Here is a 72,089-nt window from a genome sequence, read left to right on the forward strand (position 1 = left end):
GGCTGACATCAACCATCAAGGGAGCATGAGAAGCCTGGCATCCTTAACCAGATGCCTACTGGGCACTTAAACTTAAGCTTTCAGTGCTCTTACACTTTGACAATTACTCATTACTAGTCATGCAACACTTTACCCATATAAATATTTTTTCTTTATCGTACATCATGGGACACAGAGCCTAAGTAATAACTTAATGGGTTATGGGCCACCTTCAGGTGTTGACACTGGTATACCCAATACAAGAAGTTTACTCCCCTAAATAACCCCTCCTCCTTCCAGGAGTACCTCAGTTTTTTTTGACAGTGTCTAAGGTGTTGGTCACGAGTGAAGATGTGCTCTGAGGATCTACGGGAGGGATCCATGCTGGATTTAAATAACCTCCACAGCCGGATCCATCCAAGCCACTGAGGCCACAGGATGGTACCCGGGCCTCTCGTAGAAGAGCGAGTTTTTGCCTGTAACACCTCTCTTTGAGGGCTGGACCCTAGAAACCAGGACTCTTTTTGGTCTTGCTACATTACCCAAAGTTGTTCTGAGGGGTGCTATACAGGTCCAAAGGAGTGGAACCCCTATTAAGGGACCCGGTCTTTGAAGGTTCACTAACGCTGCCCGCCGTGATAGGCGAAGTTTGGATCTGTCTGTTTTCAACAGTATCCTGCAGCGAGGAAAAGGTAAGAGAAAAGCTTAGGAACTGCAAAGTCTACCTATGCCCTTTCTTCCATATGAAACCTTGCAATGCCTTAATTTCTCCCCTAGAGGGAGTAAAGATACACATACCTTTTTCAGCAGATCTGTGTCCAACTACAGCAGCGTGGTGTGTCCCAGTAACAGGAGGGGGATCATTATTATTCCTCTCCTCCAAGTGGGGAAACTAAGGGGCTGTGGGGGTACATTATGTACAGTGCTATAAGGTACAATACATCCTATCTAAGTAGACACAAAATTCAGTTTGAGCAGTGTTACAGGACTATTCAATGTGTGACAGCACTAAGGCTGAATCATACTTATATGTAAACCAACTGCTAAGAAAATCCCCCCCCCCCCCTCCCCCGGAGGGGTGCGAGGCGGCTGGCTTATATAACATTTTTATGTTTACCTGCCTTATAGCATTGTTCCTAATGCAAGGAAGCCAGCTTCTCTCATGTTACGAGAAGAAATCCCTCAGTTTCTGCTAAGAAACGCCAGATGGCGGCTGCAGTCTCCTCTCCTTCAGGTCTGTATCTCAGACCTGAATGCTGTGCTGTCCGCGCGCGGGCTGAGGTTTACTTTTGAAAAGAGGAGGAGGGCGGGGTCAATGGAAGGGGCTTGGCCTAAGGCAGTCGGCACCATGTGCGTGACTCGGCGTCCACGTGGAGCACACGGTGCACAGGCAATTAGGCTTACACCTGAGAAGTCTTAAAAAGCAGAGCTCTTATGACAAAATGTCTATCAGAGCAGCTGAAGTGAAGAGTCTGTCACACAGGGGAGCTGGGGCACGTGAGGTACAGGAAAATACATTGTTGTTTAGCATCAGAATAATCTTTATGCTGCCGTTGTTATTTCTATACTATTGCTCAGCAAATAGTAAATTTTTATTAGAGTGCCTCTGCTTTTGTGCTTGGCACTATAGCTTTCAAGGTTACCACAAAGGCACCAAAAGTTCCACCCCCAGGCGTTGGGAACTCCAGTCATGCCTCCACACTGTCATCCTCTCCGGAAATACCAGATATGGCAAGCCAGGATGAGTCTTTGGAACCGATTTGGTGGTGCAACTGCTTCTCACACTTCAGCCCCTGTATACATGACTGAAGATGCATTTTCCTCTGCCCTGCAGGGCTTAGAAGGAAGATTAGCGGCTTTAATCGCATCCTCTATCCAAATGGATAGGAAGCGTGCTAGACCCCCCACCCCCACTTCAGACCCTTTACCAAGGGAACAATGGGATCAGGATGAGGTATTACCCTCAGGCGATTGAGAGGAAAAACAAGCTGATTATTCCTCTGCGGAGGAAACAGTTGATGATTCAGCTTTGCAATCTGAGGTACAAATCCTTATGGAAATTTTTCGTTCCACTTTCATGCTACCCCTAACAGAGTCAGCTGAAAGTCTGGTTTCTTCCTTGGGTTCTTTAAAACCTTTACAGCCTTTACATGTGTTTCCGGTCCATGCATTACTAGAAAAGCTTATTTATGCTGAATGGGATCATCCGGATAAGCATTTTCTCCCTCCAAATAGTTTCTCGGTTCTCTATCTCATGGAGGAGAAATTCACCAAAAAGTGGAAGGTTCCAGCAGTCGACGGTGCGATTTCCAGTGTGAATAAAAGTTTAACTTGTTCAGCAGACAATGCACAAATGCTTAAAGATCCAACAGATAAAAAGTTGGAATTTCTGTTAAAATCCTCCTTTTTTTTTTTTTTTTTCTTGGCAGGGACCGTTACTCAGCCTGCAGTCGCAGCAATAGGCATCTGTCAGTCCCTAAAGGACCAGTTCACAGAGGCTCTTAAAGAGCTTCCTGCACAACAGGCCCGTGAGTTGGCCGAACTACCAAAGGCCCTATGTTTTTCCATAGACGCCATGAAAGACTCTATTCACCAGGCATCCCGCCTTGCTCTTGTGCTAATACACATGCGTAGGACCCTGTGGTTAAAAAGTTGGTCAGCCGAAGCACCTTGCAAAAAGCTTCTAACTAGTTTCCCTTTTCGTGGGGAGTGACTATTTGGCGATGATTTGGATAAATACATCCAAACGATTTCTAGTGGGAAAAGTACTCTTTTGCCGGTTAAAAGAAAGTATAAACTAGAATTTCAGGAGTTTCCACAGTGTCGTTTTCTGGGATCAAACGTTCCCAAAGATCCAGGGAAAAGGCAATCCCTGTTTCAAGCATTAGACCAATTAATGGCTCAGGGGGTGATCATGCAGATCCCCACAGAAGAGCAAGGTTTGGGGTTTTATTCAAAGCTGTTTAGGGTACCAAAACCAAATGGTTATGTCAGACCCATTCTAGATCTAAGGAATCTAAATCTATTCCTGAAAATTCGCTCCTTTCGCATGGAGTCAATCAGTTCAGTAGTTTCTATCCTACAGGGAAGAGAACTTCTGGCATCCATTGACAACAGGGATGCATATCTGCACATCCCTATATTTCCCGCTCACCAAAGGTTTCTGCGATTGGAAGTAGAACAGCAGCATTTTCAGTATGTAGCCTTGCCCTTCGGGCTAGCTACAGCACCCTGGGTGTTTACAAATTACTGGCCCCACCTCTAGCCAGGTTAAGGGCACAGGGCATAACAGTCTTAGCGTACCTAGACGATCTATTGTTAATAGACCAGTCAGTGACCCGCTTGGAGCAAAGTGTACGTAATTACAACCAGTTACCTGGAAAGTCTGGGTTGGAATCTCAACCTAGTGAAGTCTTCCTTAAAACCGCTAAGAAAGCTGGAGAATTTGGGCCTGATCATGGACACAGCCCAGAAAAAGATGTTCTTGCCTCCAGCAAAGATCAGCTCCATATGAGAGCTGGTGCGGTTGGTCAGGTCGAAAAGAAATCCCTCAATTCGCCTTTACATGAGGTTGTTAGGAAAGATGGTGGCTTCATTCGAAGCAGTACCCTATGCCCAGTTCCATTCGAGACTGTTGCAAAACAGTATCTTGTCTGCTTGAAACAAAACGATCCAAGCTTTGGAATTGCCAAAGCGGCTGTCCCCAAGAGTGTCCCAAAACCTCAGTTGGTTACTAACCCAGAATCTGCTGAAAGGAAAATCCTTCAGACCAATTATCTGGAAAGTAGTAACGACAGATGCCAGCCTTTCAGGCTGGGGAGCGGTACTAGAGAAAAACTGTCCAGAGCCAGTGGTCAAAAACCATAACAGCCTTGCCCATCAACATCCTAGAGATTCGGGCAGTGCGTCTGGCTCTGAAAGCCTGGACTTTCAGGTTAAGGGATTGTCCAGTCAGGATCCAATCCAACAATGCCACGGCTGTGGCCTATATCAATCTCCAAGGGGGCACCAAGAGTCTCTCAGCACAGAGAGGTGAACTGTATTCTAACTTGGGCAGAAAGGAATGTTCCGTGCCTATCAGCAGTCTTCGTTCCGGGAGTAGAGAATTGGCAAGCGGATTACTTAATTCGCCAGCAGTTATTCCAGGGGGAATGGTCTTTTCACCCCAACATTTTTTGGGCCATTTGCCAAAGATGGGGGACACCGGATGTAGATCTTCTAGCGTCCAGGTTCAACATGAAGTTAGTCAACTTTGTGTCCAGGACAAGGGATCCACACGCATGCGGACAAGATACGTTGGTGACCCTGTGGAATCAGTTACCACTGATCTATGCATTCCCTCCTATTCAGTTGCTGCCTCGACTTCTTTGCAGGATCAAGCTGGAAAGAAGGCTGGTAATTCTGGTAGCGCCAGCATGGCCCAGAAGGCCATGGTATGCAGAAATCGTACAGATGGCAGTGGAGGATCCATGGTCCCTTCCATTAAGGCCAGACCTGCTCTCACAGGGGCCGATATTCCATCCTACTTTACGAATGCTAAATTTAACGGCCTGGCTTTTTAAACCCACGTTCTGAAGAAAGGTAGGCTTTCCTGGTCAGTTATGTCTACTTTGATTAATGCAAGGAAGCCAGCGTCCAGAGCTATATATTATAGAGTCTGGAAGGCTTACGTTTCCTTGTGTGAATCCAAGGGTTGGTACCCTCGGAGATATATCATAGGCAGAATTCTTGCCTTTCTACAATTAGGCGTAGAGATGAAGTTGGCCTTGAGTACTATTAAGGGCCAAGTCTCAGCCTTATCTATTTTATTTCAAAGACCACTTGCTACGCATTCTTTAGTCCGGGGTTTTATGCAAGGGGTGATGCAGATTAATTTGCCAGTTAAATCACCTTTAAGCCCTTGGGACTTGAACTTAGTTTTGTCAGTGGACTTTATAGGCACATAAAAAGGAATGTTAGGGAGAGTATGTATGATAAACAACAATTTATTAATTACAAAAATTTTCCTCAAGTAGACATCAAACAAATGACATGAATAAAAACAGGGAATGCAGTTCCATAGATATAGAGCTCGTGATACCAATACACTTGCACCCGACGCGTTTCGGAGTTGCTTTTGCCTCCTTCTTCAGGGGTGATTATAAGTTTCAAATAGAAATTTATTGGTATCTATATGTATTGGTTACGCATTCCCAAGAGGTTTAAAAGAAAACAGACGTACTGACACATACTGCCCATCAGACGCGTCCCCTGATCATGGTGTGTAGAGCTTTAGTAGAGTGTATCCCAGGTATTCATGTAGCCTCAATCGAGGTAAAAATAGATGGGCTAGGAATATGTAGGGTAATTTTACTTCCTTTCAGTAGGAAGAGAAGCCCATTGATCAAGGGCATATAAATGTTTGGATCTGAAATCCCACTGAGGCCAAGTGCGGGTCCTGGTCAGCCTACAGTATAAGGATCGAACGCTGATAGTGGATGTAAATCGGGTGAGGCCCAAATAGAATGTAATAGCAGCTCACACCAACAGCGTCCTGTCAAAGCAGTCATCTGCCCATCTATTTTTACCTCGATTGAGGCTACATGAATACCTGGGATACACTCTACTAAAGCTCTACACACCATGATCAGGGGACGCGTCTGATGGGCAGTATGTGTCAGTACGTCTGTTTTCTTTTAAACCTCTTGGGAATGCGTAACCAATACATATAGATACCAATAAATTTCTATTTGAAACTTATAATCACCCCTGAAGAAGGAGGCAAAAGCAACTCCGAAACGCGTCGGGTGCAAGTGTATTGGTATCACTAGCTCTATATCTATGGAACTGCATTCCCTGTTTTTATTCATGTCATTTGTTTGATGTCTACTTGAGGAAAATTTTTGTAATTAATAAATTGTTGTTTATCATACATACTCTCCCTAACATTCCTTTTTATGTGCCTATAAAGTCCACCAGGGGATTTTTTCTGTTCTTGAATCTGAATTTAGGATGTGGCACAATCTTTAGATAATTAGCCGATCAAACCCTTGTTCTTAGTTTTGTCAGTGTTACAAAAACAGCCATTTGAACTGATGCAGCATATTCCCTTAGTCCTTCTGACAAGGAAACTGGTATTTTTGGTTGCTATATCCTCAGCAAGGAGGGTTTCGGAATTGGCTGCTCTTTCCTGTAAAGGGCCATATTTGATTATTCATGAAGACGGAATGGTGTTACGCCCTCGTCCAGGTTGTTTTTTTTTTTTTAAAAGTAGTCTCATTTTTCCACCTGAACCAAGATATTGTCCTGCTATTGTTTTTTCCAAAACCATGTTCCAGGGAAGAAAAGTCACTACATTGTCTTGATGTGGTGAGAGCAGTGAAAATCTATTTAAAAGGCAACTGCTCAGATTTGTAAGACTGATGTCTTATTTATTCTGCCAGAGGGTCCTAAGAAAGGACAGGCAGCGTTGAAATCCACTCCCGCTAAGTGGATTCAACAAGTGATAATTCAAACTTATGATTTAAGGGGTAAGATTCCCCGTTTCAAGTTAAGGCGCACTCTATCAGGTTGGTTAGTGCTTTTTTGGCAGTGCGTCACCAGGCCTCCATGGCTCAGATCTGCAAGGCTGCAACTTGGTCTTCAGTACATACATTCACAAAATTTTATCGGGTGGATGTAAGAAGGTATGAGGATATCACCTTCGGACGCAGTGTGCTGCAGGCAGCAGTATAAGTCCTCGGGTCTGGGGGTGCATTATGGGTTGTCTCTCCCTCCCCTCAAATAGCATTGCTATGGGACGTCCCATTAAGTTATTACTTAGGCTCTGTGTCCCATGATGTAAGATAAAGAAAATAGGATTTTTATAACAACTTACCTTTTAAAATCCTTTTCTTGGAGTACATCATGGGACACAGAGGTCCCTCCCCTCTTTTATGGGGTTTAAGTATATTGCTTTGCTACAAAAACTGAGGTACTCCTGGAAGGAGAAAGGGTTCTATAGGGGAGTGAATTTCCTGTATTGGGTATACCAGCGACAACACCTAAAGGTCGCCCATATCCCATTAAGTTATTACACTGGTAAGCTGTTATAAAAATCCTATTTTTTTTTTCCTTTCTTCATACAAATAGAGCTTCTTTCTTTAATCACCACTGGGGTTTTTTATTTTTTTGCGCTATAAATGAAAAAAGACATGAAAATTTTCGGTTATAAAATTTTGCAAATTTAGTAGTTTTTCTTCATTAGTTTTGGGCAAAATTTATACCGCTACATTTCTTTGGTAAAAAATAACCCAAACAAGTGTATATTTGGTCTGTATGAAAGTTAGGCTCGGTTCACACTGGGGCGACTTGTCAGGCGACCTAGTCGCCTGACAAGTCGCCTCCCGTTCTGTGCTATGGAACCGTTCTAATCGGAGCGACGCAAGTCGCTCCGACTTAGAAAAAGGTTCCTGTATTACTTTGGGGGCGACTTGCATAGACTTCTATGCAGAAGTCGTCTCGCAAGTCGCCCCGGCAGTCGTTTGCAGGTCGCCTCGCTGAGGCGACCTGCAAGTCGTGCCGCCCATGTGTGAACCGAGCCTTAGTCTGCAAGCTATGCTGCTAATCATTGAAAATTGATCACACCTGATGTACTGACGGCCTATCATTTCTTGAGACACTAACATGCCAGGAAATTACAAATACCCCCCAAATGACCCCTTTTTGGAAAGTGGCCATTCCAAGGTATTTAGCAAGGGGCATGGTGTTTTTGAAGTTGTCATTGTTTCCCACAATTCTTTGCAAAATTATTTTTTTTTTTATATATAGATTATTTTTTCACAACATTTTTATATTAACAGGTCATTTCTGTCACCTGGCATCTGCATACTTGCAACTACACCCCAAAACACATTCTGCTACTACTCCTGAGTATGCTGATGCCACATTGAGAGAGGCCCAACATGCAGTTAGTTAGAAGTTCTAGCAGCATAAATTACTACCTATTACACTTTTGAAGGCCCTGGAGCACCAGGACAATGAAAATGTCCACAAAATGGCCCTATTGGGAAAGCAAACACCCCAATGTATGTTCTATGAGGCATAATGAGTCTTTTGAAAATGTCTTTTTTTTTTTCACACGTTTTTGAAAAATATGGAAACTTTTTTTTTTTAAATACACAGTTGTCCATTTTATATGATTTTTCCAACACATAGCAAAAATGACACCCCAAAATACATTCTGCCACTCTTCCTGAGTATGGCAATACCACATGTGAGACTTTAACACAGCCTGGCCACATACAGAGGCCCAACATGCCACGAGCACTGTCAGGTGTTCTAGGGACACACAGCATGCACCAAAATGCACTCTGCTGAACAAAGGGCAAACAAGACTACCTGTTTTTGGTATTGTAGTTTTCCACAGGAGGAGAGCACTGATCCAGGCAGCAGGCAGGGACGTGGTCAGCGAATGGAGTTGTCCAGGTGTCACGTACCAGATGCGAGGCCGTGGGCGCTCCCCTTGAAGCTAAGTGCAGTGCACACCTGGAAGTGGTACAGGGAGTTTATTGCCCAAAGAAGCACGGTTTGCCAGTTGCTGTGGTTTGATGTGCTGATCACCAGAAGGTTGCTGGAACAAGCAAGATGCACTGTAGGGCAGGTGTACTTGCGGAGTACCAGGCAGATGGACAAGAGCCAGGTCGGGGGGGTCATGTACGGTAAATCAATGTAAGATTCAGGTAGCAGAACTGGAACAAGTCTGGGTCATACACGGTGAGACAGGTTGCAGCAGAGTCGGTGAGCCAAGCCGAGATTAAACACAGTGGTGCAGACAAGAGCCGGGTCAGTAGTACAAGCCAGAGGTCAAACCAGGAGATCAGGATAACAGGTTAAGCAAGTCGGGTCGTAACGGGAGGTCAAAGATCAGGAAACATGGGAACACAGGGGAGCTGACGATAATCCAGGAGGAACCACTGTGTATCTGCGTACGCCCCTTAGCGCGGTCGGATCTGCTTATGCCAATACGCACAGGAGGGCGCCTGATGTGGCCATGATGGTTGTTTAGATTGCCAGTTCTTTGGCCATTTCCCTGACAACAGGCAGGAATACTGCCCATATACAGCCCAGTGTCAGTGCAGGTAGAGCTTTTAGAAATGCCAAACAATTGCTCCTGGTAGTAGGTAGGAACATGGTCCATAGCACAGGTAGCAGGCAGAGGTGTGGTCAGTTCATGAGGCAGGCAAAGGCATGATGGCAGTAGGTCTTACAGGCAGAAGTAGGGGTTTGGTCAGGACAGAACGGAAACAGTAGAGGCTTCTCCCACCCAAATCTCTTTGAGGTCTCCAAACCCTAATACAGGAATGAGGAAACCCAAAAAAATTAGTTTTCTTCATCCAGAAAAACAATTCTGGAGCCCCTCACATATGTGAGACCCCTGTGTTATGAATCTCACTACTCCAGTAGCAGGGTACAAGAGGCAGGCAAAAAATGTGGTCAAACAGTCCAGGGTCAGTTCCAGAGCAGGCAGAGGTATGTACAGAAACTGTAGGCAGAAGCTTGATCGAATTACAGGCCAGGGTCAGTTACGGAGCAGGCAGTGGCTGAGGATTATATTTACCATACTTCACTAATAATGTAGAGCAGTATGGTAATGGCGGAAACGGTCACCTATGGCCTGGTTGGGAAGGACACTGGGGACAATAATGAGGTGTCTCTTCTAACTCCTCTGGTACACACTCCTACATTTTTTTATTTTTTTATTTTTTTTACGTTTTTGGTCTGGGAGAGATTTTATCAGGAAAGTGGCGTTCGGAGAGTCTGCTTATCACATCTGAATGTTTTTTTGGTTTCCCATTCGGGAATATAAGGGCAGTGATAATTTCCTCCTGGCAGCCAAGGAAGGGCTGGGGTCTTTCAGTGGAGTTGCGGTAGATTATATAGGAATTGTATATGGCCAAGTTAAAAAGATAAATTAAGACTTTCTTTATAACAATGGTATGTTTGTCTTGTGGCAAAGTAGCGTTTGTGCATTTGCTCATTGAAGTCGACTCCCCCCATAAACAAATTGTATTCGTGGACACATGTTGGCTTTTGGATTAGGCCATCCCTTCTGGGGATTTCCATGTAGGTGTTGTGGATTGAAGACAGCATGTAGACCTCCCTTCTGTCCCTCCACTTCACTGCCAGAGTTTCTTCATTCCACAGACTCGCTGACTCCCGTCTTCTTGGCTTCATATTAAGCCTTTGAGGGAAGCCCTTCCTGTTTGTTCTTATGGTGCCACATTCTTCCTGTGAAGGTTGCGGAAAAGGGGCAAACTGGCATAGAAGCTATCTACATAAAGGTGATAATCATTTTCCATGAGTGGGTATGAGGTCCCAAAAGACCGTCCTGCTTGGTCCTATGTAGTCTGGGCATTCAGGGGGATGCAGCTGGGTGTCCTTCTCTTTGTACACCATGAAGGCATAGGTGTACCCCATGGCTCAGTCGCATAATTTATAAACTTTCACCCCATAGCGGGCTCTTTTGCTGGGGATAAATTGCTTGAAGCCCAGCCTGCCGGTAAATTTGACAAGTAAGAAATCCACACATCTATGTTGGTACGGGGTAAATAAATGGAGGGATTTTTCTGAAAAATAATTTTAGAAGTGACCAAATTTTATAAAGCTTGTCATATGTTGGATCATTTCGGGATGGGCACTGGGTGTTGTAATAATGTAGGATCCTCATTATCATTAAATATCTGGTTCTGGGCATTACTGCTGAGTAGATCGGCATGGGGTGGGTTGACCAATATGAACGTAACTCATTTTTTTGGTGAGTCCCATACTGAATGTGAGGTCCAAGAAAAAAAAAAAAAAAATCTTAAACTTCTCCACTCATAGGGATAAGAATACAGGTTGCACTGGGCCATAATTGATAACAGGTCCTCTGTAAAAAAATTAAGCAAAAGAAATCTATTGGGGCAAAATTCTATGTCCACCTGGACTTCTGCGTGTCAGTTAAAGGGAGGATGTTGGCTTCTCCTGAGTTAGTAGGAAGCCACAGTGGGTTCTGAAGGGCATAGGGAAGGCTGGCATGGGTCCTAACCCCTTGGGGCTGAGATGACACTCAACTAGTACTTGGCCTTTCTTGCCGAGATACTGCGGTGCTGGTGGATGGCATTGCCTCCTCACCAGAACACCTTCGTTTGGCGGGCAGACTATCTTCCTCCTCTGAGTCTGTCAGTGTCTCACTGCTTAGGACTGGCTCGTAATTGACATCAGAGTCCAAAGAGGAATCTGATACAGAGACCTCCTCTTGTCGGCAGCACTAAGAATATTGTACCCCTCCTGAGCTAAAACTAATTTTTTAAACATGGTGGTGAGCCTGCACAGATGTGTGCTGATAAGCCGGCACAGTTGTGCACTGATAAACAGCACTAATTAGCTACACTGGTGGATGCTGATGAGGTTCCACTGATATGCAACAATGTGACAGATGGCACTTGTGGAACTGTGGCACTGGCAGCACTGATATGCAGCACTGTGTGACACCGATGATACTATGGGCTATGACACAGTGACAATGAGGACACAGATTGGCACTGTAACAAATACTAACAATGTTACAGGATCACTCACAAATCGTTCTCCCTCCTCCCACGCAGTCTGTGAGAAGGGAGAGCTGTCAGTGATATGATCTCATATGTTTACATTTGAGATCTCTCATTGGATGAGGCGATCACATGGTAAATGGCCTCTGTGATTGGCCATTTACCACAATCTGATTTTGGCTGTGTCCAAGGCACACGTCCCTTACAGGACAGGGACGTTAACAGGACATACATGGACGCCCTCCTGGCAATTAAGGCCCACGCTATAGCTGTCTTTCGGCTATAGCACGGGCGCAAGGTGGTTAAAGGGGTTCTAAAGGCTCAAGTTTTTTTTACCTTTAAAGCAGACCTTCAGTCCTTCTTTTTTTTTTTTTTTTTTTTTTTTTTTTTTTTATCTTTCCATCCATTAACTCTTATGCCCTTGTTTTAACTTTGGATAGTAAAACATTTTTCTTTTTCTGCCAGTAAATACCTTATACAGCCCACTTCCTGTTTCTTGTTTAGTCATTAGTCTAGGCTTATGACATCATGCACAGCTCTCTCTTGTGGGCGTTTGCCAGGAAGGTAGGGGGGGATGAGTCATAAGAGGGCCAATGAAAGCTGCAGAGCTGGAGGTGTGCCTCTGTGTCTGTGTAAATCCAGGAAATGAACAGGCAGCAGCTTCCATCTGCCCTTAGTTAAAATGACTGCAGCTGGACTTGGTGGAAGGAGATTTCTGCAGCATATTTGGCAAGTATAGAATCACAGTATATATAAAATATAATATGCAAAGTGGTTGGGGGGGAGCTTCAGAATTGCAAAGATGTTTTTATTACAAATTATGTGAGCAGCCTGCAGTTCCTCTTTAATTCATTCTCTGTGTTAAGGTAAGAAAATCACCTGTGCCTCAGGTTTCCTCTTTATATTCATCTGAGCCCTATCTCGCTCCAGCGCTGTGCCGCATAGCAATGGCTGTCTCTGCTTTCCCTTCTCAAAAGGGACATTGGCTGTTCCTCCTATCAATCAAATCTTGTGATGGGGGGGGGGGGGGGGCAGGGCTGAGCCATGCTGTCTGTTTATAGACACAGGCAGTGTAGCTTGGGGATTGAGATTGCACTAGTGCCGCCATAGGAAGCTGCATCATATGGGTACACCCGCTGAAGAGGAGGAGCCAGGAGCTTCGGTGGGGGATCCCAGAAGAGGAGTCTTGGGGCTTTTCTTTACAAAATCATTGCACAGAGCGGGTAATTATAAAATGTTTGTTTTTGTTTTTTTTAAATGTAGGTTAGGACTGATGCGTCTATTGGCACAGCTGATCGTCGTAAAGGGCCAATTACAGCGGCCCTTTACCGTGTGATCAGCTATGTCCAATCACAGCTGATCTCCTGTAAACAGACTTGCCGGTTGTCAGCAGTCCTTTTCTCACACTGTAGCTGTGTGAGGAAAGGATTGACGTTAACCGGCAAGCCTCTCAGCACATTATTTACACTGATAATTAGTGCACCCTCAGCAGCGCACATCGTAAAGGAGAAAACAATATTATTTGCAACATTTTATAACAGCAACTAAGGAGGAGGTTTTTGGGGGGGGTGTTTTTTTTTTTTTTTGTTTTTTTTTGTTTTTTTTTTCAAAATTTTTGGTCTTTTTTGGTCTTTTTTGGTCTTTTTTGTTTTTTTTGTTTTTTTTAGCAAAAAATTAAAAAAAAACCCAATGGTAATTAACCACTTCCCTACCCAGCCATAGACATACGACGTCCACAGATGGGATCTCCCATTCTGGGTGGACGTCATATGACGGCCTGGGATTCCCGGCCGTCTAGGGGGCGCGCGCGCCCGCTGCGTTGCTCGGGACCCGGTGCGTGTGCCTGGCGGCCGTGATGTCCGCCGGCATCCGCGATTGCCCGTTAACCGGGCCGCACCGTGGATCTGTGTGTGTAAACACACAGATCCACGTCCTGTCAGGTGTGAGGAGAGCGATCTGTGTTCCTAGTACAGCGGAACACTGATTGGTCCCCGCCCCTTACAGTTAGAAACACTCCCTTAGGAAACATATTAACCCCTTGTGTCCCCCTAGTGGTTAACCCCTTCACTGCCTGTCACATTTACACAGTAATCAATGCAATTTTATAGCATTGATCGCTGTATAAATGTGAATGGTCCTAAAAATGTGTCAAAAGTGTCCGATGTGTCCGCCATAATGTCGCAGTCACAAGAAAAATCGCGATCGCCGCTAAAAAAAATAAATAAATAATTTTTTTAAAAATGCCATAAATCTATCCCGTATTTTGTAGACGCTATAACTTTTGAGCAAACCAATCAATATACGCTTATTGCGATTTTTTTTTTTTTTTTTTTTTTTACCAAAAATATGTAGAAGAATACGTATCGTCTGAAACTGAGGAAAAAATTTGTTTTAAAAAAAAAAAAATTGGGATATTTATTATAGCAAAAAGTAAAAAATATTGTGTTTTTTTCAAAATTGTCGCTCTTCTTTTGTTTATAGCGCAAAAAATAAAAACCGCAGAGGTGATCAAATAGAAAAGCAAATAGAAAAGAAAGCTCTATTTGTGGGGGAAAAAGGACGTCAATTTTTTTTGGGTACAACGTCGCACGACCGCGCAATTGTCGTTTAAAGTGTGACAGCGCTGAAAACTAAAAATTGGCCTGGGAAGGAAGGGGGTGAAAATGCCCTGTATTGAACCGGTTAAATACTACCAAAGGAAAGCGCTGTCTCAAATGCTATAAAGTTCATATGGGTACAGTGTTGCAATTGTCATTCAAAGTGTGACCATGCTGAAAATTGGCCTGGGCAGCAATGGGGTGAAAGTGCCCAGTATTGAAGTGGTTAAAGGAAGCCAACCAGAATCTATTATTGACAAACTTGCTTTCTGGCAATTCCTGGGATCCACATCCTAGGAGTTGACAATTGGCAGGCACATCCTCTCAACCGACACCACTTGGACCAAGGGGAATGGTCTCTTCCTCCAGATGTGTTCAATCTGATATGCCAAAGATTGGGTATTCTAGACATGGACATTTTAGCCTCCAAATTCAACAAGCTACTTCTGTTTGTTGCTAAAACCAGGGATCCTCTAGCCCTGACCTCAGATGTCCTAATACCCTGGTCTCAGTTCAGGTAAATTTATGCTTTTCCTCCAGTGCACATTCTGCCTCACAAAATAAAGCAAGAGCGAAAATATGTGTGTTATTGCACCAAGTGGGCCCAGAAGAGCCTGCTACATAGACATACGGGGTTCATTTACTACACCTGAAGAGTGCAAAATCTGGTGCAGCTGTGCATGGTAGCCAACCTGCTTGGTTAATTAAAATTTGATTAAGAAAAAAAAAACAGAAGCCGATTGGTTTCTATGCAAAGCTGTACCAGATTTTGCACTTTCCAGTTTTGGTAAATCACTCTCTGTCTTCTAGCAGACAGCCCCCATCCACTTATCGACAGGCCAGATCTGCTGTCTTAAGATCTTCTATTGGATCCTGCTTCTCAGTCTCTGGCTTTATGGCATGGCTGAAATCCTAGGTCTTAAAAGATAGGTTTTTTTTTTTTTTTTTTTTGAGTCTGCGATGCCTACCTTGCTGAAAGCAAGGACAGCCTTTTCTAGGAAGATTTATTATTGCAGCTAGAAATAATATTTTGCTTGCTGGTGAAAGGAGGTTCTTGCTGGCAACATAGCCTTTTTGATAGCTGTTTAGTCCATCAGACATGTTTCTCAACTAGCAGCCCTTTCATGTATGTATGTATGTATATATATTTTTAAAAAAAGCCTTTCCTTTATAATCCACAAAGACAAGGTTGTTTTATGCCCAGGACCATCCTTCCACCAGTGGTTTCAGCATTCCACCCCACTGAGGACATTGTACCACCATCCTCATGCCCTGCTCCAAAGCATACAAAGTAAATCTCTACATTGCCTGGATGTAGTCAGAGCCATTAGGGATTCTGATGGAAGCAGCAGGTTTCAGGTATTCATTGTTTCTCTGCTCTGGACCTTGCAAGGAGTGCTCCTTCAAAGTAATCCATTGCACAGGAGATAAGGAACTTGGCTGCAAGAGCTTATGCCTTAAAACCAAAACCTCCTCTTGCACTGGTAGGTGCCTATTCCACCACATTAGTGGGAGTTTTTCTGGGTATTTTGGCATCAAGCGTAGCCCAAATGTGTAAAGTTGTCACCTAGTCTTCTGTTCATACATTCTCAACGGTTTACCAAGTGGATGTCCATTCTTCAGTGCATGCAGCTTTTGGCCATGAGGTTCTCGCAGTGGCACTGTCAGTAGGGCTGTCTTAATAGTATCATGGGCCCCTTGGCAAGGTAATGCTCTGGGGCCCCTACAATGGAGATAGCGCATGTAAACAGACATCAAGTAGGTAGGAGGCAGACAAGTGGAGCTTCCCCCTGTGGGTGGAGATCCGCATTAACTACATGAACAATCATTCTGTACAGCAAAGAAACAGTGTGAAAATACTACATACATAAAGTAACAAAGCTGTCCTGTGCATATAATATATCTGCTAGATTGATGCCTTCCCAGCACTATGGCCCTTCTACACCCTAGATATCTCCCCAGCACTCTGACCCCTCTACACCCTAGATAGCCCCCCCAGCACTGTTACCATATGATACCCCTTGTATTGTGGCCCCACTACATCCCTGATACCCCCTACACTGTGGCCTCTCTACATCCCTGATACCTCTAGCACTATTTCCACCCAAGCATTGCTACCCCCATACACTCAAGATCCCCCCTCAGCATTGGTTTTCCCCCCATACACCCTTGATATCCCCCAGCACCATCATTCCATTCATGTAGTACCCCGTTTTCCAGTGGAGATACACTACAGGTAAACTTGGCTATGTGCCCACCTCCAGCACTGGACTCACTTATACCAATCAAGCAGGGAGAAGGAGTGGCAGAGGAGGGAGCACCCCTCAGGGCATTCCAAGCCCTTCAGTGAAAACAGTGCTGGACAGCTGGGCTCACCATGACACCATCCACAATGTTACTTCCGCAGGTGGGCTCTCAGTGCCGCCGACTCAGCAGCTCCCACTCCAGCTCCTACCCCACGACCTCTGAGTCCCGAGCATTCAAGCTGCATTGGGTGGGGTCAGAGCATCACTGGCGCTCCGGCCCTGCCCCTCCCTGGCAGAAATAAATAGTGAAATAATAGGTATCACTCTGCACAGCGCACCGCTGCCAGCCTGCCTCCCCTGTGTATCCATCACTCTCAGTGCCATCATGGGGCCCCCAATTTCGTTGCAGAGTGGGCTGAAGCACCAGCTGCTTTGAAGAAAGTTCATGCAGGTGGGGCCCCCTCATTAAGACAGTCCTGACTGTCAGGTCACCCAAGGCCAGATGACAGATGCAAACCGTTGAGGGTCAGGAGCGCACCACTAAGGTAGTGGACCCTTTGGCTGACTGCTGCGGATGGAGCTCTTGGTGGTTCAGGAAAGAAGGTCCACTGGAGCACTGACACGGTTCGTACTGGGAGCTAGAGCATGATATTCCCTATGGCCTGGAGTCTAAGAGCCAGCAGGTTTTCACCAGGGCCTTTAATGGTGAGGATGGACTTCGCTGCAGCTGACTCCAGGTCGCGGCCCCCAGGGTCTCCCAGCTCACCGTTGGCTACTGGTGGATAGAGGAAACAGCAGTCCAGGACAACAAGGGGTAGTCAGGTCAAGCCCAGGGTTGGGGCAACAAACAGACAGGGATAGACAGGAGAACAAGGGGACAGGGATAGTCAAGAGAACAAGCCAAAGGTCGGGGTAACAAGCGGACAGGGATAGTCAAGAGAACAAGCCAAGGTTGGTATATGGAAACAGAAGTAGAGCACACAGCAAGAACCACACAGGAAGCCTAACACCACTGCTGTTAGAGGCTGGGGTGGAGCCCTGCTGAGGGAAGATTACTTCAGCACACAGGTGAGAAGCATACGATCTCTAAACTGAACACAGAGAGGTAAGCAGACAGACAGGGCATGAAACATTACTGCAGATTCATGACAGTACCCCCCCCTCTTATGATGCCCCCCTCCCCCTCTTGGGCCCAGGCTTGGAGGGGAAGCTCAAATGAAACCTCAAAAGATGAGACGCAAAGACATCAGATGCTGGGATCCAAGACCTCTCCTCAGGACCAAACCCTTTCCAATGCACAAGGTACTGAATAATGCCTTTACAGAGCCCGGAATCACCACAATTTGACTAACCTCGTACCCCTGACTATCCTCAGAGACCGGAACCGCGGTAGGGAGAGGACAAGAGTACTTATTCAGGACTAGAGTTTTTAGAAGGGAAAAACATGAGAGTTTGAAATCTTGAGGCTTTTTAAGACAAACCGGATTTAACTTCGAACTTATACAACCCCTGGCAAAAATGATGGAATCACCAGTCCCTGAGGATGTTCTTTCAGTTGTTTATTGTTGTAGAAAAAAAGCAGATCACAGACATGGCCAAAAACTAAAGGCATTTCAAATGGTAACTTTCTGGCTTTAAGAAACACTAAAAGAAATCAAGAAAAATAATTGTGGTGGCCAGTAACAGATTTATAGAACAAGCACAGGTAATAAATTATGGAATCACTCAATTCTGAGGAAAAAAATTATAGAATCACCCTGTAAATTTTCATTACAGACACTAACACCTGCATCAGATTAAATCTGCTTGTTAGTATGTAGGTAAAAAGGAGTGATCACACCTTGGAGAGCTGTTGCAACAAGTGGACTGACATGAAGCATGGCTCCAACACCAGAGATGTCAATTGAAAAAAAGGAGAGGATTATCAAACTCCTTAAAGAGGGTAAATCATCACGCAGTGTTGCACAAGATGTTGGTTGTTCACAGTCGGCTGTGTCTAAAACATGGACCAAATACAAACAACATGGGAAGGTGGTTAAAGGCAAGCATACTGGTAGACCAAGGAAGACCTCAAAGCGTCAAGACAGAAAACTTAAAGCAAATATGCCTTGAAAACAGAAAATGTACAACAAAACAAATGCGGAACAAATGGGAGGAAACTGGAGTCAACATCTGTGACCGAACTGTAAGAAACCGCCTAAAGAAAATGAGATTTACACACAGAAAAGCATCTCTAACACCTAAACACAAAAAAACAAGTTACAATGGGCTAAGGAAAGGCAATCGTGGACTGTGGATGAAAGTCATATTCAGTGATGAATCTCAAATCTGCATTGGGCAAGGTGATGATGCTGAAACTTTTGTTTGGTGCCGTTCCAATGAGATTTATGCAGACGACTGTCTGAAGAAAACATGCAAATTTCCACAGTCAATTATGATATGGGGCTGCATGTCAGGTAAAGGCACTGGGGAGATGGCTGTCGTTAAATCTTCAAAAAAATGCACAGGTTTACATTGAAATTTTGGACACTTTTCTTATCCCATCTATTGAAAGGATGTTTGGGGATGATGAACTCATTTATCAAGATGATAATGCATCTTGCCATAGAGCAAAAACTGAAAAAATTCCTTGAAGAAAGACACATAAGGTCAATGTCATGGCCTGCAAACAGTCCGGATCTCAATCCAATTGAAAATCTGTGGTGGAAGTTAAAGAAAATGGTCCATGAAAAGGCTCCAACCTGCAAAAGATGATTTGGCAACAGCAATCAGAGAAGGCTGGAGCCAGATTGATGAAGAGTACTGTTTATCACTCATTAAGTCAATGCCTCAGAGACTGCAAGTAGTTAAAAGCCAGAGGTGGTGCAACAAAGTACTAGTGATGTTGGAGTGTTATTTTGTTTGTTTGTTGAGTGATTCCATAATTTATTCCCTGTGCTTGTTCTATAAATCTAACTGTTACTGGCCACCACAATTATTTTTATTGATTTCATTTAGCCCCGGTTCACACAGGGGCGGCATGACTTGCAGGTCGCCTCAGCGAGGCGGCACGACTTGCAGGTCACCTCGTCGAGGCGACCTGCAAACGACTTCCGCGGCGACTTGCAAAACAACTTCTGTATAGAAGTCTATGCAAGTCGCCCCCGCAGTAGTACAGGAACCTTTTTCTAAGTCGGAGCAACTTGCGTCGCTCCTATTAGAACGGTTCCATTGTACAGAACAGGAGGCGACTTGTCAGGCGGCTAGGTCGCCTGACAAGTCGCCCCTGTGTGAACTGGCTCTTAGTGTTTCTTAAAGCCAGAAAGTTGCCATTTGAAATGCCTTTAGTTTTTGGCCATGTCTGTGATCTGCTTTTTTTCTACAACAATAAACAACTGAAGGAACATCCTCAGGGACTGTTGATTCCATCATTTTTGCCAGGGGTTGTAGTGTGCGGGCCAATGAATCTTGGCAAATTTCAGAGAAGGAACCCGGAGCTTGATGTTCCTGGTGGCAAGCCAGACTTTGTCTCTAGGCTGTAAAGAAGGCAGCTTACGCCTGCGACGGTCAGCTAAACCTTTTGAATTTGTCGGCAGCTGCCCGGAGGGAATCATGAACGTCACCCAAAATAGAATTTAAAGATTCTTGAACCATAGCCAAAGCTGGAATGTCTGGAGAACAGGTCATAGGAAGAGGGAGCTGAGGGTTTCTTCCATAAACTGCGAGAAAGGGTACCTTCTGAGAAGAGATGTTAACATGATTATTGTGAGAGAATTCTGCCCACGGAGTAGAGGACCAATCATCATGATGAGCAGAGAAAGTGCGGAGAAAGACCTCTAACTCCTGATTATCCCTCTCCGACTGTCCATTGGATTGAGGGTGGTAAGAAGAGGAAAAATCCAGGACAATATTGAGGGATTTACAAAAGGCTCCTCAAAAGCGAGATGTAAATTGAACACCCCTGTCAGAAACAATATGGGAAGGAACCCTATGGAGGCGGAAGGTTTCTCAAACAACAATGGGAACCAAAGCAGGAGCGGACGGGAGACCCAGAAGAGAAATAAAATGAGCCATCTTAGAGAACTGATCGATTACCACCCAAATAACCGTATTATTCTCAGATGGTGGAAGATATGTGATAAAGTTCATGGCAATGTGAGACCAGGGCTCCTTAGGAATAGGCAAGGACATGAGAAGACCAGCAGGAGCTTGCGTGGAGGATTTAGACTGGGCACAGACCTGACAAGCCTTAACGTAGTCTTTGACATCTGGGCAGAGAGTAGGCCACCAATAGTGGCGACTGATGAGCAGGAAGGATAAGAAGAACCCAGCATGACCTGCCACCTTGGAATCATGTCCCCAATGAAGGATCTTAGCTCAGTGGAGACAAAGGTCTTGCCCAGAGGAATTTTTGACTCCAGGGTGGTAGAATAGGCAAGAATGCATGAGGTCGGAATGATCGGATCAGGTTCAGAGGTGGGCTCCTCAACCAGAGTGTAAAATGATCTAGGGAGTACATCAGCCTGACTGTTCCAACTTTTTATCCATTGGATCCCTAAGCATTTGAGCATGGTCTACTGGACAGGTCAAACATTCATTCACAGAGTATATAGCAGTGACAATTTCCGGTATCTCCCATTTCTTAGTGACTTTTTCCTCCATAGGAAAAAGTGTTAAAACTTTATAGGAGGAAAGAAATGTTTATCTGGGTGATCCCACTCAGAATATAGAAATCTTTCCAGCAATGAATGGACAGGAAAGGCACACGCAGCTTGAGGAGGCTTTAGTTAACCCAAACAAGCAAGTAAGCATATCAACTGACTCAATGAAGAGTAGCAAAAAATGTGGAGGGGACAAATTTTGTAAGAATTGCACCATCAATCTTTCAGATTGTGAAGCTGATCCCCCCGCATTTGACCCCTCAGAAGAGGAGTCATCAGCCTTCTCACGGTCCCCTGAGGGAAATTGCATTTTATCCCATTCTGGGATGCGATTAAAGCCGCTAGCCAATCGGATCATGGCTTGAGGAAAAGCCTCTTCAGTAAAATAGACAGGGGCTGCAGTGTTGAAAACAATTGCAATATTTGATAGCCCTGATCACTTACTCTGACCAGCCACCCCAGAACTCTGGGGAAAATGCCAATGTAGAGTGTTTAGAGCTTGTAGGAGTCCCTTTTAAGCCCTTTTTTAGGGTGTTTCTAACCCCCCTTCTGACCATAACCCGATGCACAAATGCAGAGGGACTACCAGAAGAAATCGCATTCCCTGCTTGAGCAAATAGTCCAGCAACTGCCGCTGCTGTTTAACGCTCAGCCTGATGCTTTTAGTAAATGTGCCAAAGGAATACCTGTGTCACCACTTACATGCCTCTTTTTAGCTTGTGTGTCTCTCCAACAGCTGCAGTGAGCAAAAAAAAAAAATGGAGCCTTTTAAAAAAAAAATACCCCCACACTGGACATTGCTACACGCCAAGCTAAACCACGCCCACTCCACGGTCACCCGTGCCCTCCCCTTTTCAAAAAGAGTGTTTTCCCACGCGAGCGGTTATATAGGGAGTGAACTTCCTGTCTTAGGGTGTGCCAGTGTCCATCACCTGAAGGTGGCCTATAACCCACATAGTAATTACTATGGCTCTGTGTCCCCTGATGTACGATTAAGAAAAGAAAAAGTATCATGGACAGTACTGTCACACTTTGAATGACAATTGCTCGGACATGCAACACTGTACTCAAATTATATTTTTATAATTGTTTTGCACACAAATTTTTTTTTCTTCTGGTGGTATTTTAATCACCACTGGGTTTTTTTTTTTTTTTTTTGCTAAACAAACCAAAGAAGACCGAAAATTCTGAAAAAAACGAAAAACCACTTTCTTCGTTTCTATTATACAATTTTGCAAATAAGTATTTTTTTTTTCTCTGCACTGATTATCAATGTTAATGCCCCTTGTAACTGGAAAGCTGGTTATCGGCTTTCCTTTCCTCTGACACTGACAGCGCTGACGAAAGGAAATGCCGATAACCAGCATTTGTTTACATGTGATCAGCTGTGATTGGACACATGATCACATGATAAAGAGCCTACGTCGTCAGACCGATAAGGGTAAAGAGCTAAGGGACACAGCTCACCAACGATCACTGTTCTGCGTACTCCCAGGGTGCGCACGAGTGGCGCAATGCGAAGGATGTCATGTGACATCCAGTCAAGCTGGTGAAGCCACCGCCCGGCCATCATCCTGCTAAAGGCCAGGCGGGAAGGTGTCAAGGGAAAGCAAAAAATGTCACCAGCACACCAAGGATCTCCAGCGTGGGTCCAAATCTTTTAACAGAGATCACATAGTTACAGCAGACAGCAATGTTTCGGAGCCACGCAGAACCCCTTCATCAAGCAGTGATGTCACATGCCTGATGAAGGGGTCCTGCCTGGCTCTGAAATGTTGCTATCTGCTGTAACTATGTGATCGCTGATTAAAGCTTTGGATCCACTCTGGAGATCCTTGTTGTGCTGGTGACATCTTTTGCTTTGATTTGACATGGTTGCTACAGCACCCACTTAAATGCACAGCCATTTCTACAGGAATGTGTGCGTTGGAAGGTGTTAAAGAGGAAGTAAACCCTGGTGGGTTTTTTTTACTTTCTAATACCCTGCAAAGTAAAGGCATAATGTGCTAGTATAGATCTCATACTAGCACAATATGTCACACTTACCTGCAAACGAAGCCCGCGTTGTCCCTGCTGCATCCATCTTCGCTCATCTTTCTCCTGGGGCTGCGGACCATGACTCTGACTGGCTGGAGCCGGCGGTCACGGCACACTTGCCTGAAGAAATGGCACGGTGAGGACATCATCAGCGCAGTAAATATCTCCTAGACAGCGCATATTTAGGACCTTATTCTAAACTTACCTATAGGTACAACTTACAAAGGGAGGTATACAACCTCTAAGGGAGACACAGGAAGTCTTTCAACTTGGGCTTAAACTGCTGCCTAAACTGAAAGACTTCCTGTATCTTTCAACTGACTCCAAGAAAAAAAGATATATATGGTGAGTAAAAAAATGTAACTTAATTAGTTCCCCTATGGTGTGATTACTTTGATAAACTTTTTGCTCTGCCTTATTAAAAAAAGGTCACTGGCTGGTTCTTTCCTTCACCAGGAAGGGGTAAAAACACTAAGAATTGAAGGAAGTTATTTTTTTCATGCATGTTACACTCAGATAGTTAGAGGCAGATAGAGATTGACAAGTAATGCACAGATAAGGGAGCCATGAAAGCGCTGGGGAATTTAAAAGGAAATTGGTGGTGAAGGCAAATATAAACAAGGAAAATAAGAGAGAAAAGGTGTGCAAGAAAAACGTTAAGGTGCACTATAGCTGTTCTTTTAAACTGATGATACTTTTGCTAGTTATTGAAGCAAAACCAGAATGCTGACACTCCGCTTCTGTTGATCTGTCAGTGTGCCCACACCAATCCTGCATTTAAATGAATGTGAAGTTTACAGTACATAAAGCTTAAAGTGGATCTCAATGTTTCATTTAAATAGTTAGTGCAAGCTGGTCTAAACAAAGTGTTTATCTCACTGCAATTTGCAGATACTGTGTGCCTGTATTAACTGTATGCAGCCTCAGCGCGGTGTTCCAGCAGCGGGACAAAAACCTCCTGCCAGAACAAGAAGCGAGTCGGGCCGAGTGCTGCCCAGCCATTTAGAGGAAGCTTTGTATTCTATGAATTAAAAAAGGCCTCCTCTGATTGGTTGGGGTGGAGTTTGTGAGGACAGCCCACCTCTCCACCACAGTTTATATTCATTCATAGGAAGAGAAAAAAAAAAAAAAAAACACAAACTGGCTTGTGCAGCTGATCCCTTCCCCTAACACAAGAACCAGCTGCAACAAATAGGATCCATACACCCAAAAAAACATTTATAGTCATATTCATAGATAAAGTTTCCTTTGAATGGCTGAGCATTGCTCAGCCCAACTTGATTTTGTTCTAAGAATGGCGAGTTCTCGTCCTGCTACAGAATGCAGCAATGTATGCAGCCATGGCTACATACAGTGCACACAGCTGCTGCAACAGTTATTGAAGTAAATAGTTTGGATTGAATTAACTTTTTAAAGGTAAATGAAACCTGGAATTCAGCTTTAAAAACATATTTATATTATTACACACACAGGCACTCAGAAAAATACAATTCAAAAATGTATTAATATATAAAAATGATTTACAACAGATTATACTGAAAGCAATATATACACAGTCAGTCCAATAGCCTTTTCTTTTGACCTAGACATGTACATACTTCTACATAACATAAGCAGCCACACTTTGCACCTCTTGTCTGAATATGTAACTTTTCTAGAGTATGCATCATAGGCTAGATTCCCTGCATGAGTGATTTCCAAGGAAAAAGCTTCCAATAATAAGAAAGGGGATGGTATGTCCAATTTTAAGGGGGAAGAGGTCACTCTGTTGGTGGTTGTGTCACCATCAATCTCTAGTAGAATGGAATCACAACTCTAATGCCTCTTCTTCCACAGTTCGAGTCTCTTTTTGCACAAATTTCTCCTGAAATGCCAAAGTTCTGTTGCAGTATATGTTAAGGATTATTTTACAGTGAAGGATGTACCACCATTGAATAATAGTAAACATTTAAAAAAAAAAAAAAAAAGCCAACTGCAATTCCTCATGTTACGCGCACACACAATTTATATAATATTTACTCTCAAGGACAAGACACACACACACCACAAAAAAAAAAAAAAAAAGGGAAACCCACACCATAGAAGATTAGAAACAGTATATTAGGATACGATGTGAAATGGAAGTCTGCACCCACCGCTACAGACATAAGGGACCCAAGCGATCTGTTTTCTTCTCCAAAGCAGAAACCACAAGCTTTATCCACAGCTGCCATGACTCTCCTTAGGCTTTGTTCATCCTGAGCAAGAAAGAACGCAATAAAATTATAAACTCTATACACAGCTAGTCCCCTTTTTCTGAACACAAATATGAAGGTGAACTTTTACATTAATGGTGTCACATTTATTTATTTTTTTTTTTTTTAAGAAAATACCTTTGTAAAAAGACAAATGATTCTTGGAACATGATTCCAAGAATCTTGGAACAAATGGTTATTGGAACAGCAATAACCCTGTACCTGTTACGAACAGAGCAGTATGCTATTCTTCATTTCAACAAGACATTATGCATACAGAAGATCTGTCAGAAACAAACCCTTAACAACCTTCACCCAAACCTTAACTACTTCCTGCCTGGCCTTTAGCAAAAATGACTGCAAGGCGGGACTTTCGTTGATCTGGGTGGACGGCATATGACGTCCTCCCGGAACGGTCCATACTGCAGCATGATCTGCCAGTGGCTGTCAGTGGAACACAGTGGATGACTGATCAGTTTACCGGCCCACTGCCGGTACCATGTGACTGCCTTGAACAATCGGAGCAGATCACATGACAATTGTAAACAATGGCTGGCTTCCTTTTATGCCATTGTGTACAATTGTGTCGCTAGCTGTGATTGGTCACAGTGATCACATGGTACATACAGGGCCAATCACAACCCATCTATACCATGTGATCTGTGACCAATAACAGCTAATCACAAAAAACGCACTGAATAAATTAACTTAATTCAGTAAAAACGGTAGCTTATACCAGTGAAATCCACTGGTATAAGCAATCGTGTAAAAAAAATAAAAAAAAAATATTATAAAAAAAATCCTGATCATTTTCCCAGAGTAGTACAGTGTTACAGTACAGTAACTATGGTCACACTAATACTGTCAGCAGTCAGTGTACCCCATCATCACCTCACCCGTTATATGGTAACGCTGTACTGCACTAGACTGGTGACAGTGTGTAAAAAGAAAAAAGTGAAATTTTTTTTTCTTTTTTTCCAAAAAATTGTGACATCGCCCCCCCCCCCCCCCATGCCAAAGGCGGTTGGCATCGTTCCAGGAGCAATCTGTCCTGAGGGGGAGGCCACTGATTCATGGCCTCTCCCTCACGATCGCTCCTGGCAAATGAGAAGCTTCTGTAATGTAAACAGAAGCAGAGGAAGTGATGTCATCTCTCCTCATGAAGCCTTTTAGTTCCGGCTCCGAGGAGAGAAGACATCTACTGCGAGTCTGCACCAACACTACACTGACCCTAGCACACATAGGCACATAAGCCCCCTCCCCAACCAACCCCCCTGTCACAGTGACACAAATTTATTTTTTTACTAATTACTGCATTGGTGTCATTTGTGACTGTTATAAGTGTTAGGGCAGTTAGTGGTAGGCCTCTTTAGGTCTAGGTTACCCCCCTAATAAAGGTTTAACCCCTTGATCCCCCCCCAGTTAACCCTTTCACCCCCTTTCGCCAGTGTCACTAAGCAATCTTTTTTCTGATCGCCGTATTAGTGTCACAGGTGAAGCTAGTTAGCCAGGTAAGTATTTAGGTTCACCGTCAGCTTTTTATAGCGTCAGGTACCCCCATATACTACCTAATAAAGGCTTTAACCCCCTGATTGCCCCCTAGTTAACCCTTTCACCAGTGATCACCGTATAAGTGTTACGGGTGATGCTGGTTTGTTTTTTATACCTGCCGTTTATTACCCAATAAAGATGTAACCCCCTGATCGCCCGGCGGGTGAGTTAGGGTCTGCGTCGCCCTAGGTAGCGCCATATTAGTGCCAGTACCGCTAACACCCACGCACGCACGCAGCATACACCTCCCTTAGTGGTATAGTATCTGAACGGATCAATATCTGATCAGATCTATATTGGCGTCCCCAGCAGTTTAGGGTTCCCAAAAAGCAAGTGTTAGCGGGATCAGCCCAGATACCTGCTAGCACCTGCATTTTGTCGCAGTCAGGAGCATTTGTACCTGTGAGTCTCACTAGTGTGCCAGTAAATTTAGAGCCCAATATGGCAAATCAAGGTTACACTAGTGAAGAGGCCTACACGTTTCTGAGCATGACAGATAGTGAAGAGGAAGTCACTCATCTCTCAGATTCAGGTCCGGAAAACGATCCTGTAGACGACAGCGGCTCCATGACAGATAGCTCTGATGACAGAGTTGTGGTCCCTGCTAAGGTCAGGCGTACCAGACCCCGATCATCTTCTGCTGTTGAGGTGCAAGAACCGCGGGGCTCTCGTATGGAGCAGAGAAGTACTATCGCCGCTCATCCTTCTGGTGAACTGGCAAGCACCAGCGGCATAGTACAACCTGGTCGTAGTCAAACCAGCACTGCAGTAACACGTGGTGACGTGGCGAGTCCAATAAGTGCAGTTCAAGCTGGTGAGGTGGCAAGCACAAGTAGTGTCCCGCTGCCACCAAGAAGACAAAGACAGGCCCGTCGAGCCTATAGTGCCCTTCCTGCTGCATTTGCCAATCCTAATTGGGAACCCACCACTTCTGCAGCACCCGAACTTCCCCCATTCACTGGCAAACCCGGCATTCAGGTGGAAACAGTTGATTTTACGTCACTTGGTTTTTATTCGCTGTTTTTCATCGAAGATCTCTATAGAGCTATTGTGGACCAAAATAATTTGTATTCTGGTCAATATATCGCCGCTATTCCCCAGTCCTCCCTTGCCAGAGATTGGAAACCAATTACGGTTTCCGAATTTAAGACCTTTCTGGGCCTATCCCTCGACATGGGCATAGTTAAAATGAGTACGTTGCGGTCATATTGGTCCACTGACCCAATTTACCATATGCCCGTGTTCTCTGCCTCCATGACCAGGGCACTATATGAGCAGATCTTGCGGTTCATGCATTTCAACAACAATGAACTCTGTTGCCCTCGTGGAGACCCTGGATACGATCGGCTCTACAAAATTTGGCCCCCTCGTAAACCACTTTAACCAAGGTTTTGCAGACTTGTTTACTCCCCATCAAGTTGTCTGCGTTGATGAGTCCCTGATTAAGTTTTCTGGCCGCTTGTCTTTCAAACAGTATCTTCCCAGCAAGTGTGCCAGATATGGGGTCAAGATGTATAAGCTCTGTGACAGGGCTACAGGCTATACACGTAGTTTTATGGTTTACGGGGGAAAAGATAGTTACGTAGAGCTGCCGAACTGCCCAGATTACATAGGGAGTGCTGGCAAGATTGTGTGGGACTTGGCGTCACCCTTATTCGGAAAGGGGTACCATTTGTATGTAGACAATTATTACATGAGCATGCCACTTTTTAGTCACTTGCTTGATCATCAGATTGGAGCATGTGGCACTGTGCGACCTAATCGCTGGGGCTTTCCCCAGTGGCTTGTAGATTCCCATCTTAGGCTGGGGGAGAGATCCTGCTTCAAGTGTAATTTGCTTCCCTTCATGCAGACATAACGGTCCAAATTCCTATGGCGACTGGTGTTGTGGAGAAACCCCACAAATATAACCAAAATATGGGAGGGGTGGACCTCAAAGACCAGTTGTTGGCGCCGTACCTAGTTGCCCGTAAGGCCAGATGCTGGTACAAAAAAAGTGTCTGTTTATTTCAATTGGCTTTGCTGATCGCTCATGTGCTATACAGAGCTTCAGGACGGACTGGATCCTTCCTTAAATTCCAGGAAGAGATCGTCAGAGCCCTTCTGTTTCCAGAGGGTGCTCCACCCCACCTTCCCAATCCAAGTAAGTAAGCAGTAAGCCGGCTGCATGAGAGGCATTTTCCGTATGTCCTCCCGAGTACCCCTACCCAACGAGCTCTCCAAAGAAGATGTCGTGTCTGCAGCAAGCGCGGATATAGGCGTGGCACCCGCTATTATTGTCCCTCCTGTCCTGACAATCCCGGTCTTTGCATTGGTGAATGTTTTGAACTCTACCATACACTAGCTGAGTATTAGCATAGGGTACAGCACTGCAGACTAGGACACACTTTCACAGGGTCTCTCAAGATGCCATCGCATATTGGAGGGACCCGAACCTGGAACCGTTAGTTACAAAAAAAAAAAAAAAATTATATATATATATATATATATATATATATATATATATATATATATATATATATATATATATATATATATATATAATAAAAAAACAAAAATAGTTGTCGTTTTATTGTTCTCTCTCTCTCTCTATTGTTCTGCTCTTTTTCACTGTAGTCTATTCTGCAATGTTTTATTGTTATTATGTTTTATCATGTTTGCTTTCGTTTCATCTTCAATGCCCTTGCTGATGGGAGGTGGTTTGCACTCAAAATCTCACAATACATGGCCCCATTCATTCTTTCATGTACACGGATCGTCCTGTTCCCTTTGCAGAGCAAAAGCCCCGAAGCATGATGCTGCCACCCCCATGCTTCACAGTAGGTATGGTGTTCTTTGGTTGTAACTCAGCATTCTCTCTCCTCCAAACACGAGTTGTGTTTCTACCAAACAGTTCTACTTTGGTTTCATCTGACCATATGACATTCTCCCAATCCTCTCTGGATCATCCAAATGCTCTCTAGCAAACCTCAGACGGGCCCGGACATGTACTGGCTTAAGCAGGGGGACACGTGTGGCACTGCATGATCTGAGTCCCTGGCTGCGTAGTGTGTTACTGATGGTAGCCTTTGTTACATTGGTCCCAGCTCTCTGCAGTTCATTCACTAGGTCCCCCCCGTGTGGTTCTGGGATTTTTGCTCACCGTTCTTGTGATCATTTTGACCCCACGGGGTGAGATCTTGCATGGAGCCCCAGATCGAGGGAGATTATCAGTGGTCTTGTATGTCTTCCATTTTCTAATTATTGCTCCCACAGTTGATTTCTTCACACCAGGCTGCTTGCCTATTGCAGATTCAGTCTTCCCAGCCTGGTGCAGGTCTACAATTCTGTTTCTGGTGTCCTTTGACAGCTCTTTGGTCTTCACCATAGTGGAGTTTGGAGTGTGACTGTTTGAGGTTGTGGACAGGTGTCTTTTATACTGATAACAAGTTCAAACAGATGCCATTAATACAGGTAATGAGTGGAGGACAGAGGAGCCTCTTAAAGAAGAAGATACAGATCTGTGAGAGCCAGAAATCTTGCTTGTTTGTAGGTGACCAAATACTTATTTTCCACCATAATTTGCAAATAAATTTTTTTAAAAATCAGACAATGTGATTGTCTGGATTTGTTTCCACATTTTGTCTCTCATAGTTGAGGTATACCTATGATGAGAATTACAGGCCTCTCTCATCTCTCTCAAGTGGGAGAACTTGCACAATTGGTGGCTGACCAAATACTTTTTTGCCCCACTGTATATACAATATATGCCCAACAAGGACCAGCGGTCGGCTTTCATGTAAAAGCAATCCTAGTGGCTAATTAGCCTCTAGACTGCTTTTACAAGCAGTGGGAGGGAATCCCCCCCCCCCCCCACGGTCTTCCATGGTTTTCTCTGGCTCTCCTGTTCCAACAGGGAACCTGAGAATGCAGCCGGTGGTTCCGCCAGCTGACCATAGAGCTGATCAGAGATCAGAACAGCTCCAATCATCTCTATGGCCTAAGAAACCAGAAGCTACGAGCATTTCATGACTTAGATTTCACCAGATGTAAACAGCGCCATTGGGAAATCATTTTATCACACCGACCTTGGTGTGGTCAGATGCTTTGAGGGCAGAGGAGAGATCTAGGTTCTAATAGACCCCAATTTTTTTTTTTTATTGCCATCATAGGGGATATTTACATTCCCTGAGAAAAAAAAAATTATGAAAGGAACAGTTTAAAAATAAGATAAAAAAGCAAAAAAATTAAAAAAAAAAAAAAAAGCAACCCCTGTCCCCCCCTGCTCTCGCGCAATGGCGAACGCAAGCGTCGGTCTGGTGTCAAATGTAAACAGCAATTGCACCATGCATGTAAGGTATCACCACGAAGGTCAGATGGAGGGCAGTAATTTTAGCAGTAGACCGCCTCTGTAAATCTAAAGTGGTAACCTGTAAAAGGCTTTTAAAAATGTATGTAGTTTGTCGCCACTGCACATTTGTGCGCAATTTTAAAGCATGTCGTGTTTGGTATTCAGCCTAAGATCATCTTTTTTATTTCATCAAACATTTGGGCAATATAGTGTGTTTTAGTGCAATAAAATTAAAAATGTGTGTTTTTCCCCAAAAAATTTGTTTGAAAAATCGCTGCGCAAATACTGTGAAAAAAAAAGTTAAACACCTACCATTTTAATCTGTAGGGCCTTTGCTTTAAAAAAAATATATATAATATTTGGGGGTTCAAAGTAATTTTCTTGCAAAAAATTTTTTTTTCATGTAAACAAAAAGTATCAGAAAGGGCTTCAAGTGGTTAGAAAGAGTGGGTGATTTGTGACATAAGCTTCTAAATGCTGTGCATAAAATGCCAGGACAGTTCAACCCCCCCCCCCCCCCCCCCCCCAAAAAATGACCCCATTTTGGAAAGTAGACACCCCAAGCTATTTGCTGAGAGGCATGTCAAGTCTACAGAATATTTTATATTTTGACACAAGTTGCAGGAAAAAGACCATTTTTTTTGCAGAAAGTTGTCACTAAATGATATATTGCTCAAACATGCCATGGGCATATGTGAAATTACACCCCAAAATACATTCTGTTGCTTCTCCTGAGTATGGGGATACCACATGTGTGAGACTTTTTGGGAGCCTAGCCGCATACGGGACCCCAAAAACCAAGCACCGCCTTCAGGCTTTCTAAGGGTGTAAATTTTTGATTTCACTCCTCATCACGATTTCGGAGGACATGGAATGCCCAGATGGCACAAAACTCCCCCAAAATGACCCCATTTTGGAAAGTAGACACCCCAAGCTATTAATCAACAGTGAGGTAAAGAGTAATCCCCAGTGAAGTGAAGAGTAATCTTATCTTATCTCTGGATTACATATTTGTGAAAAATATCTAGTGTAACAACATATAAAACCTTCATATATCAGTGAAGATAAAAAGAATACAATTAAAAAATTACAAAAATAACGTGATAAACTTAAAGTGTCCACATTCCAAAGAAATATGAATAAAGCTTAAGAAATAGTATTATTTAAAAAATGTCCAAATTTAGGGGGTGTAGCCACCAGATGGATCTAGAGATGTTCTAATCCCAGTGATATATCATGCGAGTAAGGCGGATTCCATACAATACAAATGATCCATAAGTGTCTCCTCCATAGAAATCTGATCAACACAAAAGATAAGGTACTCTTACCAACTTTGGTGGACTCACAGGCCGTTGGCGGCGAGTCAGAAAGGCTTGCACTGTCTCAGATTGGAGGACAGTATGGAGGCAGATCATATGCTGGTGAACCTCTTCCTCCAACTGGGGTACACGGATCCCACCCGAATGGACCGCACGATCTCCGTTTTGGTCAGAAGTGGTAATCCTATACAAAGAAAGAAAAAAGGAGCCTCCACATGGTGTAAATCCAACGATTCAATTGGCATTTATTTAATGAATCATGGCCATTAACAGTCCATAAAGGTATAAAAATATAAAAAAAGTATAATAGAATCGATTCCAGTATTAAAAAAAGGCAAGCGTGGTGTGGGTAGCTGGATACAGCAAGGCTCTCCTTGCTGTATCCAGCTACCCACACCACGCTTGCCTTTTTTTAATACTGGAATCGATTCTATTATACTTTTTTTATATTTTTATACCTTTATGGACTGTTAATGGCCATGATTCATTAAATAAATGCCAATTGAATCGTTGGATTTACACCATGTGGAGGCTCCTTTTTTCTTTCTTTGTATATGATTACCACTTCTGACCAAAACGGAGATCGTGCGGTCCATTCGGGTGGGATCCGTGTACCCCAGTTGGAGGAAGAGGTTCACCAGCATATGATCTGCCTCCATACTGTCCTCCAATCTGAGACAGTGCAAGCCTTTCTGACTCACCGCCAACGGCCTGTGAGTCCACCAAAGTTGGTAAGAGTACCTTATCTTTTGTGTTGATCAGATTTCTATGGAGGAGACACTTATGGATCATTTGTATTGTATGGAATCCGCCTTACTCGCATGATATATCACTGGGATTAGAACATCTCTAGATCCATCTGGTGGCTACACCCCCTAAATTTGGACATTTTTTAAATAATACTATTTCTTAAGCTTTATTCATATTTCTTTGGAATGTGGACACTTTAAGTTTATCACGTTATTTTTGTAATTTTTTAATTGTATTCTTTTTATCTTCACTGATATATGAAGGTTTTATATGTTGTTACACTAGATATTTTTCACAAATATGTAATCCAGAGATAAGATAAGATTACTCTTCACTTCACTGGGGATTACTCTTTACCTCACTGTTGATTAATTTTTTCCCCTTTTGAATATTAATTGTTACACAGAGGTTTATATATTTAGCGCTACACTATTTATGTTTATATACTTTGCACAATTTGGTCTTATTGGAGTGTTGGCTGCTATTTTACATTTCTGACTGGCGCGGTATTCCCTACCCTTCTTCACCCCAAGCTATTTGCTGAGAGGTATGGTGAGTATTTTGCAGACCCCGCTTTTTGTCACAGTTTTGAAAATTGAAAAAATAATAAATACATTTTTCTTTTCTTTCTTCATTTTCAAAAACAAATGAGAGCTGCAAAATACTCCCCATGCCTCTCAGCAAATATCTTGGGGTGTCTACTTTCCAAAATGGGGTCATTTGGGGGGGTTTTGTGCCATCTTGGCATTTTATGGCCTTCAAAACGGTGATAGGTAGTGAGGAGTGAAATCAAAAATTTACACCCTTAGAAATTCTGAAAAAAATTCAAAAAAGTCCCACACATGTGGTATCCCGTACTTAGGAGGAGCAGCAAAATGTATTTTGGGGTGCAATTCCACATATAACCATGGCACGTGTGAGCAATATATCATTTAGTGACAACTTTTTGTAATTTTTTTTTGTCATTCAATCACTTGGGACAAAAAAAATTAAATATTCAATGGGCTCAACATGCCTCTCAGCATTTTCCTTGGGGTGTCTACTTTCCAAAATGGGGTAATTTGGGGGGGTTTGTACTGTCGTGCCATTTCAGCACCTCAAGAAATGAGATAGGCAGTCAAACTAAAAGCTGTGTAAATTCCAGAAAATGTACCCTAGTTTGTAGACGCTATAACTTTTGCGCAAACCAATAAATATATGCTTATTGACATTGATTTTTACCAAAGACATGTGGCTGAATACATTTTGGCCTAAATGTATGACTAAAATTGAGTTTTTTGGATTTTTCTTATAACAAAAAGTAGAAAATATTTTTTCAAAATTTCAGTCTTTTTCCGTTTAGATCGCCAAAAAAAAAAAAAAAAAAAAGCGCAGAGACAATCAAATACCATCAAAAGAAAGCTCTATTTGTGGGAAAAAAAAGACGTAAATTTTGTTTGGGTACAACACTATATGACTGCGCAATTACCAGTTAAAGCAGCGCAGTGCCAAATTGTAGAAAATTCTCTGGTCTTTAGGCAGCCAATAGTCCGGGGCTTAAGTGGTTAAAAACTCGCCATGCCTCTTACTAAATTACCTTGGACTGTCTACTTTCCAAAAAGGAGGATATGGGGATATTTTAACGGTCCTGGCACCATCAAGCCTCAAGAAATGAGGCTGTCAGTACATCAGGATTGATCAATTTTCAGATATACAGTATATATACATCTTAGTTTATGGACTTTATAAAACTTTCCTACAGACTGAAGTGTACAGAGTTGAGACAAACCAGTAACCACTGACAGGGGTGTCTACAACGGTCAGCATTATTAACCACCTCAATACTGGGCATTTTCGCCCCCTTCCTGCCCAAGCCATTTTTCAGCTTTCAGCGCTGTCGCACTTTGAATGACAATTGCGCGGTCATACAACACTGTACCCAAATGAAATTGTTATCATTTTTTCCCCACAAATAGAGCTTTCTTTTAGTGGTATTTGATCACGTCTGCAGTTTTTATTTTTTGCGCTATAAACAAAAGAATAGTGACAAGTTTTAAAAAAAAACACAATAATTTTTACCTTTTGCGATAATAAATATCCATTTTTTTTTTCTTTAAAACAAATTTTTTCTCAGTTTAGGCCGATATGTATTCTTGTACATATTTTTGGTTAAAAAAAAAAAAAAAAAAAAAAAAAAAAAAAAAAAAATCGCAATAAGCGTATATAGATTGGTTTGCGCAAAAGTTATAGCGTCTACAAAATAGGGGATAGTTTTATAACATTTTTATTTTTTTAAATTTTTTTACTGGTAATGGCGGCGATCTGCGATTTTTATCGTGACTGCGATATTGCGGCGGACACATCGGACACTTTTGACACATATTTGGGACCATTCACATTTATACAGCGATCCATGCTATAAAAATGCATTGATTACTGTATAAATGTGACAGGCAGTGAAGGGGTTAACACTAGGTGGTGATCGAGGGGTTAACTGTGTTGCTAGGGAGTGATTCTAACTGTAGGGGGCGGGGACTCACTAGGGGAGGAGACCGATCGGTGTTCCGCTGTACTGGGAACACATCATCGGTCTCCTCTCTTCTGACAGGACCGTGGATCTGTGTGTTTACACACACAGATCCATGGTCCTGCTGTGTTGCCGGTAATCGCAGGTGCCCGGCGGACATCGCGGCCGCCGGGCACGCGCACCGGGTGCCTAGTGACACGGCGGGCGCGCGCGATCGCCGCCGGCGGAGCGCGCGCCCCCTGGTGGCCTAGGAAAGCGAGGACGTCATATGACGTCCGCCCGCAACGAGAGCTGCGCCGCCTGGCCGTCAATTGACGGCCGGCGGTCGGCAAGCAGTTAATTTATGCAGAAACTTTATCCCAAAAAAAAAAAAAAAAAACAAACAAACAAAACTGCTAACTGCCTAAAATGTGTAAATGTAAAATTTGATAGTCAATTGCATCTAAATTTGTTAGCACATCGAACGCTACTCTCCCCAGACTGAAAATGCTGCTGTCCAATGGTGTTGTTCCTCCATCCAGAGTGCAGACACCCTAAAGCCTCGTACACATGATCGGATTGTTTGCCAACAGAGCGTCAGACTTTTGTCCAAAGGGCGTGTGTCGGGAACGTCTTGCATACAAACGGTACACAATTGTCGGCCAACAAACACAAACGTAGTGACGTACTGCGTGGAATTTCAGCTCTTGAGAGAGACACCCTTTGGGCACCATCTGCTATTGCCTTGTTTGGTGAGCATTGATTCTGAGCATGCGTATTTGTACTCTGGACTTTTGTGTGGACTTGTGCACACACACACACACACACACACACACACACACACTATATGAAAATCTGACAACAGACCATTGTCCGCCAAAAATTTACTAGCCTGCCATCCAACATTAGTTGGGGGAAAGTTGGACAACAATTGTCTGAAGGAGCGTACTAACGGTCGGATTTTAGGCAGTCTGTCATCACACAATTCCCTATCGAAAATCCGATCGTGTGTACGAGGCTTAAGACAAAGTGTGTTACTGGCCAGATCACCAGGTGAAAACAAAGCTAAGAAAAAGAATAACTTATGTAGTCACATTTAAGCATTTTGTTTTTAATTTTAAAGTGGTTGTAAACCTCAGACATGAAATATGAACAAAGCATATCCCTCTGCAGTGTGTACTTGTCTCAATTAAGAGCACTTGGCTTGATTTACTAAAACAGGAGAGTGCAAAATCTGGTGCAGCTCTGCATAGAAACCAATCAGCTTCCAGGTTATATTGTCAAAGCTTAAATGAATAAGCTGATTTTAAGAAGGTGATTGGCTACCATGCACAGCTGTGAGACAGATTTTGCACTCTCCTGTATTCGTAAATCAACCCCTAAAGCTGGATACACTATACAACTTTTGTTGTTCGATTTCCTTTAGATTTACCAAAACCATGTAGTGTAAGGGCCTGCCTGATTGCATACAAATTGAAACTGTTAAGGTTTGACCCAGGCTGGATTTGATTTAAATCAAGTCGATTTAAATCGCTAGTAAAAAAGCTTGATTTAAATCAACTCAATTTAAATCATAATTTTTAAAAAACAACTGTCATCTCTGAAATGACAAGTGCTATTTAAATGTAAGGACTCATTCTTGCTGGTAGTTAGAATCTTTAAGGCCCCTTTCACATGGATGGACCGTCTATCCGTGTTTCTTCCATCTGTCGACGGATGACAATCCATTCCTATGGGCAAACGGATGACCATCTGTTAACCTCTGCTTCCAATTTTATCCGTTTTTTTAATGTACAAGGTTACGTCCAGATTCTTCAACGTCCAATCAGTTAAGATCCATTTTGAAAAAAATTTTTTTTTTTTTGTTTATCTATGAACTCAACCTATGACCAAGGCATTAGTTGGACAATAGGAAGTACATCCCCATTACATGCCCAAGGAGAAAAACATGGCAAGAGATGTCTCCCATGAGGAGCTTAAAACTTGGTGCACGAAAGGCCAAGCTTGTGGGACTCAACCTGTTGGGACCACAGTGAAAGAGTAAGAACACAGCAACTATGGGATGAAATCTCTAAGCTTGCAACACCAAATAGGGTCCACCATGACTCCCAAATAGCGTGATCAACGTGGTAAGTGTTGCCCAACTGCAGCTTGCTCTCTTGTCAGTGTTTTTATGTAATCATTAGATTATGGGTTGGTTGTAAATTTTTGAATGGGGTCAGAGTTATTTTTAGCACTTTAGCAAACTTTATTTCAGTATTCTATGCCTCTATTATAAAAATGTTGCAAACACTTTTTTTTTAATAAAATTTTTAGCAGAGAGGGCATGGCTGATGCAAAGATTCACATGCATTACTACAAACGTTAAATAACAATACATACAAAGGCATAGTGCCACATGGTTTGGCTCTGCTGCAGCGAGAGACTGAACAGTACATTACCCACATGTTTCCATAATCTAAATGTCAAAATCTTTACTCAAATTCTTTCTCAATGTGCGTTTACAGGATTTGAAATCAACAGAAGGTGGCGTTCTCTGAGAGACCGTTTTCGCAGAGATTTGCATGATGAGGCAGAGTGTGCAAGCGGTTCCGGAGCTACCACAAAGAAAAAAATCTGTCCACTTTGAAATGTTGTTGCTTCCTAAGGAAAGCCATGGATGTTAGACCGTAAGTGACATTTGGATGTTCCATCTAGAAAGTGAAAAAAAGTAGGTCTCCATATAGTAAGGTTTTGTAACCAAATGTTCCTCCTTTTTATTGTTGTACATCAAACGTCTCAGAGTGTGAGGAGAACACTGACAATAATGAGACAGAAGCAGTGCAGGAAGGTGAGCAAGCCACACAAGAGGGAGACGACCAGTCCCAGTCTGTGGATGAGGCAGCACGTCCAAGTTCTTCGCAAAGATCCGTACATGTGAGCATACTATTGATTACTATACTTTATCTGAAGTGCACCAAGGCATCATTGCATTTCTCAATCGGCATATTATTTTCTACAGGTTAGTCATGACAGGCCAACATCATGATGATCCTCGCGGCGTGGCAAAAAGCCTGAAAATCCAGAGATGGACTAAGCCATGAAGTGCTTTCATGGAGCAGATGACCTCCTTTAAAAGACAGGAGAGTAAAGATCCATTCTGTGATCCAAATAACTCAAATGTGTCCTTCCTGAGTACAATTTATCATACACTTCAAAAAGCACCAGCAGAGAGGCAGATGGAGATACATATGGGTATATTTAATTATGGGGTGGGGTGTATTAGAGCTGCTGAGTCAGGAATGCCAGTATGAATCCCCTCAGAGGTTCATACAGTCAATATTCCTATGAGTCCCCATTTCTTCCTGCCCAGCCATATCTACCGCCCTATGCACAGACCCCTGTGCGTATATACAGCTCAATGCACAATACCCAGAGGCTTTCTTATGCTTTCTCTCCTGCTCATTCCTCACAGGGAACATATCCTCAGAGTGTAAACACTAGCTCAAATTCTGCTGATGCTTCTCAAGCTAATAGCCAAACCAGCTCTGGTTCTTCTTCCCAAAATTCCACTTCCTATTCCCCATCCCCCAGCTCTTTATCAGGATTTGTAACCTGGTTTTAACGTTAAACTACGAATTTTGTTAAATTTTGCATACTTTATGCTTTGTTCATACTTTGACAAATAAAAAAACAGTTAAGTGTTAAAACATTTATTTTAAACAGGTTATGCAGAATAAAACTAAAACCATTTGAACATATAATGCTAATAAAGTGCTTTTGTGCCTTTTTATGCTATCAAAACACAATGAAATAACCAAATTAATTGATTAATTTAAATTTGCACTGATATAGATAGAGATATATAGATATATAGATAGAGATATTATATATATATATATATATATATATATATATATATATATATATATATATATAGCCATGGCACTTCTCTTGATGGAGATAGAAAGTAGTCGGCAAATTTTTCACGCATGGCAATGTGGGATATCCCTGCACGTACTCTGCTGTACTGTACGGAGGGCAGGTGGAACTCTGGATGCCCTCCTTCTCCCGGACAATATTTTGCAGAATGCAGCAGGCCTGAATTATTAACTCAGCATTCTCAAGAGTGAGTTGCAAGGGTGTTTGGAAAACATGCCATTTACTGGACAATATGCCAAATGTACATTCAATGAGGCATCTTGTGCTGCTCAGCTCATAATTAAGGATCTTCTTCTTGCCGTCCAGATTACTTCTGGCATACGGCCTAAAAAGATATTGCAAAAGTGCGAAGGCCTCATCTGCAACAAGAATGAAAGGCAGGTCTGGTCCTACAGTTCCAAGCAGAGGCTGATCGAATGGTATGTTGAATCGCCCTTCTCGCAGTCTTCGACCCATTACAGACTCACGGAACACTCTGGAATCAGAACTGCTGCCATATTCCCCAATGTCCACAGCAATAAATTTATAATTGCTATCACAAATAGCCATGAGGACCAATGAAAAATATTTCTTGTAGTTATGCAATCTAGACCCAGAACGTGGAGGCTTTTGGTACGGATAGGCTTTCCATCAAGAGCTCCGATACAATTTGGAAGGTTTGCTCGATTCCAAAATCCTTCTGCTATTCTTCGCCACATGTTTCCATCTGGTAATGGCATCACTGCTGGACACAGCTCTTCCCATATGGCCAAGCAAGTATCATGCACTCTCCGAAATAGTTGAAATGCCCAGTAAAAAAATAATGGTTTAAAGAGGTATAGGACTGGCCAGTTGCAAGAAACCTAGAAAAAAATTAAACATCTTTTTAGCTTTTTAAGTAAAACAACATTCTACTGGCACATAAATAGATACAATATTTATTATCTATACATACTGTATGTACACACACAGTAGACCAGGGGTAGGCAACCTGACACTTGATAAATTAATGACTTCTTACCTCAAGGTCACTAGGAGATGTTCATCTGCAGGTACACGTCTTCTCATGTTGGTATGTCTCTGCTGCAGCCACGAGTGCAGCTGGTCCAGTAAGTAGTCGAATGTAGCTACGGTCATCCTGGTGAAGTTGAAAAACTTAGCGGGATACTGTTGGAGATGAGCGTACATAAGCCAGCCACAAAACCATCAGAAGGCCGCTTCATTAGCATGGGGTGGGTCCAAAATCGACGTCTCCTAGCCACAATCTGCTTTTTCTTGCTCTCCATTCTCCTCATATAGGCAAATACGACAATGTCACGCTGTCCCAAAAGTTGTTAGAATCCACTGCACAATGCAGATAGTACACACAAGGACAGGAACACAGAAAGGACAAGTCACTCACTGAAAACTGCAATGCAGCATGGGAGGAGCAATGCTTTCTGGGCAATTTCCTTAAAGGCACAGAAACTGCTCTAAATAGATCAAAACTGATTTAAAAAAAAAAAAAAATGGATGTAAACATGCACATTAGCGGATGAAAACTGATATTAACGGAACGGAAGACAGATGAAGCAACGGATAAGAACTGATACGTTTTTAACGTGGCTAAACTGACGGTGCCTGTGTGAAATGGGCCTTATATTTGCACATGAAACAGGTTTCCTATTTAGAATAATAAGCTGTCAGGTTAGTAAAACAGTGATATCAGAACCAATTCAATCATACCGTTTATAGTGTACATAGATTTACAAAACAAACAATGGGATAAAGAAATATTCCTGAACTTTGTTTATCTCATGGTTACTGTGAAATTGTGTGAATGTATTAAATGCAGTGCATGTTATCTCAGCTTTCAGAGCTTGGATTCATTAAACGAGTTTACCAAAAATGTTAATATTGCAGAATATACAGCCTCATGCTACATAACTAAGCTCCATTGCATGCTGAATAAACTAAATTATTAATGTATCTTAAATAGAAAACTATCTTTATTAAAATAAATTTGATAAAAATCAAATAAATCGATTCAAATAAAAAAGAAAAAATCTGATTGAAATAGAAAAAAAATCATTGATTTATATCCACCCTGGTTTGAACTCCTATTATACTGTTTTGATAAATCTAAAGGAAAAAATCTAAAGAAAATTATATAGTGTGTATTTAGCGTTAGTGTCATTTCTGTCTGTTGCATCGTTCCTCTGCTATCAGTATAAATCACTTCAGACAAGTTTTCCTGACACAAAGAAAAAAATAAAAATGTGACAGAGGAGGCATCTCCAGCTGACAGCTTCAGCTCTGTTCTTGTGTGAAGTGGGGTGTGTCCCTTTCCGCCAATCAGCTCTCAGAGCTTGCCTCATTAAGCACTGCAGAGTGTGATTTCAGCTCCGCGCCCACTTTTTTACCTGACTGCTCAGACAAGCTTTATAAATTCTTGTCCGAAAGGATGTAGAAAAGAAAAAAGGCGGCCAGGTACTTCACTGGGTAGATGTATGTATAGGGTTTACAACCACTTTAATACCACTGTACCTTAAAGGATAACCTCACCTTTTAAGAAAAAAGAATAAATCCACACATTTTTGCATTTATTTTTTTTCTGCAGGAGCCTGAAAAGCATTGCACTGTCCAGCTGTCAAATAGCTGGTGTCTTAACTGATGACGTGCAGCATCATGGCAACTACAGATCAAACAGAGGCCAGGATGGCACTTTCCTTGGCTATATTGGACAGTAGGCTTTTATTCAGTTTTAAACAGTAAATAAGGATTTAGCTTCATCCTATCAATCCCAACACACCACATATTTCAGCCCTGTTTTGCTGCTGGCTTACTTCATCTTTCACTAGGAATCCAATATCAACAGTATGAGGTACAGAGATTCAAGTACACGATAATCTGTAGCACAGGTTCATCTCTTGCCTAAAATGTTTCGCCCCACGCCTTCTAATATATTGCGTCCTGAGGTCATTTGTTACTATTTATATTAGTTTTACACACTTTTCTGTTTGTTGTATGGCCATCTGTATCCCACTATCCTACCAGTTTTACTGAAATTTGCTACAGCCTGCACTATGCACAGCAATCTTAAAAAATTCCTCGTTAAAAACATTTTCATCATAATCACTTCAGAAAAAGGTTCCCTTTTCTCAACAGTAATTTCTCACCTTGATACTAAGTGGCATGAATGACACCAGCCCATAATCTTCAATGACCTCAGCCAGTTTCTCATGAAGCCGTTTGTGTCGACGGAAAAAAGGGTCAGAGGTCAAATGTTCCACCAAAAAAGAAAGATCCATAACCTCAGTGTAGAAATCAATGTTAAATGCTGCAAAAGAAAAGAACTGTTGAAATACCGACATCAAAATGTATGACTGGTAGACTGTGTTTAACCACATGCCTACAGGGCACTTTTACCCCCTTCCTTCCCAGGCCAATCTTCAGCTTTAAGAGCTGTCACACTTTGACAATTGCGGTGTCATGCAACGATGTACCCAAATTTATTTTTTAATCATTTTCTCCCCACAAATAAAGCTTTCTTTTGGTGGCATTGGGTTTTTTATTTTTTGCAAAAAAAAAAAAAAAGTTTCAGTTTCTGTCAGAAAATTTTGTAAATAAGTAATTTTTCTCCTTCACTGATGTGTACTGATGAGGCTGCACTGATGGGCACTAATGAGGTGGCATGGATGAGGAGGCACTAATATGCAGCATTTATGGGCAATGATAGGTGGCGCAAATGGGCACGAGCTTGCATCACTGATGGGCACTGTTAGGTCTGCACTGATAATCAGTGCCCGGATAATCTGTACAAGTCTCCCCTGTGAGGAAATGCCACCGATCGGCTCTCCTCTCCTCACACGCTGTCAGAGTGCGGCGAGGAGAGCCGATCAAGGGCATTTCCATGTTTACATGTGATCAGCTGTGATTAGACACAGCTGATCACATGGGTAAAGTGCCGCGTCATTGACTCTTTACTGAGATCGGGGTCGTGCAGTGTCCCAGGGACACAGCTCGCCTGCGATCGCCGCACTGCGTGACCCCACGGCCTGCGATCGTAGCGAGACTGGGCGACATCATATTTTGGCCCAGAATAAGAGAACATCCCGCCCGCCATCATTTGTCTATACAGCGGGCAGAAGGCAGTTAAACTACCTTGAATGCAGAAGAGCTTTCAATGCTGTTTTTGAGGCCGCGTCCTGTCTATGGCCTAACTGCTACTGCAACAGATGTGTTCACAGAAAATATTGTAGTACCATTTGTCCTGCAACTCTCAGCCTGCTAATGTGAACTGCTTAGCACACATTCAGTCACATGCTTTGGGAAAGCTAGGCAGAAGTTAGAAAAACTTGCTAAATGTCCCAATGGTCCCTTTCACACAGGGCAGACTCTGCCAGGTGTAGATAATGCAAAGAGATGCAGCGCTAAAAGAAAAATTGGTGAAAAAAAGGAGTAAAAGAAAAGACTAAGGCATAGTCTCATCAACATCAAATAATAATTGAGCAAAACTATTTAATAAGCTGACGTGCAAATAAAAAATGAATGAATATCTATATAAATGTGGATAAACACAAGATCTAATCAGAATAACAATAAGTGAAATATTTGCTGTATATATAAACCTTGAGTGACAAATACATATTAAAATGTGCAAAGAAGAACCCACAAGAAAAAACAGTCCTGAAAAAAGTGACCAAAAAAAGAAAGCAACCATAAAAAGTGCCAAGAAGAGCAGATGAAGAAAGTCTTCTGTGTCTTGTCACACACACGGTGCAAAATCAAATGCGCTTACCGGACGGCGATGACTGCTATTACAGCAGTCTCGCCCAGCACAGGGAAATCGGTCTCCCAACAACCATAACGCACAGCAACCGCTAGCAGCAGATGATTCCCAGGGATATAAAACAAAAACATTCCATAGTGTAATACGTCCAAAGGATTGATTTATTTGAGTATAAAAATACACTTACAGGATCGCAGTATAAAAAGGCAGCGGAATAATGCAGCAAAAAAACTCCGGCGTCTCCGTCTGTACCTCCACTTCCTAGGTTCGTGTATAGCCCGTCCGAGAACAATGTGATGACGTCGTAGACTCCTACCTACGCGTTTCATCACGATAGGACGTCGTCTGGGGATTGGCCAGGCTGGAGCGTCACCACGTATGGGCATTATATACACTACAAGCGCCATCTTAGCTGATGGCAAATTGGTTACTGCATTGAAGACAGTTCAGCCATCTTAATTGCTGGCCGTCAATGCACATTAAGAAGCTAGAGTCAATCTATAAAGTGGAGGAAAAGGGAAGCGCCATCTTGTGGCGAAAAAGTATACTGGTTAGTAAATACTCGGATGGCAAAAACAAACCATGAAGGGATGCAACAGACATCAGACACCGCAAGTAAATTAAAAATAATACTTCAGCCGTACATGAAAATTCTAATAAGGATAATCAATACAGTCTTAGAACACTGAAGTACATGTTAATATAAATAATTATCCACATATACTACTAGATAAAAATAGAATAAAAATTAGGATTAAAAAAGGGGAATGAACTAATAAAATAAAAAATTAGGAATTGTTGATAAAGCAATTAATATCCCAATCAACGTTTAATCCAAAAGGAACAAAGGGTTTCATAATAAAGATCCACTTAGTCTCAAGTCTAGAAATGGATCTAACTTTATTTGTACCTCTCTAGTGGGGGTGTATCTTTTCAAAGGCTAGAAAGAGAGTACCCTTCAATTTTTTATTGTGATGTTTAGCGTAATGTCTAGACAAGTTGTGTTTGGTGAAACCTCGCTTTATGTTAGCCACATGTTCTGATAAATGTACATGTAGTTCACGTTTCGTTCATCCAATATACTGTCTAGAGCATGGGCACTGGATAAGATAGACGACATACTGAGTGGAACATGTAATAAATGACTGGATGTCGTATATCTTATTCGTGACTGAAGATTGGAAAGTTTCACACTTCCTCCCCATAAAGGAGTTAATTTGGCAGGTACTGCATTTACGGCAGGGAAAAAAACGAGGATAATCAATACAGTCTTAGAACACTGAAGTACATGTTAATATAAATAATTATCTACATATCATACTAGATAAAAATAGAATAAAAATTAGGATTAAAAAAGGGAAATGAACTAATAAAATAAAAAAATAAAAAATCAGGAATTGTTTATAAAGCAATTAATATCCCAATCGACGTTTAATACAAAAGGAACACAGGATTTCATAATAAAGATCCACTTAGTCTCAAGTCTAGAAATGGATCTAACTTTATTTGTACCTCTCGTTCTTCATATCCTCTTTTTACTCTGTTGTACGAAGAACGAGAGGCACCAGAGGGGGGAGGAGGATCCGGTCCAAAGAAAAGAAAACGGTAAACATTAGTGGTGTGTTTAATTTAAGTACAGTCCAACTTCCTGCGGGTGAACAAAAAGTTCTGCGTCAAGGCCTTAAAGTTTGCCCCCCCCCACACAGATTGAACAAATTCGAGACATTTATCGATTTACACAAGTTCATTACGAAAGATGAGCATTAAGAGACATTTTATTTTAAACCCAATCGGTAATCAAAGTCATTTACCTTCTGTTAATAGGCCTTCAATTACAACTGGTGGTGTGGTTAATTCAGCACCCCCGGTTGCTTCTAATCATGTAATTAATGTCCCCATCAGACACACTAACTTGTCTAATGCCTCATTATTGAATCCCCCAGGCCCTATTACTCCCTCCTTACAAGTTTTTAAAGAAATGGTTATTAAGGATCTAATTGCACTCAAATGCCCTAGGAACCCACAAAGTGATTTTCATCACCACCTAACAAAAATCTGCGAACGGAATGACATCGTCATACGTCCTGCGGATAAAGGTGGAGGGGTCGTAATTTTAGATAAAACTCACTATCTGGAAGAAATGAATAGACTTCTTTCCGATCGTGATACATATCTGTCTTTGGCCTCAAACCCAACAATCAAATTCAAAAAAGAACTTCAGAGATTGATTGATAGGGGTTTTGAGCAAGGCATTAATAAAAAAGAAAAGGCATACCTGATTCCCTCTGCCCCGAGGGTACCAGTTATGTACTTCTTGCCCAAAATACATAAAAGCCTTTCCAAACCTCCAGGTCGCCCGATCATTAGTGGCATAGATTCGGTCACCGCTAGGATTGGCAGGTATGTAGATAATTTTCTCCAGCCCCTAGTGACGGCAACCCCAGCGTATTTGAGAGATACCACTCAGGTCATTAACCTCTTGGAGGGATGCGAGTGGAGAGAGAGCTACATTCTCGCTACGGCAGATGTGGCCTCTCTATACACCATCATTTCCCACCAGCAGGGGTTTGGGGTGGTAAGTTACTGTCTAGATCAAGATTCTTCTCTACCCCGGCCTCAAAAAGAATTTATTTTATCACTTTTAAGTTTTGCAACAGGCCATAATTATTTTTGGTTTGGTGGTGAATTTTTTCTGCAGATTCGTGGCGTGGCCATGGGCGCCAAATTTGCGCCCAGTCTGGCCAATTTATTTATGGCCAGATGGGAGATGGAGGTCATTGATAGCAATCCCCCCAAAGAGCTACGTCTATGGAGAAGGTACATAGATGATGTTCTTCTCCTGTGGGATGGTGATCAAGCTTCCCTTGAAAGTTTTTTTGCACAACTGAATCTGAATGATAGGGGTATATCCCTTCAATTTGAAATCAGTTGTTCTGAGATTTATTTCCTTGACCTTAACATCTAGGTCAAAAATGGTCGCCTCACTACTAATACACATTTTAAGGCGACCGATCGAAACGCTTACATCTCACTTTCTAGCTGTCATCATCCGGCTTGGCTAAGGGCTGTTCCCCAGGGCCAGTTTCAGCGTATTAGGCGCAATTGCACTTATATCTCAGAATACCATCAGCAAGCCTGTATACCGAAACAATGTTTTCTTGATAAGGGCTATTCTGAAAGCGATATCGATACCACCATAATTCGAGTTGCCAATATGGATAGGGCCCTTATGTTACATAGGGAAGTGGAACCTAGCCCTGTACCTGACAACAAGTTCGGTTGGTCCATGATCACTGGCTAATCGAATCAACATTTTTCTGTTAAAAAAATCTTCCAGAAACACTGGAGTATACTTAAAAATGACAACGTTCTTGGGGCAGTCATTCCTGATAGACCAGTAATGATATACAGAGGTGCCCCCTCATTGCGACACAGTGTTGCCACGAACGTTATAGATCCCCCCAAAACCATTTCTTTTTTTCATACTATGAAAGGTTTTTTTCCCTGCCGTAAATGCAGTACCTGCCAAATTAACTCCTTTATGGGGAGGAAGTGTGAAACTTTCCAATCTTCAGTCACGAATAAGATATACGACATCCAGTCATTTATTACATGTTCCACTCAGTATGTCGTCTATCTTATCCAGTGCCCATGCTCTAGACAGTATATTGGATGAACGAAACGTGAACTACATGTACATTTATCAGAACATGTGGCTAACATAAAGCGAGGTTTCACCAAACACAACTTGTCTAGACATTACGCTAAACATCACAATAAAAAATTGAAGGGTACTCTCTTTCTAGCCTTTGAAAAGATACACCCCCACTGGAGAGGTACAAATAAAGTTAGATCCATTTCTAGACTTGAGACTAAGTGGATCTTTATTATGAAACCCTTTGTTCCTTTTGGATTAAACGTTGATTGGGATATTAATTGCTTTATCAACAATTCCTAATTTTTTATTTTATTAGTTCATTCCCCTTTTTTAATCCTAATTTGTATTCTGTTTTTATCTAGTATTATATGTGGATAATTATTTATATTAACATGTACTTCAGTGTTCTAAGACTGTATTGATTATCCTTATTAGAATTTTCATGTACGGCTGAAGTATTATTTTTAATTTACTTGCGGTGTCTGATGTATGTTGCATCCCTTCATGGTTTGTTTTTGCCATCCGAGTATTTACTAACCAGTATACTTTTTCGCCACAAGATGGCGCTTCCCTTTTCCTCCACTTTATAGATTGACTCTAGCTTCTTAATGTGCATTGACGGCCAGCAACCAAGATGGCTGAACCGTCTTCAATGCAGTAACCAAATTTGCCATCAGCTAAGATGGCTCTTGTAGTGTATATAATGCCCATATGTGGTGACGCTCCAGCCTGGCCAATCCCCAGACGACATCCTATCGTGACGAAACGCGTAGGGAGGAGCCTACAACGTCATCACATTGTTCTCGGACGGGCTATACACAAACCTAAGAGGTGGAGGTACAGACGGAGACGCCGGAGTTTTTTATGCTTTTTATACTGCGATCCTGTAAGTGTATTTTTATACTCAAATCAATCCTTTGGACGTATTACACTATGGATGTTTTTGTTTTATATCCCTGGGAATCATCTGCTGCTAGCGGTTGCTGTGCATTATGGTTGTTGGGAGACCGATTTCCCTGTGCTGGGCGAGACTGCCGTAATAGCAGTCATCGCCGTCCGGTAAGCGCATTTGATTTTGCACCCTGTGTGTGACAAGACACAGAAGACTTTCTTCATCTGCTCTTCTTGGCACTTTTTATGGTTGCTTTCTTTTTTTGGTCACTTTTTTCAGGACTGTTTTTTCTCGTGGGTTCTTCTTTGCACATTTTATTATGTATTTGTCACTCAAGGTTTATATATACAGCAAATTTTTCACTTATTGTTATTCTGATCAGATCTTGTGTTTATCCACATTTATATAGATATTCATTCATTTTTTTATTTGCACGTCAGCTTATTGGTTTTGCTCAATTATTATTTGATGTTGATGAGACTATGCCTTAGTCTTTTCTTTTACTCTTTTTTTCACCAATTTTTCTTTTAGCGCTGCATCTCTTTGCATTATATACATTGTTGTGAGGTTTGAGACTAGACCTTAGGTGCTGGCTGCTTGTACATTTTCACATATTTCACATCTATATTTCTAAAACAAAACTATTTTTTTATCATTTATTTTGTTCTTCGAGCGCAAATATGAACGAGTATGGGGTGTACTCATTCACAAAAGAAAAAAAATGGCTAAATAAGAACATCCAAGCTAGTTTTTGACAAGTCCTTCATTATAAAAGAAAAGGAAAAAAAATGTCCCCAAAGTAAATCCAGTGTCAATCATGATGAATGCTGCCCGTCGACCCACAAGGGAACCCCCCCAAAAATAAATAAACTAAGGGGCAGGGTCACATGGTGACGCCACTGGGTGACTCTGCCACACAATGCTGAGGGCATGTGGCCTGGTATGGTTGGGGGGGGCATGCTAGCGTATTCTCCCTTCCTGTTTTTCTGGCCTGTATGCTTGGATAAGGGTCCTGGGGGTTTTCCTGGTAGAGAAAAGTTAGGCTACACCCGCAGGATGAGCAGCAATGAAAGCTGGTTGCCATTATGTCTACTTTCATCCAAAAGGTTTTTCAGACTCACCCAGCCGGCCATACTGTTCAATCAGATCCATTTTTGAGAGAATGTTAATGTGTGGCAGTTCTATGTGAAGCATGGTGCTCAGAGAGGTACACAGAATAGAGATGAACTTGGCAGGGTCTGTACAGTAATGAGAATCCACAAGATGTACTGCACACAACTAAAAAAAAGACAAACACAATTATCAAGATTACTAACAACAGTATTTCCTTAAGATTTATAACCAGGTAGGAATTCTGAACCTTCCTGATTAGAAATAAAACTGACAGTTTTTGGGCAGGTCCTCACACTACACAGTTGCTGGTAAAACGAATGCCAATTGAACACAGACTGTGCGTGTCCAGCTGTGAGTAGATACTGATAAACAGCTTTCCCCAGCCTGAAAGAGAATCTGTCACTTTATGTAGGCAAAGTTTCTCTAGTAAGAAACTCTCCCTACTAACACTTGGCCTTTGCATGCTCCCCCTTCAAATCTAAATCTGTTGAATGTGACAGGCCATAAAAGCAATGCACCATGACATGTGTACAGCTTCATTTGGCCAGTGTTATTTTAACCATTTCAATACAGGGCATTTTCGCCCCCTTCCTACCCAGGCCAATTTTCAGAACTGGAAGATTTTGAATGACAATTGCATGGTCATGCAACACTGTACCCAAATGAATTATTTGTTTCCCACAAATAGAGCTTTCTTTTGGTGGTATTTGATCACCTCTGCGGTTTTTATTTTTTGCACTATAAACAAAAGAAGATCGAGAAGTTAAAAAAAAAAAATAAAATAATTTTTACTTTTTGCTATAATAAATATCCCAATTTAAAAGCGGGGGTCCACCTATCTATCGTTTTTTTTTTTTTGAGTTCATTCACAAACTTTTCTTCTCAGCATTACATACTCACATATTGTGTGTAATATGTCCGCCTGTGTCAGATTTCGTCGGAAAGAATAACTTATATTATTCACTGCAGGCGGTTTCCATCTTCATTGTGGGCATTTGAAGCCCACAAGCATTTATTTCCTGGATGTGGTGAATGCTGTGCTCCCAGCATTCACCGCTCGTTCCCGCACATGCTCAGTGGCATCCTGGGAAGCCTGAGACTAGCTCCCAGGAGTCTGGGAGAGGCTAGAAACACGCCTACTCCCACGGGAGGAGAACCAGGAAGTGCAAAGAAGAATAGAAAAATAAAAGGTAATTACGGCGATTTAAATTTTTTTAAACGGCATGTCAGCATCTAGGCAAGGAAGAGAATACATACAGATATTGTTCAAAATTTGGGTGGAACAAATTTTTTTTCCCTCGGTTTAGGCCGATATGTATTCTTCTACATATTTTTGATAAAAAATAAAATAATCGCAATAAGCGTATATATTGATTGGTTTGTGCAAAAGTTATAGCGCCTACAAAATTGGTGATAGATTTATGGCATTTTTATTATTATTTTTTTATTTATTTTTTTTACTAGTAATGGCGGCAATTTGCCATTTTTATCGTGACTGACATTGCGGCGGACATATCGGACACTTTTGACACTATTTTGGGACCACTGACAGTTATACAGCGATCAGTGCTATAAATATGCACCGATTATTGTATAAATGTCACTGGCAGGGAATCAAGGGGGCGATCAAGGGGTTAAATGTGTTACCTTGGAAGTGATTCTAACTGTAAGGGGAGGGGACTGACTAGGGGAGGACATCGATCGGTGTTCCTATATACTAGGAACACACGATCGGTCTCTTCTCCCCTGACAAGACGTTGATCTGTGTGTTTACACACACAGATCCATGGTCCTGCTCTGTAACAAGCGATCGCGAGTGCCCGGCGCACATCGCGGCCGCCGGGCACGTGCATCGCCTCCTCGGTGATGCGTGCGCCCCCTATACCGCCGGGAAGCCGAGAACGTCATATGAAGCCCGCACAGAATGGGAGATCCCAACTGCTGGAATCAAATGACAATGGGCAGGTAGGGAAGTGGTTAAAGCAGAGCTCCACCCAAATGTGAAACTCCGCTTGTTCAAACCCTGCCCCCCCTTGCCACATTTGGCACTTTTTAGGGGGGAACTGGTACCAGTTTTGACAGATCGCCGTGGCGATCTCCAAGCATTTTCGTATCATTCAGAAAGCGCAGCAGGAACCGGCTGTAAAGCCTAAAGGCTTCACTGCCAGTTTCCCTTACTTACAATGCCAGGGCCTGCACCCAAAGTGATTGATAAATTGGCTTGGGGTGCCAGCATTACAGGGATCCCTGGGCAGGAAAGAGTCCTTATATTAAAAGTCTGCAGCTATAGTATTTGTTTTTTTCCCCAGACTGGAGCTCCTCTTTAAAGTGGGAGGTTAAACCACAGCTCAGCAGACATTATTTTACTGCAAGTATAAACAATTCCTTATGCCCCTTTCACACTAGCATTCCTATTGGGTCCGCCTGTCAGTTTTATTTGGCCGACCCGATCAAACCCTCCATTCTCTTCTATGGAGTGGCTGGTGTAAATGGAGGTCTGTTTACACCTGCTTACGTCAATCCAATAAAAACAGATGGATAGGGACCCATTCCCTTTCTGTCTAGCGGATCGGGGTGGCAGTTGGGTGTAAACGGACAGACAGTCTGTTTACATCCAAACACTCTTAGAGGAGAATGGGTTGCGTCTGTGTTCGCTCTGCTTAAGCAGACCGGACAAGGACCAGCCATCTGCCTGCTCAGCGCATAGATCCCCCACTTAGCAAGCAGAGTCTACTCCGTGTGAGGGGTCTAAAGGCCCGTACACACAATATGAAAATCAGAAGTAAAATTTCGTCTGAATGATCTGCCGATTTCTGGATCGTTGGTATGGTGCTTTCAACAGCCGATTATGGTTTTTCGTCAGACTAAAGCTGGATGTGCAGACTATAAGATCTTTGCCGTACGTGAACTCAACGTCCGATAAAAACCGTAAGAGCAAGACTACGCATGTTCAGAAAGGAAATAATAAATACAAAACTATTCAACACATTAGGTCACTTCTGAAGTTGAATTCTGTCGTCCGAGAATTTCCGTATGGTGAGTAACCGCTTCACTTTCGACATGAGACTAGCATGCAACAATAAACGGACAAACGGTCGTCCCAAAATCTGTATTGTGTGTATGAGGCTTTAGGCTATATTCGCATGGACAACTAGCACCAGTGTGAATGACAGCGGCAGGAATCTGACGATTCCTGCAGCTGTTTCTGTCTTTGCCACCTGTGAAGGGATAGCTGCGGCAGCTATCCTCCCAGCCAGCGATTACCTGCAGTGATCGCTGCTTAACCGCTTGCCATCCGGAGGACGTCATATGACGTCCTCGACTTTCAGGGCTTATATCTGAATGATGTCTGAGGCTACAGACATCATTCAGATACCGGCATTTTCAGCTGGCGATTCCGTACACCATAAGAATGATCATAGCGGCTGTTCCGCCGCTTGATCGTTCTTACGGGCGGCGGGAGGGGACGTCCCCCCCCTCCGCCGCCCTCCGGTGCTACTACCGAATCACCTCAGCGATCGGTGAGTCGGACAGCGGATCCGCCAGATGGTCGCCGGAGTCTCTGTGATCGTTCGGAGGCCGGGCGCGATGTTATGACGTCACGCCCGGCCTCTGCATTCAAAAAAACGGCGCTGCTTCGGCTGTGAAGCGGCGATCGTTTTATTTTTATTTTTTATTTTAGGCTTCCCAGCCTAGAGGTGAGATGTGGGGTCTTATTGACCCCATATCTCACTGTAAAGAGGACTGATCGTGTCATATTCCTATTACAAGGGATGTTTACATTCCTTGTAATAGGAATAAAAGTGATCAAAAAAAAAAAAAAATTTTTAAAGTGTAAAAATAACAATTTTTAAGTAAAATTAACAATAAAAAAAAAAAAAATTTTTAAAGCGCCCCTGTCCCCGTGAGCTCGCACGCAGAAGCGAACGCATACGTAAGTCCCGCCCACATATGAAAACGGTGTTCAAACCACACATGTGAGGTATCGCCGCGAACGTTAGAGCGAGAGCAATAATTTTGGCCCTAGACCTCCTCTGTAACTCAAAACATGTAACCAGTAAAAAATTTTAAAAGCGTCGCCTATGGGGATTTTTAAGTACCAAAGTTTGGCGCCATTCCACGAGCGTGTGCAATTTTGAAGCGTGACATGTTAGGTATCTATTTACTCGGCGTAACTTCATCTTTCACACAATGCAAAAAAATTTGGCTAACTTTGCTGTTTTGTTTTTTTTTAAAGCATGAAACTGTTTTTTTTTTTTAAAAAAAACGCGTTTGAAAAATTGCTGCGCAAATACCGTGCAAGATAAAAAGTTGCAATGACTGCCATTGTATTCTCTAGGGTCTCTGCTAAAAAAACATATATAATGTTTGGGGGTTCTATGTAATTTTATAGCAAAGAAATGATGATTTTTGACATGTAGGAGCGAAGTGTCAGAAATGGCCTGGATGCGAAGTGGTTAAAGTACACAAAGTGCGTCCAGAAGCTATTACCTGCAGCAATTGCTGGCTGGGAGGAGTCATGGACAGCTGTGGCCACCAACCTGTCACTAAAGTGTACAGGCCTCAGTGGCAGCAGCGAACCGCTGACAGGTGAAATTCAGCAGATTCAGTCATTTGCACTGGCGCTAGTTGTCAGTGCAAATGTAGCCTAAGGTCCCTTTTTTTTTTTTTTTTTTTTTTTTTTACAGGGTGGTCTTCATTTTCATCAGCAGTGGATCTGTCTGCTGATCAGCGCAAAGGGGGCGGATGACAGGTCAGAGTCAGCTCGGTTTCTGGAGCGCAGACACAGGCAGAACCCGCGCTCTGCTCTATGGCTGGCTGGGTCAAAACGGTCTCCATCATCTGTTCACACCCAACTGCCCTCGGATCTGCCGAGGCAGAGGAGGACGGATCCCTTTCTGTTTTTAGCAGACTGGATAAGAAGTAGGCGGGTGTAAACGGTCTCCACTGTCTGTTTACACCCAACTGCTCTCTAATCTCTCTAGATCAGTGATGGCGAACCTTGGCACCCCAGATGTTTTGGAACTACGTTTCCCATGATGCTCATGCACTCTGCAGTGTAGTTAAAGCGGAATTCCACCCAAAAATGGAACTTCTGCTTTAAGTGATGGTGATTTGTCATTTTTTGGGAGGGGGGAGCGGATACCCTTTTCTTAAGGGGCATCAAGCTCCCACTGCCTCCCGTGGCGCCGCCGCACTGGAAGGAAGTTCACCTCTCCCCCCATCTTCTGGGACATGTCACAGGTCCCAGAAGATTGCCCTGCCATTCACAGCACGCAGTGCGTGCCTGGCTGTGAAGCCACAGCTGGGCGCCCATAGTAAGAATGCTGGCGCCGTGGAGAGGAGCGAGGCTTCCTGCACCCGCATGGCTGGACCATGGGACACGTAAGTGTCTGATTATTAAAAGTCAGCAGCTATACTTTTTGTAGCTGCTAACTTTTTTTTTTAGGCGGACCTCCGCTTTAAGCAGCTTGGGAAATGTTGTTCCAAAACATCTGGGGTGCCAAGGTTTGCCATCACTGGTCTAGATGGAGGAGGACAGAACCCGTTATGCTTGTTTTTAGCAGACCAGAGGACGGCGGGTGTAAACGGATACAAGTGTGTTGGGGTGAATGAACCTGCCTGAGAAACTGACAGGTGAACCTGATTGGACCCTTCAGATGAAAGGGGCCTTACACAGCCCTATGCTGGTCAGCGATGATGATCTCACCCGCAGGCCCCAGGCCCCCAGCTGTCGCAGGATGTTGGGCAGAGCCGGGTGGTGGGTATACAGCTCTACCTGTCCCGGGCAGTCAAACAGGAGGTAAGTGCCCCGCACACTGAGCAGCCTGTCCCGCAGCCAGTCCAGGTTCCCCTGCAGGTACTCCATGCAGTAGAGAAGCCCGCCGTTGGGTCCCAGGTGCAGCTCACTCATCACCTCACTCAGTGCCAGGAGCTCCCGCAGGCTCACCGCCGCCCCGGGCTCGTCCTCCCCAGCTGGGTCCAGGTTTATAATAGAGGCCGGGCGACCCATGCTGGTGAGAAGGGCGTGCATGGCTCGGACATAGGTAGTCTTCCCAGAGCCGGGGGGACCGATCACCGCCTGGCCGAACCCAAGTAACGGCTGCTTCTCCCCTCCACTAGAGACTTCCATGCTGCCAGCCGCCTCTGCATACAGCGCGCAGCAACTTCCGGGTCAGCCGGCGCGCGCTCATGGCGTCACTGTCACATGACCGAGCCTTATTCGTTGAACGGCTGCGCCAGATTTCTGTCAGGCTGTGAGGAGGACGTTCACTAGTAGACGTTGTCTATAGATGACTATATGAGGCTTCCTATAAGACTGCTCAAACATTAGCATTGAAAGTAGATGCTAAATCAACAACTGTAATCGTATATCATTTCTAAAAAACCTTCAATCGTTTTAGATTTTCCGCAATTTTTTAAAATGAAGATACTACCATAAAGGACCCTGTTCCTTTGTGTTTGAACACAGAACGTAAAGTGGTTGTAAACCTCAGACATGAGCTATGAACAAGTCATATCCCTCTATAGTGTGTACTTGTCTCAGTCCAGGGCACTAAGGGCTCTTTTACACTTGCTTCAACTTCAACACACATTAAAGCGCCTGCCGCTTCAGCATGCTTTTTTGATGTGTTTTTGACGCTACTGGATTGCTTCGATGAAGCTTTAAAGTGTCAATTCACGTTTACAGAAAATCTGTAAGGTGAACATACACTGGACCCCCCCCCCCCCCACCCTGGTCCCGCTGTACCTGAAGGCAGCCATCACCCACTAGGAGACATTGGGTCGCCACTTCACCGATAGGTAAGGTACGTATATGAGGCATTATAATTGGCGCTGACCAATCAGAACCTGCCTAGCCCATTCTGTCAGCGGGGGAGAAGAAGAGAGAAAGCCGAGGGGATTTCATATCCCTGAACCGGTGAAGCGGCTACCCGATGTCTCCTAGCGGGGGATCGCCAGCCTCGGGGACTGGGGGGGGGGATAGGGAGGGGGTCCAGTGTAAGTTCACCTTACAGATTTTCTGTAAAGGTGAACTTACATTTTAATCACTTTGGCCCCCGGAAGATTTGGCTGCTTAATGACCAGGCCACTTTTTGCGATTTGGCACTGCGTCGCTTTACCTGACAAATGCGCGGTCGTGCGACACTGTACCCAAACAAAATTGATGTCCCTTTTTTCCCCACAAATAGAGCTTTCTTTTGGTTTTATTTGATCACCTCTGCAGTTTTTATTTTTTGCGCTACAAAACAAAAGAAGAGCAACAATTAAAAAAAAAAAAAACTATCTTTTACTTTTTGCTATAATAAATATCCCGCATTTTTTTAAAAAAAAAATAAATTTTTTCCTCAGTTTAGGCCCGGGGGTTATCGCGCGCGCTCCCTAGTGGCCAAAAGGCAAAGCGACGTAAGGTAACGCCGATTTGCCCAGCCGAGCCAACCTGCCACAGTAAAGTCCGGAAGTGGTTAATGAAGCTTGGCAGGTGCCCTGTGTGTGTGTTGATATCTCATACCTGCAGTTTCTCCAAAATAAAGCTAAGCTAAAGCTCAGTTATTGCAGTTGTATAACGCTGGACGTTTTTTGTTTTTTTCCCTCTGCAAAGTAAATCATAATGTGCTAGTATGCATCGCATACTAGCACATTATGTGAAACCTACTTTAAAACGAAGCTGTTCCAGGGCCAAAATGTCAACGCTGCAGGGGCTCCCATCTTCACCCGTCTTGCTTCCGGGTTTGCGGGCTCTGGCTCTGTGACTGGCCAGAGCCGCAATGACGTTAACATTCATGGCACAGTGATTTTTTTCACTGGCTGTATGTAATGTAAATATCTTCTAAACGGTACACATTTAGGAGGTATTTACACTACCTATAGGTAAGTTTTATTATAGGCTTACCTATAGGTAAATGCCAGCAAAGGAAGTTTACTTTCTCTTTAAAGCCTCTCAAAAGCTTCAGGTAAGCAAGCTTTGTCATAGACATCTATGGAGGCTTTGGCGATGCTTTGAAGCACCACTAAAGCGACATGGGGTATCATTTTTGAAGCAAAGCAAACGCAAAGTGTAAACAGGACTGTAAGCTAACCATTTTATTTAGTGACAGAAACTGGCGTTCAGAGAGCTTTCACCAACTCCCGCCCACTGTATAGACTAATGACGGCGGGCGGGATGCTCTCTGATTCTGGAACGGCGTCATATGACATTGCTCCAGCCTCAGCGCCTGGTAAACGGCGCAACCCCGATCTCGGTAAAGAGCCAATGATGTGGCTCTCTATCCATGTGATCAGCTGTGTCCAATCACAGCTGATCACATGTAAACAAGGAAATGCCAGTTATCATCTCTCCTCGCCTCACACAGGGGAGACCTGTACAGATAATCAGGGCACTGATTATTAGTGCAGCCCCAAAAGTGCCCAGCAGTGATGTCAATCTGTGCCCATCAGTGATGCCAGTCAGTGCAGCCTTTCAGTGCCTACTCATCAAGGCCGCCCATAAGTGCCGTCTATTATTAGTGCAGCCTCATTAGCGTACATCAGTGAAGGAGAAAAATGACTTATTTACAAAATTTTCTGCCAGAAACTAAGAAAAACTTTTTGTTTTTTGTTAAAGGTTTGTCTTTTTTCATTTTTTTTTTGCAAAAAAAAAAACCCAGCAGTGATTACCACCAAAATAAATCTCTTTTAGTGTGAAAAAATTTCATTTGGGTACAGTGTTGCATGACCGCGCAATTGTCATTCAAAGTGTGACATCGCTGAAAGCTGAAAATGGAAGCTTAAAAAAGCGTGTCCGAAGCCATGTTTTGAAACATATGTAAATGGGCCTTAAGCCTAGGTTCACATTGATGCGATTTGGCATGCAATTTGACATGTTAATTCAGCGGCAATTGCCGGCAATGGGACCGTTGAATCGGTGCAACACCGTACCGATGCCCAAAAGTAGTTTCTGTACTACTTTTGGTGAGTTCGGGGTGCGATTTGTATAGACATCTGTGCAGGAACCCGCACAGATGTCTGTGAAATCACCCCCGAAGTCGGACTGACATGCGGGAATGAAATTGTGTGAGTTCAGCTGAACTCGCACGATTTCAGTCCCACTGTCAGTGTGAACCTGGGCTAAGTGTCATTTCTGTTTGCCTTCTCCTTCCTCTGCTATCAGCATTAAGCACTTCTGACAAGTTTTCCTGGCACCAAGAGAAAAAAAGGTGATGGGGAGGGACCTCCAGCTGATTGGCAGCCTCAGATTTGTTCCTGTGTGCTGTGTGAAGGGGGTGTGTCCCTTCCCTCCAGTCAGCTCTCAGAGGTCCCCTGGCTGAGTTCTGCAGTGTGTAATTTCAGCTATCCACCCCCTTTTTTTCTGAACCCTCAGACAAGCTTTATAAATTCAATACTTTGAATGGATGTAAAGAAGACTGCAGATAAACAGGTACAGCCTATGTTGGAGGATTTGTTTCACCTCTTTGTATCACCTTCACCGAAGACCATTCACTACACTGGGTAAATGTAAGGGTTTACAAACACTTTAAGGCTTGGACCAGAGGTTTCTTATGCCAGTTTTAAGCAACTTCTGTATATTCTTTTGATATAAAGGAAAGCCTGTAAAAATAGAAATGCATAACCTGCCACTGTTGACCTCTTTACGAAAATGCTACGTCCCTAGTTGTCATAATTATTCCTGATTTGGGTTTTTACTCCCCCTAGTGGATTGTTTAGGTATGGGAATTTTTAAAGATAATCTTTTTTAGACATCATTTGAATACACTGAACCTTTGTTAACTGTTATGACTGTTTCTGTCTTTTTGAAGCCCTAATGGGGGGAGACACTGTTTGATCCCTGAAATGTGTTGGCTTCTTCTGGTCCCACATTGCCATTTGTGGTTCAATCAAATATAAATATATACAGGCGGTCCCCCGGTTACAAACATCCGACTTACAAATGACTCCTACTTACAAACGGAGGGAGACAACAGGAAGTGAGAGGAAATCTACCCCATAGGAAGGAAAATTTATTCCTGTAAGAGTTATCATGGGAAAAAGGTCTCTCCACTCAAGCGTTATCACCAATCCTTGTTTCCACAACAACCCAAAAATTTCAAAACCTAATTGTCATAGGGACATAAAGTGAGGTGAAATCTTCTGAACAGGGGCACAGACAGCAAAACAAATGTTACAGGGGTGTTAACCCTTCCCTATGCTATCCAAAAAAGTTAAAAATAATTTTTTTTGGCTGGAGCTGCACCTAAAAAATTGACCTGTTTTGACTTACAAACAAATTCGACTTAAAGGGTAAGTTCATCTTTACAGAAAAATCTGTAAGGTGAACTTACACAGGACCCCCTCCCCCCCCCCCCGTCCAGCTGATCTGCAGCACAGTGATCTCCCATTCTGAGCCCTGCTATAGCCGCCTCACTGGACCGGGGCTTAGAAATCCCCTCTGCATAATCTTCAAAACGTCCCCCATCAGGAGGGACGTTGCGGAGCATTCTAATTGGTCTGCAGCGCCGAACAATCAGATTCCGCGTAGCCCGTCCTGTCAGCGGGGAAGAAGTAGTGAGAATGCCAAGGGGATTTCTAAGCCCTGATCCGGTGAGGCGGCTATAGCAGGGCTCAGAAGGTGAGATCGCCGCGCTGCAGATTAGTGGGACGGAGGGTTAGGAGGGGGTCCTGTGTAAGTTCAGATTTTTCTGTAAAGGTGAACTTACACTTTAAGAACAAACCTACAGACCCTATCTTGTTTGTAACCCAGAGACTGGGTTATATATAATGTTAGCACAGCGATCTCCCCTGCTGAGCTATTGTGTTCTAACAGGGAGACGCCCCCCCCCCCCCCCACCAGAACATTCCACGATGGCTGAGAGCACTGATCGGGAGCTGGTTTTCCGGCATTCTCGTCCGAAAGAAGACAACTTGCTGCCATACACACAGTCCAATTCTTTTTTTTAACTATCAGCGGGTCAGCGGCAGCACCGGAGGAAGGATAAGAAGACTGGAGGGAGAAGAACACTGGAGGAAGAAGACATTTTTTAATAAAGGACTTGTCAAAAACGGTCTCTTGTCTTTCCTCACACTACACTACTTTTTTTGGTAAATGGGTAAGGGTTTGAAATCTTTGCAAAATTATAAAAAATAAAAATCACATGTACATAAGTATTCACAGCCTTTCCTCAATTGTTGATGCACCTTTGGCACCAATTGCAGCCTCAAGTCTTTCTGAGTATGATGCTACAAGCTTGGCACACCTGTTTTTGGGCAGTTTCTCCCATTCTTCTTTGCAAGACCTCTCAAGCTCCATCAGGTTGGATGGAGAGCATCGGTGCACAGACATTTTCAGATCTTTGTTCAATCAGGTTCAAGTCTGGGCTCTGCCTGGGCCACTCAAAGACATACACAGAGTTGCCCCATAGCCACTCTTGTTATCTTGGCTTTGTGCTTAGGGTCACTGTCCTGTTGCAAGATGAACCTTCACCCCGGTCTGAGGTCCAGAGCACTCTGGAGCAGGTTTTCATTAAGGATGTCTCTGTACATTACTACATTCATCTTTCCCTCAATCCTGACTAGTCTCCCAGTTCCTGCCACTAAAAAACATCCCCACAGCATGATGCTGCCACCACCATGCTTCACTGTAGGGATGGTATTGGCCAGGTGATGAGCGGTGCCTGGTTTCCTCCAGACATGACACTTGCTATTCAGACCAAAGAGTTCAATCTTTGTTTTATCAGACTGGAGAATTTTGCTTCTTATGGTGCCTTTTGGCAAACTCTAGGTGGGCGGTCATGTGCCTTTTACTGAGGAGTGGCTTCCATCTGACCACTCTACCATACAGGCCTGATTGGTGGAGTGCTGCAGAGATGGTTATTCTTCTGGAAGGTTCTCCTCTCTTCACAGAGAAATGCTGGAGCAACGTCAGTGAACATTGGGTTCTTGGTCACCTCCCTGACCAAGGCCCTTCTCCCCCAATTGCTCAGTTTGGTCGGGCGGCCCGCTCTAGGAAGAGTGCTGGTGGTTCCAAACTTCTTCCATTTACAGATGATGGAGGCCAATGTGCTCATTGAGATCTTCAATTCTGCAGTCATTTTTTTCTACCCTTCCCCAGAGCTGTGCCTCGATACAATCCTGTCTCAGGGGTCTACAGACAATTCGTTGGACTTAATGGCTTGGTTTGTGCTTTAACAAGCACTGTTAACTGTGGGACCTTATATGGACAGGTGCTGTTGCAAATTATATCCAAACAACTGAATTTACCACATCTGGAGGATGATCAGTGGAAACAGGATGCACCTGAGCTCAATTTTGAGTGTCATGGCAAAGGCTGTGAATACTTATAAGCCTTTACAGAATTGCGCTAATAAAGTGATTAATGTCTATACACCAAACAGAATTTGATCTAATAAAAAAAGTCCACAAGTGATGAAATTATATATATTCTCGTCAACATCACCACTATCCGCCCCCTTGAGGAGTGTGATCCTTACCACCACCAATGACAAAAATGCTGGCTTACCAGCTCGCATAGACCCCCTAGGACAGTGATGGCGGACATTGGCACCCCAGATGTTTTGGAACTACATTTCCCATTATGCTAATGCACTCTGCAGTGTAGTTGTGCATCATGGGAAATGTAGTTTCAAAACATCTGGGGTGCCACGGTTCGCCATGACTGCCCTAGAAGGTCAGCAACGCATGTGGCTATATACCCAGCCAGGTCCTTTAATGTCGTCTAAGGATCCTCCTGCGACCTGCAAACCGATCGTCCTGACAATGTTGTCATAGGTGTTACCCAATATATAGAAGGCTCTACATAACGTAAAATCATTTACAACTTTATTACACAAACTTATAAAATTGCACTTACATCAGAGAAGCATAAAAAAAAAAAAAAAAGGCCTTAAAATCAATTGCACAAATTAAGAGCAGGCCATCTGTTCAGGAGCAGCATATATTGCCCCCAGGTTGAGTCCCAGTCACAGCACAGAGGATACTACAAGGACCCCTCACTGTGTGAAAAACTGAAAAATGGAATACGGTAATTAGCCAGAACCTGATAGCAGAATTTCCCAACCATAACCAACAATTGTAGAAAGCCAGGAAGTCTCTAAGGCTTATTGCTAATATTTGATCACAAATCTATAAAGGGTATAAAAACATCCTGTGTATAAAAAGGGAAGTCTGCAAAAAGATGCGACAGGCATAGACACAATCTCTCACATGGATGACCAGTGCCGGCACTGGCTAGCTAACGGGTCCTTTCACACGGGCTGGCAGATCAAGTCCGCCTGTCATATTTTCAGGTGAACCTGATCAGACCCTCCAGTCTCTTCTATGGAGCGGCAGATGTCAGCAGACACTGACACCTGCCGACATCCGATCCGGTCCGCCAAAAACAGATGGATGGTGGTCCTATTCCCCATCCCTCCACCAGGTCAGATGGAATCGGATAGATGGTCCACAGAGGGGTGCAGGACTGTGTTCATGTCTGCTCTGCATAGCAGAGCAGACACTGACCTGTCATCCACCTGCTCCCCCACTGAGCAACGGATTCCGTTTAGCAGAGGCACCCATGTGAAAGGGGCCAAAAAGGGTAGTCACACAAAAATCAGAGTTATGCTTACCAGTAACGTCTTTTCCAATAGTCTTTCAGGACACACATTGAGAGACCTTGGCTCCTCTTCTTCCTTGGAAACACTGCGCCAGCCCCCATAACTTTTCACCTCCCCCTGCCAGCCTCAGTTTTTTCTAGAGCACCTCCAGTTAGCTGGGGAGACACAAGAACACGTTAATAACATACTATCACATATTACTATTGTGCCTGCGTTTTAGGTCTTCCTCAAGACCCCCCAAAAATTCAGGTGGGTAACTAGGGCTGACCTGAAAGACTACTGGAAAAGACGTTACCGGTAAGCGTAACTCTAATTTTCCCTCCCCGTCTTTCAGTACAGCCACATTGAGAGGATAGTCTAGCACTTACCACTTAGGGCGGGACAACGACTTGCAATACCTTTCGTCCAAAGGCCTGTTCACTTGCCGATACCAGAGCCACTCTGTAGTGTTTGACAAATGTGGTGAAACTGGACCATACTGCTGCCTTGCAAATCTGCTCTGGCGTTGCTCCAGCTCTTTCCGCCTGAGAAGCTGCCATAGCTCTGGTAGAGTGTGCTTTAATTCCCATGGGGCCTCTCTACACGCTAGCTTGTAGGCCTGACTAATAGCTATCCTGAGCCATCTGGCAATGGTGCGTCTAGACGCCTTCTGTCCCTTTCTTGCTCCACAAAAAGAAATAGAGAGTCTGACTTCCTAAAACTCTTTGTCAGCTCTAAATAACGTCCAATGTATGAAACCTAAATTCCCTTTCGTTTGAGGGATTAGGGCAAAAAGTTGGCAAGATTACCTCCTGGCTTCTATGGTATTTCGAAGCCACCTTCGGTAAAAAGCCGGGTCGGTCTTAAAAAACGACTTGATCCGAAAAAACAACACAAAAGGGGGGTCTAACCGAAAGAGCCTCCATTTCACTAACCCTCCTGGCGGTGGTCACCGCCACCAAAAAAACAGCCTTATAAGTTAGGTCCTTTAGGACACAATGTTCTAAAGGCTCGAAGGGGGGTTCAGTCAGAAAGTGGGAAAGGTCCCACTTAGGGAAAGAAGGACCCTTCACTGGTCCCGGTCTTGAAAGGGCTCTGAAAAATCTGACCACCCAGGGGTTGGTGGCCAGGGATTTTTCTAGGTACGCGCTAAGCGCTGAGACTTGGCTCCTAAGGGTACGGATAGCTAACCCTTTATCTACCCCACATTGCAGAAACTCCAGGACTGATATAGGGCTCTGCACCTTAAAAGAGTTTTCTAGGCACCATACTCTAAAGCGCCCCCAAACCTTTTGGTAGATTTGTCGCGTCCCCTCCTTTTTACTATCAAGGAGGGTGGCTACTAGTTGTTCGGAAAAGTCTTTGCTTTTTAGTATTTCCTCTTCAGAAGCCAGGCTGCTAAGTTCCAGCTGCCTACCTGGGGACAGAGAACTGGGCCCTGCAATAGGAGATCCTTTCAGGTCGGAAGGAGCCAGGGAGATTCTGCTGCCAACTGCCCGAGGATCGAGAACCAAGCCCTTTTGGGCCAGTATGGGGCCACTAAAATCAGACTGGTGTTTTCTAGCTGAAATTTTCTTAGAACTGCTGGCAGAAGCACCGGAGGTGGAAAGGCGTAGCAAACTTTGAAGTGCCAGCTTTGTGTCAGGGCATCTACACCTAGCGTGTTTTCCCATCTGCTGAGGGAGAAAAAATATTGGGTCTTTGTAGTGCTACTTGAGGCAAAAAGGTTCACCTCTGGGAGGCCCCATCTCCTGACTAGGAGGTCGAAAACCTCCTGATTGAGTACCCAGTCGGCCTCTCTCAGCTGCATTCGGCTGAGGAAATCGGCCACTACATTCTATTCCCCCCTCAGGAACACCACTGAAAGAAAGAGCATTGGCTTCTACCCAGCCGAGGATCTCGGATGCTAAGTTTAACAGGACCCCGCTTCTCGTGCCACCTTGCTTGTCTATATAAGCAATGACCGAGGAGTTGTCCGAACGCACCTGGATATGTTGTCCCAGGAGGTCCCCTCTGAAGGCTTTGAGTGCCAGTCCTACTGCCTTTAGTTCTTCCCAGTTGGATGACCTCTTTAGTTCCTCTTTTCCACGTCCCCTACGCCAACTGGGATCCCAGGTGTGCCCCCCAGCCTCTGCCGCTTGCATCCGTGGTAACACTGGACACTGGAATGATTCACAAGCGCCCTTGTGACAGATTTATCTGTTTCCTCCACCACCAGAGGGATCTTTTGATCCGAGGAGGAACAGAAAGCAGAGTGTCTAAAGACTCCTGGCTGTGGTCCCACATCTTTGGAATCAGGGCCTGCAGGGAATGGAAGTGTAGGCCTGCCCACTGGACTGCTGGGATGGCAGAGGTTAGTAGGCCGAGGGTTGACATGGCCACCCGTATTGATACCTGCTGGTTGTTCTGAAGGGATGTTACTGCTCGGTCCAGTTTCAGAATCTTTTCTGGTGGGAGAAAAAAAACTCTCAGCTGAGTAGAGTCCAACAGGTATCCTAGATAGGAAATTTGTTGAGCTGGAATTAGGCTGGATTTTTCCAGGTTTAGTAGCCATCCTAACCCTATCAGGGTTGTTTTTGTTAGTTCCAGATCCCTGATTAGTTACTCCATGGATGCTGCGAATAGAAGTAGGTCGTCTAGGTATGCGATAATGGATACTCCCCCGATTCACAGAAAGGCCATGGCTTCTGCCATGACCTTTGTAAATACTCGGGGTGACGAGGATAGGCCGAATGACAATGCTTGAAACTGCAGGTGAATGGTTTCCTTTTCTACCTTTACCGCCAGGTGCAGGAACTTTTGAAAGGTTTCTGCAATGGGGACATGGAGGTAAGCGTCTTTCAAATCCAATGACACCATGTAACAGTTCTGGGGCAGTAACGCCCTGACTGTGAAAATCGATTCCATCTGGAATCTTTTGTAGACAATCACTTTGTTCAGGGGTTTCAGATTTAGAATTAATCTAACTTCCTGAGGGCTTTTTCACCACGAAACTCTGCAAACCACATTTTGTTGCTCTAGTTCCTTCAATGCTCCCAGGAGGGCTTCTGCCTTTGCCGTACATTTGGGAAGAAGCGTTACTAAGCTTCGACGTGGAGGGGGCTCTGTAAATTCTAGGCAGTACCCCCTTCGTATGATCCCCAAGATGAATTGGTTGGGGGAAATTACTTCCCACTGTGGAAGGAAGGCCCCCAATCTTCCTGCAACTGTGACCGAGTCACTGGGTCTTACAGGGCTGCTCAGGAGGGCAAAAAAGATCGCTCCTCCTTTGCCCTTACCCCTTTGGCTCCAACTTTTTCCCTTCTGGTTTGGGAGGCTCTTTTTTGTGGACGAAACCCCCTCTTGGGTTGATTTGGGGGTTTTCATTTCACTGGGAACGCCTTCTTTTTATCAGCGGTACGGTCTAATACTGTCTCTAGACCTGGGCCAAAGAGAAGATCACCGGTCAGCGGAATGCCACACAGTTTGATTTTTGAGGCATTGTCGCCTGGCCATGTTTTGAGCCAGAGGGCTCTTCTGGCTGAGTTGGCAAGTGCAGCGGTCCTGGCTGACATGCGAACCGACTCAGCCGAAGCATCCACTATATATGCAACCCCTCGCAGAATAGTCGGAAAGGATGACAAAATAGTCTCTTTAGCCGTACCTGCCTCGATGTGAGCTTGAATTTGTGTAAGCCAGTGTTCGCCATCTCTGGTTTCAGATTACCTAGACAGTTGATTCCCAGGTCTTTTTCAGCAGGGAATCAATTCTCTTGTCCATGGTATCTGTCAGAGCTCCTAGATCCTCGAAGGCCAGATCTGTGTGTCTGGACACTTGTGAGAATGCTGCGTCCAATCTGGGGTTCTTGTTCCAGATTGAGGCAGGGTCATCCGAAAATGGGAATCTTCTTTTCAGGGCCCTCGAAAAGAAGGGTTTCCGTTCGGGATCCTGCCATTCCTTTTTGACCGTTTCTATTAGGACCTCATGAACAGGAAAGACTTTCTTTTTCTGTTCCTTTAAGCCCCTATACATCTGGTCATGGAGAGATAGGGTTTTTTTTTGTCTTCCTGAATACCCATGGTGGTGTAGACAGCCCCCAGGAGGTTTTCTACTTCATCAAGGGACAACTTGTACCTTGAGGGTTTTCTGGACTCCCCGTCCCTATTCTCTCCCTCGGAATCATCCTGAGAACCGGAGGTAGCACTGTCTGGTTCCTCCCTAGCTTCCTCTCTGGAAGCGCCCGCCACTTCCTCTGCTGAAGTAGTGGCCCCAGGTTGGGAAGATGCAGAGCCCTGTGCTAAAAGCTGGGTTGTACTCTGTGATGCAGATGAGGGTTTAAGGGGAACCTGTAAACCCTCAAACAGGGTTTTAAATGATTGAAAAGTTGAGGATGGGGGGGTGTGGCCAAGATGGCGAACGGGTCGGATGTCTAGGAGCGGAGCTCTGAGCCAACGGAGAGGAAATTATCCTGTTACCTACTCCTGATCTGCCCGAGACCCCTCTAATTACACCCACCGATGATCATAGATGGTCCTCTCTCGGAAAAACAAGGGCAGCAATCGTAACTCACAAAACAAGGGAGTCTTGACCCGTTCCTCTGGTGCAGCCGCACACATGGAGGGAACATCTAATATGGCGACACAGACATCCGAAGCAGACCCAGCCCTCATGGGAGAAGATAGATTCTCAGCCCTAATGCAAGCTATTAATGGATGCCAGGCAGCACTCACCACTAAAATTGACTCCTTACAAATTGAAATGGGTCTAATGCGGAAGGACAGTGAAAAGCTTCGCCGGTGGGTGGATGAAGTGGAGACCCGTGTGGGGGACATGGAGGAGGCAGTGAGAGACCACACGGCTACCTTGCACACGGTCCAAGTCCGCCTGAAAAACCTGGAGGCCAAATCAGAAGATGCCGAGAACCGTAATCGGCGCAATAATTTACGGATTATCGGCCTCCCTGAAGGGACGGAGGGTCAGGACACCCCGGCATTTACTGAATGCCTTCTCCGCACGCTTTTCCCTCAGGCGCCATTTTCACCACACTTTGTGGTGGAGAGGGCGCACAGAATGCCTCCCAACCGCGGACCTCCTGGAGCACCGCCACGTACGTTCATATTTAAACTGATGAACTTTAGAGACCGGGACTTGATACTTCGAGAGGCCAGGAAGATGGATACTATCCGCCATGAGGCAGCCCGCCTCATGTTTTTTCCGGATTTCTCCGTAGACACCCATAAGAGAAGGAAGTCATTCGACGCGGTCAAACAATCCCTCCGCTCGAGAAATATTAAATATAGCATGATGTTTCCTTCATGCCTGAGGGTGGTGGACGGCGAATCAATTAAATTCTTCAACACACCGGAGGACGCGGCTCAATGGGTGAACACTCTCCCGCGTGGGTGATCCAGAGATCCTGCACTCAACAACTATGGATCGCGGTTGGGACACGTAAGTTTGTACCAGCTTAGGGGACTTCTGTGTTTCCTTTAAACACCCCTGGGGACTGGGTAAATTAACACAAGGCAGCATATCCTGGCCTGCTTGTTTGTCATCTAACAGATACTGACTCTGGGATGAAGATTTTCCCTGCACCCTGCTCTCGGTGACTCTTACTCCCTCTTCTTCCCTTCGCTCATTTTGGGGAGGGGGTGGATTGCTGGATGCATACATTGGCTGTGTTGGATCCCCATGTGGGGCGGTATGGGAATAACGCTTCTGTTGATGACCATGAATATAAGCCCCCTGAGTTCCACACCCCACTATATTGCTATACCAGACGGGACACTGTATGTGTTTTTTTTTTTTTTTTCTCTTTGGCCCAGCTGGCAAACCTGACTCTTGGAACGCACTACATACACGGACTGGGGTACAGCGCACATACAAAAGATAAAGACCCGTCGGGGGGATCCTCCCCTTGTTTATTTACTCCTGTAACATGTCAATTCTCAGGACCAGTTCAAGTTTAGTACCCCTGGCTCGGCCAGGTGATTCCTCTGTTCTGCTCCGTTGGCGGCATCTCTGCTGCACCCCCTATACACCGGGGTCCGAGTGTTTAACGCCTACTTGTTATATGTTCACGCCCTCATAGGGTCAACGACCATGTTTGTTAAGGGGATCCAGGTGCATTTAAGTTGGAATAGATGCACAGGGTGGGGAGGAGTTGGGGGCTATGTTGGGGTCTTTTTTTTCTGTTGTTTTTATTGCCTTATATGGTTCTTTTTTGGGTTACATATTGGTTAAAGAAGGAATGATGTATGTAAGTATGTCACAGATACTGCAGCTATTCTTACAGGTGCCGATGGGTTGCTGGTGGTGGTCACCCCCACGGGGGGGTTGCCTGCAGGGATCCGGATGCGGGGCGGAGGTCCATATACCGATTTCAATGTCTCCCCTTATGGCCCCACTGACATTGATTTCATGGAATGTGCGGGGGATGAATTCTAAAATCAAACATGCCTTAGTGTTTAAATTCCTTAAACAGTACTCCCCTGATATATGAATTCTTCAAGAAACACACTTGGTGGGTGGCAGGGTCCTTGGCCTTCGGAAACCATGGGTCGGCCACTGCTACCATGCCACCCATTCCACACATGCCAGGGGGGTTAGTATTCTAATACGTAAATCCCTTCCCTTCGTGCTTCTTGACCTGCATCTGGATCCTGAGGGCAAATATGTGGTTATACACGCGAGTATAGATGGTTTACCTATGCTGCTGGTGGGATTGTACAACCCACCCCCAGCCTCCATGGGATTTCTTCATAAAATAGCACGGATACTGGCATTACACTCAGCTACCGCTGTAATTATAGGGATTTTAATATGGTGCCTTGTCCGGATATGGATAGACTGTCTCCCAATCCAGCAACCGATTCTCCACTCTCCCGATGGGCGGAGATGCTGGGCCTGACGGACGTTTGGAGATGGAAGTACCCAGGGACTAGGAGCTACACCTGTAATTCAGCCACATACATGGCGATGTCTTGTATAGACCTCATGTATGTCAGCAACCCAATTCTGGCCAAGGTGCAGGAAATCTGTACTCTCCCGAGGGGAATTTCTGACCACACACCTATTCTCCTGAAAATACATGTGAGGGAGGCTTCGGGCGATCACTTGTGGTGACTGTCCAGATATTGGATCTCGGATGAGCGTGTCGAGCCTGTGGTGGAATCGGCTATAGGGGTTTAAGCTTCACATCAGACAACAATACAAGTCGGCCGTGGGTCCAGGCTGAAGCCAATGCTCAGAGGTTGGAACATGACTATACTGAGGGTGGAGGGAAGAGTCAGAGAAGGGATCTGCTAGTGGCCCTCATAGAAGTACAGCTCCTCAGACTCAATGCAGCTAATAAACAATTACTTTATCAAAGGCAAAGGGTATTTGAACAGGGCGAGAGGTCGGGTCACATGCTGGCTTGGCTCTCTAAGGAACCCACAAATATGACGCATATTGCTAATATTAAAAACGAGTCAGGCAGACTACTATCGGATCCAGGCGAGATTAATGCTTGCTTTGCCGATTACTATAAAGATCTGTATTCCTCCAGAGCCGGTCACACCTTGGCGTAACTTCAGTCCTTCCTAGACAACATACAGTTCCCTGCTCTTTCGGATGAACGACGTGCACAATTGGAAGCACCAATTACTTTGAAAGAGATCCAGAGGGCTATATTCTCTATGCAGGCTGGTAAGACCCCGGGAGATGATGGTCTCCCGGCTGAGTTTTTTAAGACCCACTGTGCCTCCTTGGCTGCCAGACTTAGAGGGGTCCTCTTAACGTCCCTGGAGGCGGGAACCTTGCCACCATCCATGATGAGGGCGGTAATCGTAGTCCTCCCCAAACTGGGGAAGGACCCCGAGCTCTGCTCATCATATAGACCAATATCTTTGCTGAATGTGGATGCAAAAATTCTGACCAAAGTACTTGCCAATCGCCTTAATGCAGTGATACTCTCTCTGATACATGGAGACCAGACGGGCTTCATGCTGGGGAAAGGTACAGACATTTATCTACGGAGGCTGTTCACAGTGATTGACCGGGTGGCTGGGAGGGGGGTGAGGAGGTGATATCATCACTGGACGCGGAAAAGGCCTTTGACTCGGTGGAGTGGGAATATTTGTGGAGTGTACTCCAGAAATTTGGCCTGGGTCCGGTCTTTCTCTCTTGGCTTCAGATGCTATATTCAAATCCGACGGCCAGAGTTCGGACCGGTGGCGTGCTCTCTGCTTCGTTCCCACTCCACCGGGGCACCAGGCAGGGGTGCCCCCTCTCCCAGGCCTTGTTTGCACTTGCCATAGAACCCCTGGCTATCCTCCTGCGGTCCCCAGAGACGGTAGTTGGCATATCAGTACATCCCATTGTCGAGAAGGTATCTATGTATGCTGATGATACCCTCCTCTACCTTAATGATCCACATCAGTCTTTATCGGCGGCCCTGGCTTTAATAGACTTGTTTGGCAAATTTGCAGGTATTAGAATTAACTGG

General features: G+C 43.9%; 1 protein-coding gene and 1 long non-coding RNA gene across 3 annotated transcripts; one reads left to right on the forward strand and one right to left on the reverse strand.

Moving 5' to 3' along the window:
• Positions 1 to 24,484: 24,484 nt before the first annotated feature.
• GPN2 (GPN-loop GTPase 2) lies at positions 24,485 to 56,258 on the reverse strand. 2 transcript variants are annotated; one of them, XM_073616159.1, is made up of 5 exons: positions 55,765 to 56,258; positions 50,063 to 50,219; positions 42,779 to 42,939; positions 25,161 to 25,288; positions 24,485 to 24,931 (listed from the first exon to the last, which is right to left on the reverse strand). In XM_073616159.1, the coding sequence occupies exons 1-5, from the start codon at positions 56,185 to 56,187 to the stop codon at positions 24,859 to 24,861; spliced, it is 942 nt and encodes a 313-aa protein (XP_073472260.1). In that variant the 5' UTR covers positions 56,188 to 56,258; the 3' UTR covers positions 24,485 to 24,858. The 2 variants fall into 2 exon arrangements, 1 of the variants encoding a protein (XP_073472260.1); XR_012241729.1 differs by lacking the exons at positions 24,485 to 24,931; positions 25,161 to 25,288 and adding exons at positions 39,674 to 40,483; positions 40,642 to 40,964.
• LOC141128718 (uncharacterized) lies at positions 37,015 to 39,356 on the forward strand. Its single transcript, XR_012241730.1, has 3 exons — positions 37,015 to 38,389; positions 38,503 to 38,636; positions 38,722 to 39,356. It is a non-coding gene; the product is annotated as an uncharacterized lncRNA (long non-coding RNA).
• Positions 56,259 to 72,089: the final 15,831 nt, after the last annotated feature.

This window comes from Aquarana catesbeiana, linkage group LG02 (genome assembly GCF_042186555.1).
Source record: "Aquarana catesbeiana isolate 2022-GZ linkage group LG02, ASM4218655v1, whole genome shotgun sequence".
In the NCBI taxonomy this organism is placed as follows: domain Eukaryota; kingdom Metazoa; phylum Chordata; class Amphibia; order Anura; family Ranidae; genus Aquarana; species Aquarana catesbeiana.

Excerpts from the sequence above, each read along its gene's own strand:
- GPN2 (XM_073616159.1), bottom strand. The coding sequence starts at position 56,187 with ATGGAAGTCTCTAGTGGAGGGGAGAAGCAGCCGTTACTTGGGTTCGGC. Across the intron at positions 50,220-55,764 it reads TGGGGGCCTGGGGCCTGCGG|TTGTGTGCAGTACATCTTGT; the intron begins GTGAGATCATCA and ends TCTTTTTTTTAG. Across the intron at positions 24,932-25,160 it reads GCAGACTTCCATTTCACATC|AACTTTGGCATTTCAGGAGA; the intron begins GTATCCTAATAT and ends ATACTGCAACAG.